At 41.9% G+C, this 64,495-nt stretch overlaps 1 protein-coding gene across 1 annotated transcript; it reads right to left on the bottom strand.

Moving 5' to 3' along the window:
* Nucleotides 1–15,625: 15,625 nt before the first annotated feature.
* On the bottom strand, nucleotides 15,626–59,202 carry WIF1 (WNT inhibitory factor 1). Its single transcript, XM_017822079.1, has 10 exons — nucleotides 59,055–59,202; nucleotides 58,818–58,957; nucleotides 36,656–36,764; nucleotides 30,881–31,021; nucleotides 27,716–27,811; nucleotides 25,990–26,085; nucleotides 24,593–24,688; nucleotides 19,382–19,477; nucleotides 18,667–18,762; nucleotides 15,626–16,452 (listed from the first exon to the last, which is right to left on the bottom strand). The coding sequence occupies exons 1-10, from the start codon at nucleotides 59,188–59,190 to the stop codon at nucleotides 16,331–16,333; spliced, it is 1,128 nt and encodes a 375-aa protein (XP_017677568.1). The 5' UTR covers nucleotides 59,191–59,202; the 3' UTR covers nucleotides 15,626–16,330.
* Between the last annotated feature and the right edge of the window lie 5,293 nt (nucleotides 59,203–64,495).

The raw sequence follows: 64,495 nt of genomic DNA, 5'->3' as shown, positions 1-64,495 counted from the left end.
CTTTCTTTCCTTTCTTTCCTTTCTTTCTTTCCTTTCTCTCTTTCCTTTCTCTCTTTCTTTCTCTCTTTCTTTCTCTCTCTCTTTCCTTTCTCTCTTTCTTTCTCTCTTTCTTTCTCTCTCTCTTTCTTTCTCTCTTTCTCTCTTTCTTCTTTTAAACTAACCCAACTAGTAATAATTACAGTTTGTTGCACTCTCTCAGTTGGAAATGTTTTGTGAGTAAATCTCGGTCAGTCATAATCTGGCACTGGAATAAGGACCTTGTTTAGTCTAGGGGCACTGAATAAATTGGCCTTACATCTTTGCTTTCAAGCTGTATTTGAGCTCTGTTTTGTAATTGCCATTTGCATGCCAGAGGGATTGCGTAGGGGTGCTACTCAGATCAAAGTTGCATTCATCTGTGCTTGGGTGTATTAGCTGCAATTAGTAATGTAATTTTAGAAGACAATGACACATTTGTAGGATGAACTAAATCTACAGCAGCACTTTAGCAGAAAAGCAATGTTGATGCAGCCTGTTTCTCTCCCAGTAGCAGAGACTAATTGCAGTGGGAGGTATTTATATGATACATATAACCCCCCCTATGCTAGTATTTCCAAAGTAGCATGAAATACTAACTGAAACTTAGGTACTTTCGTGCTGTGGTTCTCACCAGGTAGAAAGGAGAGGATATTTGCTTCATGTGCTGTGTGGGGACATGAGAGGTAAGTGGCAACCAGTCAGAGGGAAAGGTAGGACGTCTTGGATTGGTATTTCAGGTTCCTGTCTGTCTGCTCATTAATTTTTGCTGGTTTTGCCCTTCCAAGGACATTTTTTTTGTTTTGTTTTGAGGAGAAAAAAAGTGCCAACAAAAACCAAGTCAGCAACCTTTCATTTCACCAGTCCCCTTTTTAAACAAAATTTAAGTGTTACAGATTTTGGTAGGCAATTGTTTTTGCTCTACTTTCTCACCTTGGTCTTATCTTCATCCACTTTAATTCTTTCTGTCTTTGACCCAGTGAACAGCAGGGAAGATGGCAACAGATCCCAAGGGAACTACAAATCCAATGGTTACAGCCTTTGCAAATAATGATGTCATTAAAGATGAGATTGTGACTATTGCAGAGCATGGCAAATCACAGTCAAATTTTGCCTTACAATACTGTTTATAAAGGTAACCAATAGAACATGTTTTTTGAACATGCACATTCAAGGGACTACATTGTTTCAAATTCTAGACATCTTGGATACGGAAAAAACCGTTTTGGTTTGAGCTCTATGGTCATGCTTGTGTATACCAAAAATTGAATTGAACTGTGACGTATCTTTAAATGAACAAAACCCGTCTGAGGAAAGTGTTCCTGTCAGACTGGTCTGACAGAGACAGTTTTATCTGTTGTCTCAAACCTATCTCCACATGATATGTGGAACTAGGACACGAACAGTAGGTACAGTGCATACCTACCCATGACCTTATTACAGATCCCAGACATGTATCTGTGTGTCTTTAATAAGGGCCATTACAGAATCATAACTCAGGCTGGTAGTCTCCCCAGAAGATCACCTGATCCAAACCACTGCTCAGAGCAAGGCCATCTGCAAGCTGCATCAGGCTACAGAATGCTGTGTCTGGGCAAGCATAAACACCTATAAGGATAAAGACTCCATATCTTCCTTCAACATCTGATCCAGTGTTCAATTATACCCATTCCCTTTCCCCCTCTTTTACTTTATTGGAATATCTCTTGTTGTGACTTACGTCTGCTGATACTTTCTGTGTTGCTTGTGAACCTGCAGGAAGAGTCTGGTTCCATCTTCTCTATACCTTCCCTTTAGGTGCACCCATCGGAATGGCAGCCAAAAAAGAATCACAAAAATGAGGAAGAGAAAAAGTGTTGCTTAAACCCAGTAATGGGACACACTGCTAAAGCAGAGACAATACCAATGATTTTGTAAAGCCTTACAGAGGGATTCAGATCATGCTGGATGGCTCCTTTCCTTCTAAAAGACCAGCATGAGAAGGCAATGGAAATGCAGTTGAACGAGCTGTAACTGGGATTAGAAAGGAAGAGGGAAGGGAAAGTTGCATTCGTTTAATGAGTTTTTAAAGTGGGTATATTTAGTTAGTGCAAATGTGCTTGTGGACTGGGCTTTTGCTCTCCTTTGAATGCACTCAACATAACATAAAGATGAAAATATATTGATGTTGTTCTCTGCATCTGGAATAAAATATGGAAAGAAGGAAAGGAATTGAGGAAAATGATTGTTATTAAAAATCAGCTTCCCTGAGTAGAAAATGTTACAATTTATTACCTTTTGTACACAGATGCATTACTTTTCTGGTATGAAAATAATTTAATTACAGTATTGTTTTAATCTACTTATTCTTTTGGGATTTATATTTCCATTTGCAGGTTTTCAATTAAAAAATCTGACACTTGGCTTTTAAAAAATGTATTGTATCTCATGATTGCCAATTACTACTCAATTATAAACATTTTTCCTTCTTCAAAGGCCCATTGGTGGTAGAGGTATGTATGTAAGCTAGGCAATTTGGAACTAGCTCAGGGTCTGCAGTAAAATGCTCAACCAAATAATGTTGATAGTAAATGGAAGGTTTCTTTCCCTCTTTTTTTTTTAATATATTCTTAATCACAATGGTGGCTGAGAAATCTTTTTTGTTCCCCTCTCTCCCATCAGCAGCACTCATATCCAGGCTGAATAAATCCTTCAACGGCATTCTTTGCTCATGGCCGTTTGATGTGGTTCCAACAGCTTCAAACACAGGAGGCATCCAAACTGCTAGAAGTTAAAAAGGCTGAAACTGCACCATTGTGAGAGTTATGAATGATGGTGGGGCAGCTTGGCAATGGCTTGCAAGACCAAAGATGCACACCCAGAGAGTCCTTCTGCTCTCCTGCTCTCCAATGCACTTGAAGCATCTCTTCTAGGGGTGGGGACAGCTGGAGAGCCCAGTAAGGTGGTGGCAGAGTCAGTGAGCATTGGGAGCACAGTGGGACCGACTGTTTGTTTGTTGGAGGGTAGCTACCAGAACGAACAACAGCGATACATGTGCCCTGGATCTGCTGAACTGAATGTTTATGTGGAACTGAGATCCCTGTCGTGGGTTGAGGTGGCTGGGTTTTTTGGTAGTGGGGGTCTACATAGGGTGGCTTCGGTTAGAAGCTGCTAGAACTTTCCCCCCCAACAAAGTCAATGATAGCTGGCTACAGGAGGGACTTCCTGCTGCTGGCCAAGGGAAAGCCAATAATTGCGCCTCTGTGATAACATATTTAAGAACAAGTTTTTTGCGCAGAAGATTTTTCCAGCCGTGGAGAGCTGACCGAAGCTCCTGGGCAGCCCTGCCACCTCCTCTGCCCAGGCCTCTCAGCACCTAGCTCGGAGCAGGCAGCGACGCCCCAGCCGAGCCTCCCATGCTGCTCTCGGCAGCGGTGGCCAAGGCGAGCAGTGGCCCCTGTGAAGGGGGCTGGGTTGTTCAGTCCCACAGAGAGTGGCCCTGCAGCCCCCAGGCCTGCCCCGTGAGCAGCCCATGCTGGAGCCCGTCCTGCCCGAGGAGCCGAACGGCACCGACAGCGCCAAAGCCCCCAAGGTGAACTGCAGAGGGCAGGTGCCCCACAGGCTAGGCCAGGGCGGCAGAGTGGCCTCTGCCGGCGGGCACTGCCCTCTCTTCTCCCTGGGTCGAGTTGAGCTGCGGCCCAGGCTGGGGTGGCCCACTGTGCTGCAGCCAAGCCCGTGCTGGAGCAGATGGATGCATGGAAGAAGGCTGTTACCCCTGTGGAAGGCCCAGGATGGAGCCAAGTCAAGAGACTTGTGGCCCGTGGAGAGGAAAATCCATGCCAGAGCAGGTTATTCCCTGGTAGGACCCATGGCCCTGTGGGGGATCCACATCGGTACAGCTCACCCTATGAAGGACTCCATCCTATGAAGGACCATCAGGGTGCAGAGACCCCCCCCTGCACCCCAAGGAGAAATGACCCTCAGGACAGTAGATATGGAAGAACTACTGCCTGAGGGGTGGATCCATATTGGAGAGGTCCATCAAGGACTGTTACTTGTGGGAGGGACCCCACGGAGCAGGGGAAGGACTCAGAGCTGTAGTCCCCCCTGTAACTATGGTGAGGACCATGGTGAAGCAGGCTGTCCCCCTGCAGCCCATGGAAGAGTGACCTATGGGACAGCAGATTTGGAAGACCTGTTGCCCAAGGGGTGGACTTGTCCCCCTGCACTGCTGTGGTGGGAGGAGGGAGAATATGGAAAGAAGGAGGTGTGGATGGAAAGCGTGTTTAAGACTGTTTTATTTCTCACTCTTTAGATCTTATCCTGTTAGTAATAAATTTTAGTATTAACCCCACGTTGAGTCTGTTTTGCCTGTGTGACTTCTCCCAGCTCAGAGCGACTTTAGTGGGTGCCTAGAATCTGGCCAAGGTCAACCCACGACAACTAATGAGTCCATCTGCAAGAAGAAGGTGGAGAAGGTGAAGGTGATGGCAGAGACTTAGGGCCACTGGAGCAGGGTCATGTTGGCACTGTTGTGTCTGTGAGACTCTTTCCTCAGATGGTGTCTTGGGTTTTGTTGTAGTTTATGAGTTGGTTCCAATTGTTGCTAAGCCTAGAGGTTTGGTAGCTTGGTGACTGTGAACAGGCTCTGCCTACTCAGAAGCTGCAGACAAGAAACAAATGGATGTCTGGACAGAGAAAGGCCAGAGGAAGAGATAGGCAGACTGGTGGGTGTGAGCACCTTTCCTGGACAGAAAGTGACACCTTTGCATAGCACTGGCCATTTGAGAGTGCAGTAACTCCTCCTGCAGTAGGAGGTCCTGAGGAGTTCAGCTTGACAGGCAAGTGGGTGGCTGGGTACTCCAACCTCAATGCCATCACCTCTTTCCAAGCCCTAGGCTGGCTGCAGCATGCTGATGTCCCCTCAAAACAAGGCTTTCTCTCTGATGACTGTGCAAATGAAAAGCTGGGCTGAATTTGGGTGCAAAGCTGCTGGTGGATATAATAACTACTTCGTGTTTCAGTGTCAGGGTAAATCCATAAGCGCCTGTTGTCCCTCCTGCTAGCAGCAGCATCCGCTCTCAGCTCCCAGGATGGCTGCAACTAGTCTGCCTTTAACAGCTGTCTTCTGCTTAGCCAGAGCTCTCTTTCCTTCAGCCTCTGTTTTTCTCCTTGGCTTGGTCCCTTTGACTTCAGAATATGACTTACATTTTTGAGTTTATACTAAGCCAAAATGACTGAATGCTGGATGAGTATACTTCCTGAATAGAGTGACTTGGGAGTTTTTGATGAAATAGCTCTTGTAGAAAATTCTGATTTGTCAAACACAACTTTTTTCCCCTGCAAGAATGTATTTATATTTCAATAAAACTGTCAAGAGGAAGCACTTCTTGAAACCCAGAAGAAAAAATCATAGACCCTCCCCAAGATATGAAGAATTCAAGGATGAGAGCAAAAAGTGTCCTTGTTTTTTTGCTGTTCATCCCAGATTGTCTTTCTTCACCATTTGTTCCTTCATGATGAAATCAGGGGAAGTGTGCGAGATTTGCTACTGCCCCTGCTGTACTGTGGTGTGGACAGATTTTGTCTTCCCCAGCTAGCATTCTGTCATCTTACAAGAGAATAAAATTCATTTTAACAGCAAAATTCCCAAGAGAGAAACCTCAAATGATTAGAGAAAACCACCCCAGAGGTATACAATATCCAGTTGAAGATCTTGCTGAAAACTGAACAGATTATGCTTGTTATGTGTGGTTAAACTGTGTCATTAATGTTAAAACTGTTCAAAACACAAAATAAATTCTGATTTTCTTCTGTCAGAGTTTGTGGTTCAGTTTTCACACATTCTAGGCTCCAGTTAAATGATTTACTGTACAATTTAACGCCTTTCAGCTGTCACCCGCACAAAACGATCCCTTGAATGATCTGCCAGCAAATGAAGGCAACACTTGTCCAGGATGGAATTGGGCCAGGACTACAAAACCCAATGTGCCAAGATACACAGGAGCAATCACATAACCCCCTGTGACCCACACTTGGTACTCAGAAAAGTGAAGGCCACACAGCTGTGACTATATCTGTAAAAACACATCATTTGAAATATACTGAGACATTCATTCTGCTGTGGGGTTTTTGCAAGTAGTTGCCTCTACAAAGACTTGCATCACAGGCATGCTGCTGTTCTGTGCCCTTCTTATGAACTCTTCTCTGTTTCTGTTCTTTAAATGGTGTGAATTTTTGAAGTGTTTCTCAAAACTTCACAATAGCTTTTTAAATTCCCAATTCTCACATAGCAACAGGCTGAGGAGAAACAATTGCCATGGGACAGTGAAAAATGTACTTCATGAGCAATGAAGGAAATAAAAAGCTACTGCTCTTCTCAAATTATACATTTGACATGGCCTTGAGTTCCTTGCTTTGTCACTAGCTGAAGTCATAGCATATGACCAAATAGCAGTGTATGAACAGCGCCTTGCTGTGACTTCACTCATTAATCAGGTTCCTCCACCTCTGGAGTAAAACTGTAGAGGCACTCAGAAATGCAATACTTGCATTAGGATTTGGCCTTAGTTGTGAGGTTATTCAACATTTTACATGTTTAAGACCAGACCAAGCTATTAGGCCAAAGCTTAGGTGACTACAGTATGGTAGGAACCAAAACTTTGTCTTGCTATTTCTATATGAAATCTGTAACTTATTTTTTAGCTAATAATATATCTTTTAGAAGGTTCTACTTCTAAGACCAGATGATAAAGAATCTACCACAGCCCCAGATAAAACCTAACAGTTACTTAACACAGTGTTAATAACATGTGCCCTGGATCCAGTCTGAAATTTCTTTAGATTCAATTTTTCAGCCCAGCAGGTGTTTGTGTAAAAGGGAGTCGGTTTTGCAAGCAGCTGAAGACTATGGTGGGATACCTTTTGAAGATCTCCACCCTTCTGCTGATCTACTGGAGAGCTGGTCAAGCTCACTTACTCAGCAGAAAAGTGCTTTTTTTTTTTTTTCCTTTTTTCTGGTGAGAATGGTGTGTGGGGTGAAGGAAAGACCACTCTTCTAGCGCCAGAGAGCATTTTGGGCAGCCCAGCCAGTCCTCCTGAAACATGTTTGAAGTCTCTCAATCTGCCACACACTTTTCTAGGATCCTGAATATCTCTTGCAACTGTCACCTCAATTCTCACAAATTTTCCAAGATCTATTTTCAAATAGGGATACTGAAAGCAGACTTTTTTTCCTGGAACTAGTGTTACACCTTCTTAATAACAAGATCTTTAATTCTGACATGGATAATTACATCAACCTGACTGCAAGGTCCTCTTGCCCTTTCGTGTGAGCAATGATTCAATGCTGTTGGAAAGGGAAGAAAGACACTATCAGCTTCTCATTACTGCTCCCCTCTGTACTTTGATGGGTAACTCAGATGCTAAACTGGGAAAAGCTTGAGATAGCTCTGAGCCTGGGACAGTCATCAGGGCTTGGTTGACACAGCTGACCCAGAATGGCCTGAAAATCAAATAAACCTCCACACATTCAGAAGAATTTACTCCTAGGCTCCAAATACGTCCTGTAAAAGAGCCAAGCTAAGTTTGTGTCATGTAGCTGCATTCTCAGATCCAAAGCAGTTGGGCAGCAGCTTTATAGCTGCACTCCAGTTTCACAGCAAAATCACTTGTCTTTAATAATGACTTCAGAGATATGAAATAGCAGTGTTGTATCACCATCTGCTGATAAGAGGAGAAAACCTGAGTGGAGTGTTACACAATGGATAGGAAGGTGGCAGTAAACAACAGATGAGATTATAATTGCTATTAATTTCTTGCCAGGTTTTTAAAAGATTCTTTCCCACCCAACACCAAGTTCAAAGGGACATTCACTGGCTTGTCTTTTCGAGACTTTACTTGTTGTGTTGGGTATGACATAAAGCATACTTCCCAATTAGCCACTTTTTCCCGTGTAATTATTCCCCCTCTATTTTTTGGAATGCAGAAAGGGACACATACAAAATGAATGGGTTTTGCTAGGAAAGGAAGCAGAAAGAAACATGGGATTTTGCATTCCTCTTCCCATTGAGCAGATCAGTAGGTCTTTTTCTTTTATCTTAAACTCTTCGAGAACAACCTTTGTGATGGATATTAGAGTAGTGCAGTGTAGTCAGAGCTTTTGCATGAGGATATGTTGAATCCACTTCAAAAATAAACAGGAATCTAGATAACTGCCCTCATGGCACTTTACAGGTACCTTCTGTACTTAACAGCTCACTTTTTTTACATAACTGTTCATGTCACTCCAGAGAAGACTGCCTTCTCTCAAGCAGAACAGACCTACCTGAGTAATCAATACTTATTTCAGTTGAAATACTAATCAAGAGTTTTCTTATTGTCCCCTATATCCCTGAGGAAACATCACAGTCAAGACATTCTGCTGGCCACATGGTAGCCGTTCCTCTTGCTTGTAGGTGGCCCACAAGGTGCTCAAAAATGTTGTAGTACTATTGTGGTGCTGGGGACAGGTACGGAGTTAAACTGTAGATTGAATGGCTCCTCCAAAAAGGCCAGAAGTGGCAAATTCTGAGCAAATGCAATTCTTGTGGATTTTCGGTTACTTGGGGTATATTTGACTATTTGTTTGTATGTTTATTTGACATTGCTGAGTTTTAACTCAAACCAAAAAAGAGAGCAGTAGTACAGGGGAAAAACCTAAATCAAATATTTGATGAAAGGCTGGGAGAGCTGGAGTTATTCAGTCTGGAGAAGAGAAGACTCCAAGGAGACCTTATTGAAGTCTTCCCATATATAAAGTAGGCTTATAAGAAAGATAGAAAAAATTTTTACCAGGTCCTGCAATGACAGGACAAGGGGTAATGGTTTTAAAATGAAAGAGGGTAGATTTAGATTGAATATAAGGAAGAAATTCTTTATTGTGAGGAGATGAGGCACTAGAGCTGGTTGCCCAGAGAAGGTAGAGGTTGAACCAGTACTACTGAATCAGTCTTATATGTGATAAATACAATGAAAAATACAGTGAAGCAGTACAGTCACACCCTCTTTATTGTGGTTGTAAAAAGGGAGAAATCTTTACTCCTTTACATAAAAAAGTGGTTTAAAAATTGGATTGTGCTGAACATTCACTCAACTTTTTTTAAAGTGGCATCATCTGGGAGATGTATAGGTGTAGCAATTACACTCCAGATAGACCAAGAGGTCCAGTGCGCTTGTAACAAACATGGGTAGAGCCCTTCCCGAATCTTCATTTGTGAAGCCTAGCCATGATGAGACCAAGAGGTGATACCCACAGTGGCCACCCCCTTGCTGAAGGATGTAATTGTGCATGCTGAAACTGAGCACTCTGACATTCAGCAGGATTAGCCTAATTTGAAGCAAGCCAGAGTCCAGCCCACAAGAAGCTCCCATAGTAGCCAAGTCTGTCCAACAAAGTCTGGCAATTAGTAGTAGGAGGACTGGGGAAAATGCCAGCCCAGGGTCATGGCGGGGTCTGTTTGGGGAAGGCTGCTGCAAGCTAGAGATGACGGGTAACACAGAAACACGATGCATGAGGTATAAACCCTGTGGGATGGCCTTTCCAAATACTGCCTGCTAGAGAATTTGTGGAGTTCCACTGGTCCTTGCCTAGGTGTGAGGCTCACAGGGATCTCTGGGCAGGTAGGACGCAGTACAACTGGACCGTGCTGATTAAGGGATGTATATGATTAAAGGATGTGTATTGGCTTAGGAACAGTGCATCAAGCACTTTGCATGTGATGAACAAGTTTTGGACTTTTCTTGGAACTGCTGGTAGGAAGAACTGTAATGAAATGGAATGGAAACTAGGAAACAGCAAGTGAAAGGAAGAAACTGGGTGTGCTGTTGTGGATTATAAATCAGCAATAAGGAACAGTTGAGCACTCAACAACGTCCTTAATTTTTTTCTAGACCCTTATCAGTTTAATGAGATGATTCTCGTGAAACTGATGGGGAATATGGGAGGAGATAAAGATTATGTATTTGTTTGTCCCAGACTAGTGGTGAACATGCCAGAGAAGGGAGTGTGGACAGAATGTGGAGGCTGCATGCAGAAGACCATGCAGAGGTCTGAGGAGCTACACTGTCATGGTGTTCACGGGCAGAAGCTGACAGCCTTCAGGGACACATGGGTCCTTGTATAGTAGGGACACCACTGGGGCACTGTATAGGATTTACGGAGCCAGTTGGCTCTGGCTGCTCTGCATGTTTGACTTTAAAATGCAAATGATGTTCTTCCAGTGCAAGGATTTATGTGTAAAAAGTTGTAACCCAGGGCACAGAATTGGCAGGAGGATGGGTAGGAGCACCTTCCTTGCAGGCCAAAGATGCCACTCCAAAAGCAGGGGGTCTGCATGTGAAGAGTGGGCATGGCTAGAAGGAGTCTGAGGAAGAGTGGTGCCTGTGTGCTGTGACTTTGGACACTTTGCATCCTTAATCTTGCAGTTGCAATGGGTGGGGTGTACTAGAAAACACTCATTGAAGGAGTGCAGACGCTGCAGGCTGATAGGATGCCACATTGGCCAGAGCAGGAGGAGGCAAAGACAGGGGTGTGACTCAAATTAAATACATCCTTTGCAATACCCAGTGGTACAAGAAACATGAGCCTGCATTTTCCAGCCAAGTAGACCTTCGGTACAAGCGGTCAGTCTGCTGCTCCCCCATAATGTCCATTATTCGTGGGATTTACATAAACAGGGTCCCAGAGGGAAGGGATCTGAAAACTCATCACTGTGCTGAGTGGCTTTAGGAGCTGGTGTACAAACTGAATCTGATGTTAGCATGACACACTGGTTTCCTGTTCTGCTTTTCAGGCACAGTGAGGTGTGTTGAGTCAACAGGCAACATTAACAGTGCAACTGCAAGTTCAAGCAGTACCTTGTTCACCCAATAAAATCTGCTTGGACTTCAAATAGCTGAAATCTGCTTTGGAAGCACAGCTCCTCTTGAGCACAGACCTTTTTCCTTCTCTTGAGACATTTAGGTTTTTGATTTAGACACCCTGACAAATATTTAAATGGTTCTAAAGAAAAGCAAGCTTTTCACCACAAACACCAAGAGGTGTTTGTCTTCCGTTTCTCTTTTTGGGTACTTTGGGGCCTCATTCACTGCCATCCGTGGGCAGCATCACCTACTCCTCTGCCCAGGCTGTCCCCAGGTAGCACCAGCAAGGCCAGACACTGAAGCCAGCACTATATTTGACAATTTCTCTGTTTTGGGGCACATGTGCCCAGAAGCATCTGGTCACCATGTGTGCCTGACATTTAAGCTTATCCCTGTAGACTGTGTTGGAGGAGAGAGGTCCCTTTGCAAAATATGTGCTTAAAGCACAGACTGGCCTCTCCTCCCTCCCCAGTCATAAGATCCCTCAAGGATATACTAGGAAAGAAAGTGTTAGAAAGGACCTGTGAGAATGTCCCTTGTAAGCACCTGAACTACTTACGACCTGTGGCTTGGCCAGAGAGGGTGTGTGCGCTAAATCGTCTGAAAAACTCACATTTCCATGGAAAGATTTGTGCAATGAGGCTGTTCCTCTCTTCTGATGGGCTATGTGGAAAGAGATTAAAATGCAATTTCTGTAACTAATATGAAGAATAGAATAAGTTGCTCTAAGCCAAAAAATACAGTGGATTTTTTGTTTAACTTAAAATTGTGATGGTCCATTTAAATTAATATTGTCTGAATGTTGTGAACTTTAAAGACCCACAGATATAAGCAATAAGTCTTCTCAGATCTGCATTCATGCCTTTTCCAAACTTTGCTGTACTCCTGACTTGTTTGTTCTGTGCCCAGCTCAGCTTTGCACTGTTGCTAAGTGTGGGTGAACTTGCTTGGGCTGCTGCCTCCAGCCAACACCAAGGAGTGTGCAGTCAGCTGTGCCCCAGGAGGAGCACCATCAAGAGCTGAGTGACTGGTTTGTAGCTCCGTAGCCATCCCGTCAGAGAGCTGAAAGAAAAAATTAAAAACAACCGGGACTCATTTCACTTGAGATTTTTTTTAACTAGATGTTTTTTATAGCGTCATGTGAGAAAATCTTGCAGGCTCATTTTAGGGCTGGAGAAGGTGTCATTGATTTAATTATAATCTTAAGGTTTGGCTATGCCCTGGCTAATCATAGCACCTTGCCACCTCACTGAACATAAAGTCATATTCACACTGCAAGATCTGTAGGATTTAGTAGGATTAAATCCCTGTTATGCATGAGAGCTCTTTTGGCTGATGCAGTTTCTCTAGTCTTGAAATGAAATGACTGCAAGACCTGGAGCTGCCATGAAGCTGTGGCTATGAGGGATGCCTCAACCCCTCTCAAAACCACCCTGAGATTAGCTCAGTTGGTTAAAGCATGGTGCTAATAAAGCCAAGGTTGTGGTGGGCCACAACCACAAGGTGCCCTTGTGGGCACCTTACAACTCAGATTATCCTGTGAACACATCCACCACCTCTCCCTGCCTCAATGCAGTGCTATGGGCAGTGCAGGCACCAGAAGAATCTTGACATAATTTCAGGCAGCTCCCACTCTGCTGCTGCCACATCCCCCTTTAGTATCTGCAAGCAGGAATGTTTTTCTGTAGTAGGCAATCTCAATAGAACAGGTGATGTAGAGAAGTGAAAGGAAGTGGAAGGTAACAAATCTTTCCAGCAGAAACAAAGCTGCCATTTCTGAATTAATAGCAGCAGGTCTGGCCAAATCTTTGAGCCTGGCATTTGCAGTTTGAATCTTAAAGGCAGCAAGTCATCTGGAGCAACTCCGATTTTTTTAATCATATTTTCCCTTAATATTCCTTGAAATGCAGCTGAAGCTGGAAGAACAACAGCTGGAGCATGCATTCACACCACATGGGAAAAGAGTGCTGAGTCCTGGCAGCCAGTGCTGCCTCCTGGTCAGAAAGACCCTGTGAGCTGCACCCAATGTGTGTGGTGGTGCTGTCCCTGCTAACCCCCTTCTACCTCTGCTTTGCAGGTTGTAACCGAGTCAGGCTGCTAATTTATGCATGGCACAAACAAAAAAGGAAAAAATTCTCTCCAGCTCTGAAACAGTCAAGTGAAGAGGCACAGACAGAGCCAAGGGGATTATAACCTAAACTGCAAATTGCCAAAAAAAAAAAAAAAAAAAGTGTGCCTCACTAATGGCAGCAATACAAAAAAAAGGCAGTTTGCCCTTAGGGTGTCTGCCTCTTCTTTCTTTCTGTACCTTATGTATTTGTTCTTTGAACTGCTGTGCACACATGAACATAGCAGGATGCCAATATTAGATATCCAAATTATCGAGCACTATTAGAAGAACTTCGTAAAGCTGTAATTTTGTCAGTTGCTTAAATTGGGGTTTCTTGGGTAGAGCTATAGCAATTTAACACATTTGCTCATTTTGATCACCTTACAGTTGCTGCTCACAAATGTAATGTTTGGCATCTCACTCTGGCTAAATACAAACTCTTCATATATTGTTGAAAAGGCAGTTTCTGTCTGACCTATTATAGTGGATTGGTAGTTTGACTTTTCTTGTTATTTTTCTTTGACTAATTTTCATCTCTGGTATATAGTTTTGAGAGAGTGTGATAAATTCTGTAGCTTATTTTCTAATGGCAAAATTGCTTCCAACTTTCTACTGGACTTTTTCTGGAGAATTAATGTTTTCCTTTAGCATTGTCAGATATCATGGACTTTGACTTAAAACTTCTCTGACATCAAGGACTGCCTCTACACAGGAACCTTTGTGCTCACACTGGCAAAGCGGAGGAAATTTTGCATGTAGAAAGTTGATGCTGTTTTAGAAACAGAGTTGTGTTACAGTGTTCACCTTCTGACACTACTCTTCTCATGATTGATGTTACTTACAAAAATCAGTGTTGAAACTGAAAACAAAACAGCAGCATTTAGTGTCTTTGGAACACTATAAAAAAATTTACTTAATATAAAAAAATACACTTGCTATTTTTAAGGAAGTGCTTTCTAATAAATTTACAGGAGCAGAAAAAGTTCAGCCAAAATATCTGAGTAATTTTAATTAAGAAATTTCTGTGGTTTTTCGTGTAGTGTGTGACCAGTTACCTGAGTCAATCTTTGCAAAAGAAAGAGCAAAAAGATAGCAATGTGATATCCGTGTTTGTACACAACTTCTGGGGCATCCCTGGAAATACAGAGAAGATACACATTTAATCTCAGCCTAATATTAATCTCCTTATTTCATCACTTTTAAAAAAAAATCAAAAATGTTTCCTTCATCAACACCTCCCCCCAGGTTTTCATCACCCAAGTGTTTTCTTCTGTGCCTTGCACTGCCTGTTTTCTATCCGTTTTTGATCTGAAGAGGGTGCTTTTGGGACAGCACCAACTGTGGTCAGAGGCTGAGCACCTTTCCTGCCCACAGCTCCCCTTGCTGGCCCCAGTAAATGGAAAAGCCCCACTTTTCCCACCAGCAGCTGATATTTGCCACACAAGGGCCCCATGCCCCAGGCTCCTTACAGGCCCTTGGCTGGTCAGAGAGGTGCCAGGGGTCCCCTGGGAGACACAAACCTGAGAGCTGGGGACCATCACTTTGGAGCCCACCAGCCATAGGTGTTACACATCCATGCTAAGCAAGCTCCTCCTTCAGCAAGCCTGAGCTCTTTTACTTTCATCATCCCAGAGAAGGGTATCAGGACAAACCATCAGGGAACAAACCACCTTGTTCAGGCTGTTTCTCATTACTGCCCTGGGTGTAGTGGGGATGGCCTGGCCCTGCTCCTCCTTCCCCAGTGGTGTTTCTCCCAACAACAGACCCGGAAGGCTGCAGACATGGGTGGTGATGGGGGTCTGTCTCCTGTCGGATCAGGATTGCTGGGCAGTATCCACAGTCCCACTGCACAAAGGACAACAAAAGAATGGGCTGTCCTCCCCTCTCTGGGCTAAGCAAGTCTTAGCTTAAGGGTCCATTGACTAAAGAGACCAGGAAGGTCAGTTTAATACACTGGACTTCTTCCTTGTAACTCAAAACTTCTCACTCATTAATTTTATGCTTACAATTATGTATTATTTATTTATTTATTTATTTATGATAAGGTTGCCAGAACTGTAGTATAGCAAGGGTCTGAAATAATCTGTTGTATATTTATTGCTCTTCAGTGCAAACAGAAAGCATTTTTCTTGCTTCCAAGCCAGGTCACATTACAAACTGTGTAGCCCTTGACTGTCGCAACACGCAGCACCCAAAACCTTCTACAGTCCGATCACAACACAATGTGGGAGCATCACCCTTGAACAGGAAACACAGCCAGGGCTGGACTATTGCCTGCTTGGACAGAGGCTCTAAGAAGAATATCTCGAGTACCTGAGGCATCACGAACAGGGCACACCAGCTTGGCATGGCTGACTGGCAGTGCCAGGATAAAAGGAGGATGTGGTGGATGGTAAGGACAGGGAGAGAAACACCCAGCTTTCAGTGCTATCCCCTCCTTGGCAAAGGCACAAGAAGAAGTTGCTCTTCTGAAATATTTTTAAGAGCTGGGGTGGTAAAAGCAGAGACAGGGAAACCAATCCCATTGTGCCACTTTTTGATGAGCGTGCTCTAGAAAAGCCATCATCCCAGCCCAGTGCTGATGAGACTGCAGTAGGCCACAGAGAGCAGTACTCGAAAAACTAAAGCAGCATCTTTATTTTATATATAACTGCCAGTATAAAAAGTTTATTACATAAAAGCTGTTTTCTTTACAATATATTATATTGCTTCAAGCTGATGCAGAAAGTTCATACATTACAGTTCTACTTTGTTTACAATATATTCTGTGGGTTAAATGGCACCACTACAGTGTATTTTTAATACACAGTATTTCACAAAACTGTAAGGCAAAAAATATCATTGAATTGAGTTATTCAGTTTTTAAATTAGGCAACTTATCTATTTATTTGTTTGTCTTAGGGAAAAGTCTAAATACACAATTTGTAAACGTTTGTAACATGCACCTTTCTTTTCTTAAGCAAATTAAATCTGTAGCCATTGAAATTATTCAGGTTCGCATCTACAAAGTTTTCTGCTTGAATATTGTTACTTAAATTTTGGAGAATATTTGCAGCTATATAATCAAAAAAGGAAGTTTAAATGTAACTGTAGTACAAAACACCATCCAAAGCACTGAAAGAAGGAGCCTATATAATCATGCTACAGAAGTATTTATAAAACTTAAAAGGAATAGTAAGTGTCAGCTCAGTGGTTTATAATGAAGCTAATAAAATTCCAGCCAGTAATCTTAACTGTAACGAACAGCATTTTAACATTCAATCCATGAGAGGTTAATGAAGGCTATGCACTTTGTGTAACACAAACCATTTCAGATGTTGGAGTTCACCAGATATAATTGGATTCGGGTGGAACATGCGTCTCCTCGGCCCTTTTCGGCGAAGGCATGTGCTGCCTGTGCTTGCTGCCTGCTGGCCTCAGGGCGCTCAAACCGCTGCCTCCGTACCCTGGAAAATTATCCAGTTCAAGAAAAAAGAATCCACAGAAGTGGGCTTGTGATCCACAGCTAATATTTCAAGGGGGAACAGTCTCCCACATTTGAACAAAGGGTTTTGCTATGCCTTACAGAAGCACTCACACCTCCGCTACCCCTTGGGATGAACGAGGTCCTGCCAGACAGAAAGATGCTCTCACCTGGCCAGGGAGCCCAGGAGACCATCAGCACACCCAGGCTGTCACTCAGCCCTGGGTTCACATGTGCACTGCCCGTGCAAGGCGGGTGACAGTCATGATGATCTGCCAGCAACAGGCTCCCTGGGGAAAATCTGCACCAGCTACCTGAGCTAGGCTTTGTTTTATGGCTGAATGCAAAGAGAAAGAACAGCAGTGATCATAAACACCCAGGAGGAAAAAAAGCACTCTGAAACAGGCTTAGAACTGCTTTGTTTTGGAAAATGAAAGTGAACAATAAAAATGGAATCCAAAGTATTATGTCGTAATTCTTTATAGGTTCATTTATCCATCTCATTACTTAAAGCTCATGGAAATGACTTTGAAAAACTGAGTCCCCCGTTCAGTTTTTTAGCCACTCCTTTTTAAGATAACAGCTTTACAGAGGAGCCATTAATTTGATGGAATATGAAACAAGTCTCTCAAATTAACTATAAATCTCCTTTCAAGATTGGGAGATATTTGGTTTCAGTTCAAAGGAGTGAATTGCAGTGCATGTACATGTATATGCAATTGAAGCCCTACACAGGCACTTAAATGGGGATGAATGTTACCTAAATGTCCTATTCACAGTTTCTTTGCTGAATACAAAGAGAGTTTTGGAGTACTAAACACAGCAGGACTGTACCCAAACTCCAAATAATGAAGGATGCAAAACCTTGGAGCTGACAATAATGTGTAACTATTTAGTTCTCATCACAAGGCAGGTATGAGCTTTGGTTTTGTTGTACAGGTGATTACTTCTTTGGGGCTGGTCACTTAGAGAATGTGGTTTTTTTCACTTGCTATCTGAGTTCTTTATAAGAGGAGTAAGACAAGAAGAAAAAGTTCATACTGAACTTATGAATTGCAGTTCATATTGGTTCATTTCCATGTATCTTTTTTCTAGCCATAACTTACTGCATTTCTCCTTCAGAGAATAGCATGAATACTTAAAACACAAATCCACTAGCTAACAATAGAAAAGTGGACTCCCTAAACCTAATTTTCACAGCAAAATCCATTTTAGTTAGGTAATACTCAGTTTGAAATTAAAATACTATATTTATCACAATACATTTTGATATAATACAAATCACAGGCATCATCAGCTTTTAATAGAAACAAACATTTGGTTGATGCTGCAACGTAAAATTTTGCAAAATTTTTCAGATTTTTTATTATTGACACTTAAAACACTAAATGTGAATTGGTAGCTAACAGTGATAAACATTAATACCTCATGGGAGTATATGAAGGTTATATATTGAAGATCTGCTGTTGCAGCACTGTGGCACATGAAATATAAAATTAAATCTGAAGTTCTTACCGGATATATCCAATTGTATTTCAAATAATTTTATAGTACCATTTTAAACCCAGTAAAATGATCAGTTGCTATAAGAGGTGGCAAATGGACCAATAAATACAATAGAAATTCATTTTAAGGACTTAAACTTTGCTTGGGACAATATATTTTGTATGCTATGGATAAAAGATTGGGACAATACATTTTGTATGCATGGGTGGGAAGAGGAGGAGAAAATTCCAAAGTTGCTAAGAACAGATCTTGCATAAGTCTTCAAGTCTTCCCCAAAGTTTCTAAAGGACATTTCACTTTTTTCTGAGTTTTAATAATTTTTAAAACCTGACAGAGTTTTATTTCTGAAAATGCATTCCCAACATTTTAAAGCTAGCTGATGACTGAGGAGTGCTGAAGGACTTGTATCCCTTTGATACTATGAGTGAAAGACAGGCCAGGTCAACTAGAAATCTGATCGATACCAGATTCTGGAATTTCTAATACAAGGTTGATCTTGGCAAAATAGTTTCAAATGATTCTAAGTATTTTTTTAAGCAGTTAAAATGATGAAGTATTGAAAATCCTTGTTTTATTGTTCAGATTAAGGATTAGAAAAAAATGGAGTGTGGTATTATTAATAATGCTGGAAAGGCTCATCATCGGGTGCGTAAGACCTCAGATATGACTCTCAGGTTTGTTTCTCACTTACTTTTATTGCAATGTCTCCCATGCCAGCCTTCTTTGCACTGGCACTTGTTGGGCTCCACACAGGTGCCGTACAGGCCACAGCCAGGTTCACAGACAGCTGTAAAAAAGCAAGCACATATGCCTGACCTCTTGGCTTTTCATCCAGACTCAGTCACACATTTGCTTTCCCTGCTGTTCCACATGATGGGTTGGTTCTGGCACAGGCTGGGGCTCTCATAATACATCTGTGCCTTTCCATCGAGTGCGTGCAGAGCCCCGAAATAATCCTCACACTCCCCTTTACCTGCAAGGTCTGGCTCAGTCTCTGGCAGAAAGAATCAGATTGAACAACAGAGCTGTTCCAGAGCATGCACCAGAACCAGTGGGAAGAGGGCAGCCCACAGCACCCCTCACACAAAATGTTCCTGTTGGATTTTAATGTGGTGAAGTATTGACATTTTATCAAGCATTTCTCTATTACTAAACTACTATTGCTGAGCTATTGATGGTTTTTAGAAACTCAGAGTACAGAAGAGACTGTGAGGAGACTTTAGTAAAAAAAAGTGTTTCTGGTTTCATAATTCCCTTAAGTCTGGTGTATGCTCTATGTCCAGAAAGTTAAATAACTTGAAATACTTTGACAACAAACAATTAGTGCTGATGTTATATAAACAGATACTGTATAGCCGGATTGATGCTCCCACAACAAGGACTGATGGAGTGGCTTTGGTACTTACGCTTTGAACACAGGTCTCCCTGGTAGCCTTTGGAGCACTTGCATTTGTTCCTACCGGTACATTTGCCTCCATTTTGACAGGGCTGATGGCATTTACCTAGAAATTGAAAACACAGAGACAATGGTCTTAGTCCTCTGTGCCTACTGTCTCCCAGGGGCTCAGAGAAGAGACTAGAAAACTCTCCAGTCTAGTAAGGCCCTCTGATTACTATCCACTATTGGTTGTTCAAACTGGCAGTGACAAAATAACAAGGAGAAGTCTGAGGGCAATCAAAAGAGATTTCAGGCCCTGGGATGATTAGTAGAGGGATCAGGAGTACAGTAGTGATTTCTTTGATCCTTCTGGTAACAAGGAATAATATTGATAAAAATAGGCAGATCTATAAGGTCAATGAGTTGCTCCGAGGTTGGCGTACTCTGAAAAATTTGGGGGTTTTTGATCATGGGATGATCTACTCAACACCTGTCTACTGACACCTGACAGGATGCACGTGTCTCAGAGGGTAAAAGGAGTTTTAGTGCTGGAGGTGGTGGGGCTCATTGACAGAGCTTCAAGCTAGCTTGGAAAGGGGAAAGGGACAAAACCAGGCCGGTGATGAGAGATGGGGTGGTGTGCCAAAACTTGAGGAAAGGAGCACTTGAGGATTCTTCCATGGGATCCCTCAATCTGCTTCACAAGGTGTTGGCTACAGTGTACCACTCCTGAAACCTGTGCACACCAACGTACATAGCACGAGGAACAAACAAGATGAGTTTGAAGCTTTGGCCCAGTCCCAGAGTTTTGATCATTGGCATAAGTGAAACCTGGTGGGATGAGACCTGTGACTAGAGTGCCCTGTTGGATGGTTACAGGCCCTTCAGGAGGGATAAGCGGGGCAGAAGAGGTGGAGGTGTGGCACTGTATGTAACAGAAGGGTTAGAATGTATGTAGATCACAGTTGGCAATGACACTGTTGAGAGCCTCTGAGTAAGAATCAAGGGGCAAACAAATCAAATGGATGTCATTGTGGGAGTCTGCTAGAGACCTCCCAGTCAGGATGCTGACACTGATGAATTACTCTTTGAGGAACTGAGGAACACTTCCAAGTCAACTGCCCTTGTCCTTACGGGGGACTTCAACTTGCCAGAAATTAACTGGCAAGAAATTAACTGGGAGCATCACACAGCTGGTACAACCTGGGCCAGAAGATTCCTAAAAAATCTGGATGACAACTTTATGGAACAGAACCTAAGGGAGTCGACTTTGAAAGAATGCCCTCCTTGATCTGCTGCTTGTTAACAGAGGGGATTTCCCGAGCAAAGTGGAGACTGGTGGCCCTCTTGGCCACAGCAAACACGAAGTGACCAAGTTTAAAAGGCAGGGAGACAAGGCAGGGTCACAGAGCAGCAAGTCCGATAGAGTTCAAGAAGCATTTGGACAATACTCTCAGGCACATGGTGTGACTCTTAGGGATGGTCCTGTGTAGGGCTAAGAGCTGGACTCGATGATCCTTGTGGGTCCTTTCCAACTTGGCTGATTCGGTGGTTCTGTGATTCAGTGAAGTGTCTGAGAAGCTTGCCTTGTACCTGAAAAACTTATCAGATGCTGATGTAAGAGTAACCAGGAAGACTCTGCTGCAAGTCTGTGCTTCCAATTTACATGCATTCTTCTGCTTTGAAAATGTGACAATAATTTGGCATGGCCAAAGCCCATGTGACCTTGCAGTTTTTGCAGCTTTTTTGCAAGTTGTGTCACTCTGACTTCACAGAATCCCCCATGTGACCAGTCAGTATTGCCTCCTGCTCTTCTCAGCCTTCATGGGGGAGGCAGCACTGCCCAGACTACGCAGGTGCAAGAAGTGGCATCCAAACCTGGGGGCACAAGTAGAAAAAAATCTGGTGGCATCCAAGATACTCAAGGAATGACAGGTATGGCCGCTACTTGCAGACAATAAATTGGCCTGGCCTGTCAGCTTGTATCAGAGGCTGTAGAGTACCATGGTGCTGTGGATGGTGCGATGAGAGATGTTCCACATGGCAGCTCAGAAACTAAGGGCACATTAAAAAAGCATGCCCTTCTTTCCTATTTGATGAGAATAGAGCAACTTTGCTAACAGTAATTAGAACTGGCAGATGTTTTTCAAGGCTCCTGGTCCAGAAATTACTTTCCCTCACACAGAGGCTTTGCCAAAGGCAGAGGCAGGGTCTGGTGGTGCTGTTATAGGAAGGTTTCTTTGGCCCTGATTGCCTGTGATGGAGGAGGCCCACGTTGGTGGAGGAGATCCACAGTCAAGTTCTTGCTGGGCATGGCTCACACCAAAGACCTTCCTCAAACTTAACAACAAGTGTCCCATCACTAGACTGTCAATACCCTCTTCGAATTTGTCTGCATTACTTAATTAATTAAATCTTCTTTCTAGGAAGGGGAGCGCAGAGCCCATGAGCTGAGGGAGGCTCATTGTCACCTCCCTCGGCACTCTCAGGCCACCAGGAACTGCACCATCAGTCCTTTGCCTCCTCGATACCCATACGTACTAGTGCAGCTTTTCTCATTATTGTCCAAAACCATTTTTCGTCATTTCCAATGCCACTACATTTTCTAGATTCTTCAGAAAAGAGACAAAAAAAACCCCTTCCAATATTTAGCACTAATATTACCTGGATCTGTGAGGAAACAAAAAGTTGAACCTGGAGTGGCAAACTGCTTCCTTTAATTTCGTTTCCTTTTGTGGTTTTTTTTTAAGAGATCTGCACGTGATAATTTCAGCATCAACACTAGCTGGCTGTGCTGAAAATCTCATTCATGATCACAGACTGCCCCCTTGGGAGCTCAGCACCCCAGGCAGTGCTTGATCTGCCCTCAACCTCTGCAGACCTCTGTAATGCACATATGTACTGTCGATATAAAGGAAATACTTGTTCCTAATGTACATAATTATTCTAATAGCCCTGAAAAACACTTAATAAACAGCTGATGGAACTAACTGTGCTAAGGAGAGTTTCTGCAAAAACATCATTTCGCTGCAGAAGCCTCTGGAGAGGGAACCTATAGGTCTTCTGATTTTCAAACATTTGCATTCCAAGTAATTAATGATCAAAAGGAGCAAAGCTAAGGAAATCCATGAATTTTCCTAGCTCTTGAAATAAGTCTGGAAAATATGGGTCACGAGATGTGACAGCAACTTCCACTGAGTTGCATTAGGCAAGCTTTTGGTACTCAGTACATTGTACTCAGTACAGCTCAGTTAACTTCGGACTAAGATATTGTCACAGAATGAAGGAAAGAGTAATAATTCTCTCCGTTATTGACTGAGAAATGGAAAAAGCAACAAAACAGCTAGTGACAAATAGGGGAGGAATCTAAAACAAAATAAAACTCTCTGGAATCAAAGTGAAACACTAATTAGAGACAATGCATATCTATCACTAGAAAAAATCTGGAAGACTGCGCATGCTTGTTGGTATTGTAGACATCCTTATTAGACAAACACTCAAAACCTTTACACAATATTAAAAAACCAAACAACAAAACCTTTCAGTTTTCAGAAGATGGCCGCCTGCATGTCAAAAGGTTTTCTCCCCTTGTTATTTTAAGACCTCCATGACTGAATGTAGCTGGCCCTGGATCTAAGAGACAAGACTGAGTTGTGTTTCTCTTCTGGTGTTTCAAAGCCCTGTCTAGCATTTCTTGCAGTCTTATGCTGTTGTGCTGGCACTGGTGCAGTGCCCAGGGGTGGTAGCAGCTGTCAATCACGGCTTAACAATTGCCATCCCAGCTTTTCAAGAGCCCAGGCAAGTGCATAGCTTTCCTTGCTCTCACTGATTTAACTCTTAGCATACTGTTATCCTGATTTTTTTTTTCTTTCTTTTGTACAGGAACAAGTTTACTGCCTGTATTTTAATTAATTTGAGTTTCACAGGTAAGCCTTTGCAAGAAGTCAAAGCAGTTGCACCTATCCCAAGCAGTAGTCGACAACAATGAGCTTCAGCTCCTCAGACAGACCAATTAAATGTATTGCCCTTAATTATACATGCTGTAATATCAGTTCTAAGAATTCTCTTCAAAAAAACACCATCAGCATAAAAGAAGTTTCTCTCTTTGAATCAAACTTTAATCTTCATCTGAAAAATGTCAACAAAGTTGACTTTTTGGGGACAGAAGAAAGAAATGGGGTTCTGTTAGAGTGTCAGATTTGAACTTGATGTAAGCAAACCACTGTAAATCCAGTGGAAACCCACACTGTTGTTCTTGTGGCATGTGATCCAAATTTATACCAAACTTAAAAACAGTAAAGCTTTGCTGCTTCTGTTTGGCTTAAGTTATGATAAGGTAAAAAGGCGTTACAGAATGCCTTGTAATGCACAGAGATATGGTGAAACACATACACCTACTGCTTATCTTGCACATAAATATTAAACAAAGCTTAGGTCTTACAGTATCTGTGTTCTTTCTTTGCACAGTAATTCATTTATTGTCCTGTACTGGCTGACAGCAAGTTAGAGTTTATTTCCAAGTGTTTCCAAAGTGATACAAATTGCCTACTTGTAAGAAGAGCTTGTCTCGATGCATATTAAGAAATCAGCATTTACATATCCCAGACCAAATGCTAGTCTCTATGCTCCTGTGAAGGTGCTGGGGAACATCAGTGAGGTTATTTTACAGCAGGGGAATTGTCTTGCCCAGTGTCCTGTTAAAAGCTCTAGAGTCCAGAAAGAATGAGATCCAATTGTACGTTCCCAAGTTGCCTTGTCAATGCAACTTAATATGTCACATGAAAGCTCTCAGCTCTTGTGGTTCAATCCTCCTTTTACCCCAAACCCTTTCATTCCCAACTCATAGTAGCCCTTTCAGAGTTGTGGGCTCAAATCTAATCTGCTGTGCCCAAGAGTGATTTGTCATAATGTTTGAAAATAGATGCCTCATGTGGGTTTGCAGCAGCACATCTGTCTGTCACAGGGTATTGCTTGCACACTTACAGCTTGAGGATTGTTACCAAGCCTGGTTACTAGTGAAAACAAAATGAGGCAGGGGATGAGATGGTCTAGTAATGAATCAAACTTATAAGTAGGAAACTCACTAGGAGGCATGTGATACCTCACTCTGCAGGTCCCAGACTACCATGTGAGACCCTTGCTGTGAGCCCAGAAGAGGCAGGTTGTATGTCATCATTCAGATATTGACACTAGAGGAGGGTGACGTAAGTGAAAGCAAGGACACAAAGATGCTACTCACTAATTTCACAGTGGTCTCCTTCATAGCCTGAAGGACAAATGCATTTTCCCAAATAGAAACATGTCCCTCCATTGAAACAGGTTGTTGTACAGTTTGCTGAAACAAATAAAAAAGGAATTAACTAAGTCATTAATATGAACTAAGCCTGACTTGGACTTAATGTTTTCTGCTGCTCATCATAAATAAACATTGAGTAGGTTTTAAAAAGTAGGATTAACCTCTTTTCATCTGGTTTACACAGGAAGATTGAGATGTGGTTATTCCTACATAATGCTTTACATGGGCACACACACAAGTCAATATAGCGAGAAACACGTGAATAATACAGTAATGAGCTCTCTGAGGACAGACTGTGTGACATCTTTATCAGTCCTCACATAAAAAGCTCCTTGAACGATTAAGGTCCTATTGCTATTAAAACTGCCAGTGATTGATGAAAGGAGCACAACCTAGGACTGGAAGCTACTTCTACAAGAGGATACTTCGCTACAGTTCTTAATTTATGCCTTGACTAGAAAGAAACCTTTGCAAGTTTTCCTGTGTGGTGACGTAGATGCAAATGCTCTGTCTCTCAACTGCCAAATTACTTACATTTTGTTAGATATAACTTTTCACCAAACAGCTGGGATTCACATTAATCCTTCATAACATTGGGAACATTTAATTGCAGTGCACTTTTGAAACGTTTTTTAAATGTGGCAAAAGTCTGTTCAAAGACTAAATACAAGTGAGGCAGACACTGACAACAACAGCTTGTGCAGCATAATGGGAAGGTTTCTGTTATTTTGCCGAAAAGTCCTCTAGGACCTTTTCACTCAGTCTTTACTTCATATAGTTCTGCAACAATGCAGAATGATGTTCTGCTCTGCCATGCACAGGTCAGTTATATTTCTGCAGGACTTGGGGTTTTTTCACATGGTAGCTTGGACTATTCCAAATTACTGTTCTGAACAACTGACAGTTATTTTTATCCTTCATAAGTCACAATGCAGCAACAAAAAATGAATAGCCAGCTTATTTTTTCATGAGTCCAGATGTAGCACATTAATGTACTAAATAATTAGTAAAACTAATTTTACTACAGGTAACTAGAGTTCAAACAGAGATTTTTCCCCACCCCCCTAGACATATGTGACTTTTGTGATAGGTCCCACAGCTTTTCAGTGAATCAGCTGAAGCAGTTATCTAAATAACTTGAATGCCTTGAAATCCCTATATTTTTTCAGCAGCTGCCAGGCTGTGCTAGAGCATGTATTTGAAGAATCACAGAATTTTTAAAACTTATTTACTTATTGCTTACCTGACTTTTCATAATCCACTCCTAGAGGGGAACTACCACAGGTGAATAAAGAGAGGCTGCTGGATGCAGAGCCTGGGGGGTTTTAGCTGGCACTTACCTTTATCACAGTTGATGCCATAGAATCCTGGGGGGCAGATGCAGAGGCCGGGGGTGATGCAGAGCCCACCATTCATGCAGCGAGGAACACACAGTGCTGAGGAGCCGGAAGAGCAGAAACAACATTGCTGGTGTGATAGCAACTGGCTATTTAAATACGCAGCACATCAGCTCCTTAAGCTACTCTTGCTTCTGCTGATTGTTCTAAGTCATCTTTGCAAAGTGCCTCTGTTAGTGGGTTAAATCTATTACATCTCTGGTTTGTATCTGGCAATTTGGGTACAGTGTTACTGAAAACTGAAGGCTAAATTAAGGTCAGATCTGATTCTATATGTAAGCAGAAACTGCTTCTTGTACCGTTTAATACTGGACAGAGGAGCACAAAGTACCCACATACACCTACACCCTCTGGATATTTAAAATACCCCCAGACAAGTCCTCTCTGCAACTGGATTCTGGTGCTTCAGCTGAGAAGGCAGGACAATCTCAGAGGGGTCAGTAACAATGTGGGGTTCCCAGGCAGCTTTACAGTGAACCTTCCCTTTTCCCTCTGCATACCTGAGCATAAACACGGCTACCTAATTTAGGCTAGGGAAGCCTGTTGCATGGCCCAACTCTCCTGTATGCTCCCTCTAGAGTCTCACTGGAGGCTCCCCCTAGAGCTTCTCTGGAGCCCCTGTTCTCTCCTAAGACCTCTCTGCCTTGTGGCCAGCCCACAAGGCTCTTCAGGGAGGCATGGCAGGGGGCAATGCTTTGTTTTGTGATTGCCCACAATTGGAACATGCAGTAAGGTTGGGTCCATACTAGTGAGTTAGACAGCATCCAGGCATGAGGCCAAATGGGGGCAAAGGATCATCCATCTTGTGAAATTGTTGGTGCCTCTCTTGGCTTGGTTTTGTCCCTGGCTGACCAGTAAGCCCTCCTGAGCATGGTCCTGGGATGAGCAGGGGCCATAGACTGCTCCCAAGAGGGAGTCTGTAGTGGGTTCATTGGAGGGTAAGAGTTTGTTAAACATATGAATGTAAGTTGTGCCAATTGGCCCCCAGGCCAGAGAACAGTCTCTGATCATTTGTAATTAATATTTCTGATATAGCCAGAGCATCTGGAAGTGAAGGATTGCATTGGAGTAGGATGTCCATGGGGATGGTTTGCTCCATTTCGTCACCCCAGAGAGGGACTGCCACTGGGTGATGAGGAAGGGAGGGATAGGAAGAAGATCTAGTTTCCTTGCCAAGTCACACCAATTCCCTGGTCCTCTACTCCTGGAAATATCATTTGGGGCTCTTATCCACTAATGAAGGGGAAAGAGAAAGTCTTTCCTTCATTTTCCCGTATTCGCTTTCGGCCTGCCTACAAATCAGATCTTATCTCCAAATAAACAAATACAGAGCAACTAAAATCCCGTGATTCATTTTCCAGCTAGTCCTCACTACCAGAAAATTTTATTTAATCTTTTTGCCAGATGGATTCCCTGTGATTAAGGATCACTTAACTATTGTGTCAGGTTTTGTTAAAAGCAATGTCTTAAAGAGAAAACATTTTTCTTGTAAGCAATTCATATTTTCATTAGATGACAGATGACAATAGTAATTCTCTTACAGGTGTGGACTCAAAATATAAAAAATCTTCAGAATAGGCCATTCTTAATTTTAGGAGAGATGCAGGAGATACAGTTTTGTTGAGGTTATAGTAAAGAAGACAGTTGAGATTTATTTTTTTTTAATTACCTTTCTCACAATGAGGTCCGTAAAATCCATCTGGACATTCACAGACACGTCTTTCGTTGCAAAACCCTCCATTTCTACATCCTCCTGGACACTCCGCTTCATAAAATATAACAACAATCTTAATTAAATGCTGTCAGCCAGCTCTCGGTGGGATCAATATACTTCTTTGACACAACAGTAAAAATATTTGCTGACAGACAAATGATGAAGAAATAGAAATTCAGCTATGACTTCTTCAAGAGAAATTAGTTTCTTTTTTAGTAGTCTACAAATAGAGGTTTCATCATGTGTTCAAACGCGCAATGTGCTTGTTGACAGACTGTGCATTTTCCCCGCTTTACTATTCCATGAGTGCATGAACAATGTGGATGCTCTGCTCAATCCACTTTCTTTTCTGTGTGGAAACGAGCAGGCAACTCAGGGCAGTACTTGCATGGCTGGTTAGACCTTCCCTCAGTGTGCAGGACCAGTTTTAATTTCTGCAGCCTAAAGTAGACTGCAGTGCAACTTGCATTGCATTAATTACCACATCTGTTACTACTGGGGTGACAAAGTGATGAAATTGGTATTCGTATGAAAGAGTCAGCTGCAAGGCTAAATGAAAGAAGGCCAGAAAGGAAGATGAAAGCATTCCTGCACAATGGTCCTGTATCATCATCCAACTCTCATTCATATCTCAATTACTGATCAAATACTGGTAAAAGCATTTGGCAACACTGGCAGGATTATACAAAGATGACAAATACCTCTGGGTTCCACCACTATCCTCAAAACACCAGAGTCCATTGAATAAGACGCAAACTAAATCAAACCCTATGGAACTCTATGAAACCACGGCTGTCGGGTAGAAAAAGCAATTACTCAAAAATACCTTCCCAGATACCTCACAGAGAACAAGGCAGGCAGGAGAGGCTGCCTATTCACATTAGAAAAACTTAACATTACTAGTGATCAGTGGTAGGCATGATCTTCTCATGTCTATACTCTGCCATGTGACACTCCAAATGACAAGGTTCAAAAATTCTGAGGTAAAACGATATGCCTTACAAGTAAAGTTGTTTACAGCAGTAGTAATAGTAGGAAAGGCTTTTCGGTCCAGCTGTGTTCCAACACCGTACTCTATGACTCTTTCTGGAAATGCTTCTCTTTTTTTAACTGAATGGAGAGCTGCTATTCATGACAAAGAATGCAAGCTTAAACACATACCATTTCAAGTAGAAAAACAGGAAAACATAACTTTTTGTGTGGCCACCTCTTAGCCACAAGAAATCCTCTCTTATCCCACAAAATTGCTCCCTTGCTCCCCTCACTTCCTCTGGTACAGGCCTTTCTGTATGGCCAAGAATAACTGGAAGCAGTGACCATGGCCCTGGCAGGAGAAATTGGAGCTCCTCACCACATGATGTCTTTCAGAGGAAGGAAATTGACCTCTACTCTAACATCAACCCATAAGGACATTCTTATCCTTGCCAGTATCTGTCCCAAAACATTGCAATGTTCACCTTACCAGATACAGGGAAGGAATGGGAGTTATCCCAATATGGACTGGAAAAGATGAGGTGAGAAAGCTCTTCCTCTGCACACCTCTAGAGTTTGGAAAATCATCCTTGTGTCTCTCAGCTAGCTCCAGGAACAAAAGAGTGGGACAATAATCAACCCCAGGTTTCTTAAGAGGCCACAGGATGTAATACTGCTTAATTTTTAAATATTACAACTCATGTAAAAACAGTAACAACAACTAATAACACAGAAATGATAACTTGGACAAATGCTACAACTAAACTGATTTTGGAGCCCTTTCTGTTTAAGCCACTGTTTTCCACAATACAAACCTGTAACTCTGTTGTTCCTATTATAATACCTCCAATGCTATTTCCAAAGTTTATTAAAAGATACTCAACTGAAAATAAAAAGATAATAAAAAAAATAAAAATTTTTGTGTAGTATTTACCACAGACACACAACTTCATACATTAGATCTGATTGATTGATTTTGCTTCCTTTAAACCTCCCTTTTCCTTTCTTTTTCTCTGCTCACTTCTTCTCCTCCTCCTCCACTCTCCATGGGCTAATGGGCAGCTGTAAGGCTTCAAAGGAGACAAGCAGCTTTGCTTTTTAGGTGTAGTGAGGTTTCAAAGAATAAAAAGCTCCTGTTCCCGCTGCTCGCTCTTTGAAGCCACGTTACAGCCAATTAGAGAAAAGAGTGAGGAGAAGAAATTGTGAGACTGTGAATGAAGACTTAATCGGAGAAGAATAACAATCTTGTTCTATGTACATCAGCCCTGTCATGGGTTAATTTGACACAATTGCACATGATATGGGATAACTGTCTTATCTTAGACACTGATTTTTCAATTTCCACAGCCTCATTTTAAAGTTATAATTATAGTCTTATTGCATAGTGTTTATGGTTCATAGATGGGTTGATTAAACAAGTGCTCTCCTTTCCAAGCAAACACTGTAATAACTTCATGACATTCTTCTTCCAGCGCGTCCTCTCTGTGCTTACTGCTTGATAACTGCAAGTATTGAACACCAACTTCCACCACCTTACCTGTATCCAAAGCCAAGAGGTTGCATCTGAGCTACAGAGAAGGTAAAGCCAACTTTTGCAGAAATTTTTTGATTTAGTATTTTTGTGTTCCGTTTGGATGTGCAAGCTGAGATTTAAGGAACTAAGGGCACCAAGTTGGAACTAAGGCAGTGACAGCATTAACGGATACCAGTGTCCCCACTACAGCTCCCAGAAGTTCAGTTCTCCCAATTATGTGCCATTTCTGGAAATGTTAACCTCAGCCTGCTTTCATAGGACCAGCTCTCCTCCAAGCACCTCAAATCATTTGCTAACAGGGGCTTTTCATATGATACATCTCTATCAATGTCCTTGATGTGATGAAGGTGAACAGGAGGAGGGAGCAATGTCTTCAACCTAGTGTAAGTCTGCTAAAGGAGTTCAGTAAGAAAAGGGTTAGTAAACATGTACTAAATAAACAGCAAATGCACACAGAAACAGAATAGCCTGGAATTCACCACAATTCCTACACTTTTTGTGAATGCTTTATTTCCATCCTCTCTAGCTCTTATCCTGAATGAAACATAAGACCTGGTCTTACAGGTCTTACAGTTAGGCGACCTGGTCTAATAGCATGTTCTCTTTAGTGTTACCTTGCTGACAGGTTTTAAAGAAGATGGCATTCTGAGGGGTCTGGAGAATAATATTGCCTTCTGAATTCATTACGATCACGTTCACTTCAAACGCAGCAACCCCATCTTGTTTTCCAAGGCAAGGAAATCCAACCTGAACCACTAAAAGGGTAATAATAATAATAATAACAACAACAACATACACACACACACATATAAAAGCATACATTGAAATACTAAAAAAAATAAATTATAATTGTATTTAAGCTTCAGATGAATGCCATTGACGAAAACTTGTAATACAGAGACACACAGATCACCTTCTTCATAGGTGGCTCCAGAATTAGAAGTACAGCAGCACAGGAAAAGAGCCTGTGCTCATTTACTGATATAACCCAACAGTTTACAGCACAGACAAAGATCATAACAGAAACATACTTTTGCTTGCAGATGAGGCATTTACTTATGTAGAGCTATCTACGAATACACCAAAACAAGCCAGAAGCCTACATTTGATTTTCTAAGTTGAGCTGATCACTTCTGAGTCTAAATTTTTCAGGCTCTCATACAGCTTCTGCAAAAACATCCTATATATTTTGGGAAAAAAGTGACTTTGGATAAGTTTTTCTGGTTTGGATATTGTGATAATACTTAAATAAGGTAGTACCATTAAGTGCAGGAAAAATGGTATTCTTGGTAAAATAAGATCATGGGTGCAATATTTAAAAAGAAGGCATAGACACATCAGTCTGACAGAACTAGTTAAGTGTAGCGATATTTGGACATTGCCTTTCCAGGAAAAGCAATCAAACACTTTTGAAATACAAAGAGTCTAGGTAAATAATTAAGGCCAGTGAATCAGGAGTATTTTGATGACAAAGCAGGCCTGATACCTCACAGCTATGGAATTCTCTGCTGTGATTGTCACAAGCGATCTTAAATAATCTTCAATTTTATCTCTTTTCTTCAAAATTGGCTCTTCCCAGCAGTTTTACAAGTTAGATCCAGCTAATAGAAACTGTTTATTCATTGCTTCTGAAACTGGCCTGAGCTTTCAGAACCAAATACTGACCGAACAGCCCTACATTTGGTTTGTTTTAAATTGCTTATTATGAGAAAATTTGCAAGCCATAATTGGGCAATTTTTGTTATTTGTTGCCTTGGTATAATACAGAATAATTTATTGCTGAAATACATTCTGTCTCTGGTAAGTCCTACAAACTGAAAAGTCCCTTGCAGTTTTCATTCTAATGCAATTACATTGTTGAATGGTTTTTACACTAACCTTTTCAAAGACCATTACAGAAAGCATGTAACCATTTGGTAAGAAGGAAACTCCTATAGTGGATTAAATATATTTTAAATGCAGCAAACTTCTTAAACTGTAGTAACTTTCTTACAGCACAAGTGCAGGAAACCAGTATGTTTCAGTCGAACGAATTGCGATGGGGAGGAAGATGTGGCAGACGTTTAATGATGGCACCGTAGTTGTATCTAGACTTCACTGAATAGGTAGCAAAGCCCCGAACTCCCCTGAGATTTGGCTGTGGTTTAAACGCTTAGGGCAAAACTCAGGAATGCATCTCTTAGGGCTAAAGTCTGAGGGGACAGGTCAGAAACCCCTTATTACAGCAGTGCCGAACCTGGAAGCATCTGAATCCTGGACTTACCATATGTCTGAACGGTTAGGACTGAACACAGTAAAGCAGTAAAGGATGCTCCTGTGAGCAAAAACCACCTGGATCCTGTCTGAGATCTGTGGTGCTTCAGGGATGAAATAAAGTCCCTGAACTCTGCCTGAATCCTTGCATTTTTATGCCTGTTTGAACGATGCTAAGCACGCAACAACAGCACTACAGTCAAACCAAAGCACAGAGCAGAAGTCCCTTGCACCCAAAACCACGGCTGTGAACTCTCATGGCCTATCATAGTGCTGAGCAGGGCTGGGGTAGGACAAACCTCAGTTCTGGTCTCTGCTTCCCATATTCAGGATGCAGTTCACATTTGTCCATCACTGGCTAAAAACAAGGAGAGGAAATCACAGCTCTGGACTTCTCTCTGCTAGCCCTTCTCCCACCACCGGGCCACAGAACAACCTCTGCTACACATTTATAGTTCTGCATCCTATGGAGTGCTTGCACCCAGGGCTGCAGAACAGATGGCTCTAGGAGGAATGATGAAAGTTAAATTAATTTGAAAAGGAACCTAAGGAAACCTAGTGACTTATACCTAATTTAATGTTAGGTGGTAATTAGAATGCTCTCCTGCGATGTGGAGGATGAGGGTTTAATCCCTTTTCTCTGGGAGCTCATGCCTTTTCCCTCTCTTCAGAAAACAAAATTTTCTTCAGTAGAAACAGGCTGAGAGCAACTCTGTGTGTCTGCACAGCCCTTCAAGTTTGAAAGCAATTGCTTTACCCACTTTAGTGAATACGCCAAACCCACCACCAAAAACAGCCTACAGTCTCGGGGTGGGACTGCTTAAGGGACATCTCTGAATGACCAATCCCAATAGAAGCAGGCATGAAGGGTCTGGAGAAGAGTGGAGTCTGGAGAAGTGCACAGCCCTGAAGCCCACTATTGCTCTCTACCAGCATGGCAGAGCGAGCAGAGCTGCTGCACCCAGAGAAGGCACCCAGAGAAGGCACCAGTTTCTGCCACCAAGCTTGGAGAGAGTTTCAGCACCTTTGGATGCTCAGCAGTTACATTTTAATGTCTCAACACCAGCAGCGGGCAGGGAGAGGAAGTCTCCTGAGCCTGGCCAGTGGGCTGGGTGGAAGCAGTGCTGTGCCAGCAGCTTGGCCATAGCCTGCACCGGCAGCACCAGCAAGGCACTGCACTGCTTGGTTCAGACAGGGACAGGAGGAGCCAACCCAGGTCACTTAAGGGCCAGCTGTTTCTCAGTCAGAGGCCACTACATTACTTCTGGGCACAGATCAATAGCTGGTTTTACTTTCTTGAGTGTGGTGTTCAAGATGTTAATCACTGCTGCAACAACACCTCACTTTGTTTTGAACTTGCTGACCTCAGATTGAACCATTCAATTTTCACAGGGCTTCCCTGTGAAACAAGCAGCCAGCTGCTTCTCATTGGGCAGGTACACACACTCCTCTCAAACATCTTCTTTTGGACAAGCTGATTAGTCTTAGCTCTTTAAGCTCCCAGTGAAAAGCATCTTCTACAGCCTTCTTAACATCTTACCACGTATCTAGGTGTAACAATACTCATGGTTGTGAGCACTGAATCAGGTTGCAACCCTGGGATTTGGGAATGGGATTTCAAATGAATCTAAGAAACCTAGGTGATTTAAATCTAATTTAAGTCTGAGGACAATTTGGTACCTCATCTCTTTAAGGATATGCTGAATTAGAGAAAGCTGAGAGAAGGACAAGGCTGCATCCAATGAGAAACAATTGACTCTTCAGTCTGGCAAAGAGAAAAATTAGAGGGCACATAATAGATATATACAAAATCATGACTGTCATGAATAGGACCAACAGTATGGATTGACTACTGTCTCTACCAGTGCAAGGACTAGTGTCCATCAGATGAAACTGCTGCAGCCAGACTTGAAACAACAGAAGGGGGATCTTCATGCAATGGGAGGCAGTGAACTCCTTGCTAGGGTGATTTGAGGTAACAGAAGATGATATGGACTCAAGGAGAGCCTAGAAAAGTACTGGAAAGAAAGATCTGTAACCTGTGTGGGCTTATAAAAAGGACAAATCACTTAAGATTCAGGAAATCCTCTGAGCTGAAGCTAGTCAGAGCTGAGAGGGTAAACTAAAGTATCACATATGCATGTCCTTCTTTTGCTCTTTCACAGGTCTTCTTATGGCCACCATTGGCCATAAGATTAAATACAGGCTAGACAGGCCCTACAGCACTAAAGCCATCCATATGCCTTATTTGGCAGTAGGCAAATATCCTCAAAGAAGTTTTAGAAGTCCACTGATTTTGACAAGAACACTAGGTTCAGCTACCTCTGAGCAAGGTATCTGTTAATCCTCATTCTTGTTTCCCACTCTCTTGTTTATTATAGTTTATTATAGCTCTTTCCTCTTTTATTTCTCCTTAATTGTCTAAAAGGACAATTAATTGTCTTTGGACTAAAACACTTCTTCAAGAGATAACAACTGTTGATTTGTTATTAAATACAAGCTTGTGATTGAATTTATTCTGATGTGTCTGTGTAGAAAAATGATTTGGTAATGCAATAGATCCAGGCAAACCAGACTAGATCTGTCACAACTCTTTTGCGAACATATAAATTATAGCATTTACTACAAAGTAGCAAATATTCACTACTCTTATAGCATGTATTTATTTAGGACTACTTAGTTAATTTTGGCCAGCTAGCAAGCAGTGTAAAAAACCCACCATCATACTGGTATCTTACCATTTAATAGTGTAAATGCTTCAAATACCACATATGTACTGATTATCAATTGCTATTAAACACTGGAGGCACTAGAACACCAAACAGGACTTAAATACAGCTTATATACATAAGCACAGTGGTGCACTGCACATGATCCATGTAGGGGAACACCACAGACATGCCCATACACTGGGTACCAGAGATGCCAACTGGGTAAGTCCTTTTTGGCTTTAATCAGACCTCCTATCATGATGACTAACAGACCTTCTGCTGCAACTATGAGATCTCATCTCCAGCCTCCCTGCACTTGTAGATCATGCTTTCCTAAACACAGTCAGAAAGTGGTAATTTTGGTCTAGCCTTTGTAGATAGCTAAAATTAAAGGAGAAGCTAGGTTATATTAGAGAATGCTGAGTACAGAGCTTCCCACATATCTCACCTGCTTTGTATGGAGATGGAAATAATGCTTAACAAGAACTTGACTTTCATGGCTTTTTAGTTGCTTTTAAATGTCTTTACTTGACATTTATCAGGTTTGCAACCAATTTAATTGCAGCAGTTGTGGTACAAACATCATAGCACCTCTCACCCAAATCTATTTGCAATATTACTCACTCAATCCACACTGAATGGAGAGACCAATCATTAACGTTAAATTCCAGGTGTCACAGTGAAAAGCTGTACTGAAGCATTACTTCAGTGCTAATCTACTGCAAGCCAAAAATGGAGAATATTAAACACAAAGTTTCAGAATGTATCCATTGAAAAAGAGAAGAGGAAGAAAGACTGGTCAAAGCTGAAAGCTTGTGTATCAGTGCGCCATTGGCAGCCTGGTCCTCCTGTTTTGCTTCTCATTTCTTTCTCATTTTATCCCAGGTGGCCTTAGGATGGCTAAGGCAAATCATGAAACCATGGTCACCAAAACAGTACTGTCATCCAGATATACCTTTCTGCCTTTCTACCAGAGCCTACCATGCATGAGCCCTGAAACAGATCACATAAACTGTTACTCATCCACCTCAGAGCAAAGTGGATTCACTAATCCCTCATGGAAAGCTTTTTTACTCCAATCAGCTCGCTATGCTCCATGGTGCTTTTGGAGTACTCACGCTGGCTTGGGCTCAGCCTCTGCTGGGGAGATATAAGTTCCAGTGAAGGACCAAGAATGTACAACTGAAGCACAAGTTTCTGCTGATTTATCTACACATAAAAGCTTCATGTGACTTGGCTCAGACAAAATATGCTGCTGTACTCAGGCAAGGTACTCACAAACTGTTCAGTGCCAAGCAGCATAGCAGTAAACTTCAGAACCACAATTAATTAAAAAAATTCATAATTCATAATAAAATATTTATACTTCACTGGCTGTAGAATATTTTTTACAGGAACACAATTTATAATATCAACAGCACAAACCTGATGCTTTATGAGGAACTGTTCCAAGCAGGGGGATATTTATAGTTGGATCAGCCATTATGCCTTTATCCAAAGAGTGCAAAGACAGGAACTCGTAGTAGTACTCAGCCTATGACAAAATAAATGAAAAATCTATATTTATTTTAATTGCATTCACAGAAGCAAACTATTTAGCATATAAACTAGAGCAGAAAAATACTACACTTTTCATTATGCTATTCTATAATTTCTATTTGTTTCTGTAACTGCCCTGAGTGCTTCTTCATCTAAGCATAATTTTCAGGTAATTTCCTCTTATTTCAGAGATTACAAGTGACTGTACAGTAATCAGGATGCAGTATATCAGCAAGGAGAGCGGCCTCCATTTGGTGGACAACTGTTACTTAGAGAAGATTTTTTTTTTTACAGTCTGCAGAATTTATCTGGCAGACAACAAAAATATGAACATTAGGCTAATTCTTAAGGCTGCTTTTTGTGCAGAATCCTCCTGGAACTGATGGTGAGCCTGGATGATCTGCCTGCACCAAGAGTGCAGTTTAAAGGGCATGCCCACATGCATGATGCAACTGTGGCATGAGATTATCCGAGCTTGCTTTTGGTTGATCTGCACAGCACAGCACATTGCCGTGGGCAAACGGTGCCAGGCAATGAGTCGCCACATTGCTGGAGTGCCATGCTAGGACACATATCTTGCTTACAGCTCTGACACTGCCCTGTTCAATTTCAGTTCATTAAATTGTTCCAAGGGTGGAGCTGAGAGCTCTCCTACCAAGTTGGTTTCATGTCACTCATTATTAACTGCAACATAAATGATTTGTTTTGGCAATTCCCAAAAGGTGTTGGCATGATTTAAAAGCTATTTTCCACTACCTTCATCCTACTCCTCATAAGCACCTGCATTGTGGCACAGAGTGTAGGCTTTGGTACTTTCTTCCATGGGACTCTAGCCTCTCTTGATAATCAATGCAAAGTGACGACATGTCTGTAGAGTCACCGCACAGACCATGTACACCTAAGATGTATGCACCTTAGCAAGTCACTGGAGGTTTACGTTATTGTCAGTGGCACAACTGCTGATAAATGGTAGCTAATTTATGTCTACAAAATGTCTGTCAATGTCCTTAATCAGAAGACTGTCCTTTTCTCCTGTAATGACCTGGCTCCCTAGCACAAGGAAGACATGGACTTAGTGGAGTGAGACCAGTGAATGGCCACAAAGATGATCAAGGGTCTGTAATATCTGAGGTATGGGGAGAGGCTGAGATAGTTGGGACCATTCAGCCTGGATAAAGACTGAGGGAGGATCTAATCCATGTGTATAAACAGCTGATAGGGGGTTGTAAGGAAATGGAGCCAGACTCTACTCAGTGGTGCCCAGTGTCAGGACAGGAGGCAATGGACACAATACAGAAAATTTGATCGGAACATGAGAAAACACCTTTTTACTGTGCGGGTGACCGAGCATTGGTACAAGTTGTCCAAAGTGGTCGTGGCACCTCCATCTGTGAAGATATCAAAACCCAACTCTAAACAGTCCTGGTCAAGTGGCTGTAGGTGACCCTGCTTGAGTAGAGTGAACTGGATCATCTGGAAGTCAGACTGTCTAGTCTCAGATCAGCCTCAGCCTTCTGTGATTCTGTGCTCTGCTAACTTGAGTAAAAGCCCCAGCAAGGTGTGAAAGACCATCTCCCTTTAGCTCCTGATGACACCGGCAAAGCCCTCATGACCTCAGTAGAAAGGTTGTTACAAAATTCCTGATCAGCCATGGCAGCATATCCACTCACTCTGTGAGAACATGTTGTAAGGTGATCTCAAACAGCATGAGGGGCTACAGTTGTACATGGACAGTCTTCGGAGGGTGTTGTGTAGGCACAGAGATGTTAGACAAGGACTTGAAAAACAATAGGGAAGGAAGCAATGAGAGGTTTTAAGGGTGAGTTAAACACATGGAGTAAATGTGAGAGGGAGAGGGGACATGGAGAGAAGCAGTAAAACCAGAGATGAAAAATGAAGTCTGGGGTAATGTTCAAAAGGCTGTTTTTAATTAAAGATTTTTTTTTTCCAATACAATATACCATGCCAAAATATGAAAACAAGCCATAAATTCAGACTGGGAACATTTTTGTTTTCACATAAAACTTTGGTTCGGAAAAATAATTATATGTTTCCACACATCTATAGAATAGTGCAGTGAGTGAGTCAATGCTGCACTGTCTGTTTCTCATTGTTTAGCTTTGATGTTTGGTTATATCTAAACCAGGTCATAATGAGTTATGACCTGGGATATTAAAACATCATGTTCTTACTATTCTAGTAAACAACAACTGGTAACTAGACCAAATAGCTCCACTCCCATATTTCCATTGTAGCCACACTGTTGTAGCAGGTCAGCTCGTGAGCCAGAGCCCCGATTAGTAGGAAAAGGACCGGAATTTCATTTTCCAAAGCCAAAACGATGCCTCAGGATAAAGACAAAAAGAAAGTCCCCTGTGGAAAAGGGGGCCGATTGCTGCATGAGCCACAATATTCACTGCCATTCAAGAAAGTAGTTCCTCTAACCAGAGTAGAGGTGTAGCAGTGATTAGTGCCTGAGGCAAGAGTACATTCTGATCACATGTCAAAAAGATGGGAAGAGGCGTTGCACAAGCAAGAGGCTGCTCAGGAGGAAAGCCACAGTGGGGAGAGATACCTGCCCTCACTATGTACAAAGGTCTGTACATCTGCTGAGTTGATGAAAACCGAACTCCTTGAAATTATAGTATCTAAGAATACCTGAAACACCTCAGGGAGATCCAGCTGCAAAGTTATGGAGCCATGTGCTGCAGAGTACGTTTGCAAATCTTGTGCTGGACTGAGTTGGTTAAATTTTGACATAAAAGTTATGCACAAAAATCGTAGTCTAGAGAGGCTGCACAGTAGCAGAAGTAGAGTAGTTTAACTCCTCAAACCTGTGAATCTGAAACAAGATTTGACTGCCATAAATCCTATCTATTTGGAAAAAATCTGTCTTGACACAATCTCTACATCCAGTCTCCAATATAGTCCTGCTGTAATTGGAGTTGATTGCCAATTAACTTGCATTAATCATCATGACTGAAAAGCAAACAACATGCTCTCAGCAAATATTTACCGTGCTCCAGCCTACCATGAAATTTAGTCATAATGGTTAATTGAAGATATAGGTCTGTGCAATTAAAATATTGTCTAGTGACTACCATAATTTATGCTGTAAATGGCCATTGTGAGTGACCTAGTAGTGAGAACCAAACTGCCTTGGATATTGTTGAGAGATTAAAGGGGAAAAATCCATAACCTGTAATCCCTTTTTCATTATAAAGATATTCTCATGTTTTTTGTGTTTGTTTTTTTTTAAGCCAGCCTGTGAACTCTGGTATGTCAGGGTCAAAATTTGGTAGTGAGGCTAAATCTTAGAGGAACGCTGTTGTCAGAGGTGGTGGAGGAAATAGGGTTTTCATTAAATTATTGATGTTTGACAATCGCACACTCCGCATGCACAGAGGACTTTTGGCTTGACTTCATGAAGCACCCGAGGAAGAATATGCTTTACTTCTGTGTAAAATCTTTGTTTGAGACCCTCAGAAACTGAGACAAGGGCCTCTGCAGACCTTGTGTGAACAGTCTGGGGACTTGTTGCTTTCAGGCAGCAGGTAGCCCTGTGCAGCTGCCCTTTAACAGTTCTCTATATGGGTAAAGCCCTCAGCAAAGGGAGGAAATTTCACTCTAGGTAAATAATTCCATGGTCGGGATTAACTTTTACGGACTTTAAATGGCTGTTTTCTATAAATCAGAGGAATTTATAAGGTTATAAAAATAACAAAGCCATCTAACAAGTATTGTACCAAACATCTGTCAGCAGTTTCATTTTAAATGATATACAGTTAAAATTCCTACAGAACTGCACTCCTTGGTACAAGATCCACTGTGCTGAAGTTCTCTTATCAGTCAGATCCATGTTGTATCTGACTTGTTTTTTGTTTCATATGTTATCAAAGAATTCACAATACTGTGCTTTATGTTTTCTTCATTTTACATGAAAGATGTAGGATGAGAAGTAACGCTAGTACCTGAAGCAAAGATAGGTAGCTTCAACTGTTGTATGTCACAGCTCAATAACCTAATGAAAGCTATATCCTTTCTAATTATGAAGTGAATGTATGTTAGCTTTGGAAGTAGATGTAAGAAATTAACTGTATTTTCTTCTCATCATTTTAAAGAGATCAGTGCTGAATTTTCTGTTCTGTTATCAATTAAATTACAAATATACTCTAATGCCAATTTTTTTCATTTAAAGAAAGAAACACATCAAAAATGTTCCTTTTTATCCCAGATCCATGAATATTTCTGGCTACACACACACTAGAAGATTCTACCATGCATTATCCATAGCAGATGCTCATGGCTGCATATGCCATAAATAAAATCAAAAGTGAGACGATGTATGTGTTCGTTAGGTGTTTACAGCATGGACCAAGATACTAACCACATTAGGTCAGAGGAGTTGGTCTGTCTACGTTCCAAGATGAAACACGAAGCAAAGTGAGATGAATTCCAACAAAGAGTATCCATATTGTGCATACCAGGCTATTGAAGGAGTCTGGCCACAGTATGAGTATGTACATATATATGAATGGTTTGTTACTGTGGTGCAGTCTAGACACTGCTGTAATGAGCAACATAATGGTGCCTCCTTAGACAAGCAGATCGTACACTGTCTGCATACAGACTCTTTTTCTGCTAGGGACAGCAGCTTTGCCTAACTTGTTAATTGGTCCTGTCACAGAGTGGGTATACCATTTTTTGCACTTCAGTGTGACACCCAGAGACTTGCTGTCAGCCTCACAAGGCAGACCCAAAATGGGAGGCATACTTAACAATACGAAGTGATATAGAAACATGCTCTGAGAAAAACAGTTTACACAGAAGACAGGATAACCTGTTTTCCATTACTGGCTGCTAAGGGTATGGGAATGAACCAAACAGCAGGATTAGGAACTGCAGAGATACACACAAAAGAAAGTTTGGTGTTTCTAAAAAAAAAAGAAGGACACAAATTAGAACTCAGTGAAATGGGCAATCTCAGAGAAAAATACATTATGTGATAGTGGTAACTAGGCAATGCTGTGGTGAAATGCTCACAAATCTGCAGAGCTTGTTCTATGCTTGCTTTCTTCACATTAAGAAAACCGTGTCAGACTGAAGAAAATCCATGCGCGAGAAGGAAGACTTTTTTAACAATGGAGTGAATCCTTGCACGAAACTTACAACAATAACCACTTGTGGTTTTAATGGTTTTAGAAGAATGGTACAAAAACTCTCAGATTTTGTCAATGGAAGATGGCTAACTGGTGCTTAATGTTTCTTATGGCATGCAACTGTGGATGGCAGATCAGATCCTCCAACAGCTGGAAAACAGTTGGAAAAGAGAAATTTCTTGTTTGCTATCAAAATAAGCCTCAGATTTTGAAAGGTGACACTACAGGCTTCAAGAATGCTTTGCAGTGGAGAGATAGACAGAACTCCTTGCAGAATACATTAGCTTTTGCTCCAAGTAGTGCAAAAGGAATTTCAGTAAAGATAAGTAACATGAAAAAGTCACTGTTAAGAAGCTTGGCGAGGTCACAAAATATTAGATTTAGATTATATTTAGCATAGTTTCTGGCAGCTGTCTGCTCCTTGGGAGACATGGGAAACAGGGCAGCTACTTAGTCACTTTGAGCTGATATTTTCTCTCACCAGATCCTGAGCTCTGGAAACCCTTTAGCATTTGAAGGGGTCACTAAAGCCAATCTGAGACTGGAAGCTGAAGGGCTTAGCAGAAAGAGTGGGATTTGAGAGAGAGAGGTGAAAAAAAAATTGAAGTATACCAGCAGAACATTAACTCTGAAAGTCATCATCATGTGCAGAAAAAGCAGGCTACCTGAGACAGAGGGACAAATAAAAGCCTATTGCACATTCCTGTCCATCATTAGCCTGCTAATGGAAATATGGTTTTGGTTTAGATCAGAGGCAAGCCCTTGATGCAGTAGGTATCTGCAGTGGGGACAGTGGGGCCATTACACAAGGCTAAAGCCTTGGAAAGCAGCATATAGGCAAACAGATCCATGCTAAGTAAAAACACACCGATACAAAGGCATGTGGCATGCAGGATTTCTTAAAAAACAGTCACAACAAATTTACAGCTCCTTGTTGAGAAGAGTCTGGGAGTTTCTCGCTCATCTACCTTGCAAAAAGAGCACAATTCTGCACACTTAGACTTCTTTTGTTTAAAAGATTTTCTGTAATGTATTTTATTATAGCTTCACCAGAGTTACTTTTGAAAAAAATAAGCTAAAAGGAGAAAAAATCATTCAAGTTTTGATAAATATGCACAGTTAATTACACCTTGAAAATCTCTAGCAAGGAATGATATTTCTCAGCATAAACCAGGCCTGGTGCACAAGTTTCCTTTAAAATGTTTTCTCACATATTTTACAGATGAATATTAAATAACTCTGCATTGGGGAAGGGGAGAGAAATAAACAGTACACCAAAAAGAGAAAGACATTAAGAGTTCAGATTTTAAGTAAGTAAAAGATACACAAACCTTAGTTATCTTGAAATATTTAACAAAACTTATTGTTCTGGTATCCTGAGAATTCGTAAAAGCTATTTTCCTGAAAAGTTAATTCTTGTTCCAGGACAGCAAGGGACAATTCATTCTTTGGTCACCCAGCAAAATATCAGTGCTCTCTCCAGTGGAGATTTCATGATCAGCAATGTTCAAAATCTCCCAAAGCTAATAAAAAAGGGGAAAATTATTACTGCTCTTAGAGAAAAAAAATTAAAACACTGTCTCATCAAGTTAGTTCCTAACAAAATAAGTCTCTACAGATGTAGATCTGTACTACTACTGCCACCTGAAACACATCTGTGTGGCTCTATCTACATTGAGAAAAAACTGCAAGGTTATTTTCTCCCCCTCACAGCTTGAAAAGTAAGTAAAAAGCTTGTCTGGCTGATCCTGGGAGTTCATCTTTACATAGATTACAGATTGCAGTTTCCACCTTTGGATAGATTTACTTATATTAATAATCAGCCTGAAAATTCTTTTCAGAGAATCTCAAATAATTTCAATAAAACCTGTACAATTAGGGAAATGATTGCACTAACAACCATGTAGATTAGTTATGATGGAGATCTGAACAGACACTACATTTAATTAAGCAGAATAGTTTTAAAAGCACAAATGTAAACCTTAGAGATGGTGGCTCATCTGATGTGACGAGGAAAAGCTCACAGATGAAGAATACGCTAATTCACTTCTTGAATAGTGGTAAACATGGATAATGCACACAGATTCATTTTGGCCATGCTTCAAACTTCCAACCCTTTGTTCTTAAGCCTCACAGGACGGCTTTGAAGTTGAGGATAAAGCTCCTCTAGCACACCATTACCAAAGAACAACCTTCTGATTATGATCTCATGAAAGTGTAATCAATTACTTACACAAGTTAAAAGCCTGGCAAACAGCAAAGGTCACGTAACTGGGCCTTTATTGAGTCCATGTGTTTCACTCTTGGCTTTTACTGGCACTCCTGTGTAACAAATATAAATATCTCTCCTCAAAATGTAAGCAGTGAACTTAAGTTATGAAATCTCACAGCAGCTTTTGCCAGACTAGAGTCCTTCAAGATTGTCAAAGAGGGATGCTTCCACTTTCGTGTCCCCATGTGACAGAAAGCTTGCAGCACCTCTGAGTGAAAGTTTCTTTATTTACTGCTCAGCACAACTGTCTTTAGCCTTGTTTTCTCGGCAAGTGAGTGTCTAAAAGTTATGGTGAAAAGCTTTTGAAAAAAAATCAACTCCATCCTGACTAATTGTTAGGAAAGACTTCTTTAAAACCGCTCTTTTAACATCTGCTGTGTTCATTTTCAAATGCCTGTTTGTGTGAAAATGCAATTTTGTTCTTGTTTTACAGTCTGCCATTGACCAAAGCAAATTGTAAATACTACCATAAAAGAAGAACTAAATTCGCTATAAAATATTTGATAAGTGTATCTGAAAAGGAACTTATGTTTGCTATTGTACCTGAAATCACACTGTTTTTCCACTGAGTGAAGACTCTGCTAAGTGCACGTATATTACCATGTAATATTTCCATACACCATACAGGCCTCCACATAGTTATGTCCTCTGTAACTATACATTGAATTTTTCAAAGCAAGATGAACTTATCTTCAGAGTAAAGCAGGGAAGTATATTCTTATCCCCAGTTTCTGCCTTTTGGGCTGTTCCCATAGGCAGAGTGAGCACAGCTTCATACCTGGGTTACAGTGCCAGCCTTACAGAATCCAGTCTTTTGAGTTAAGGTGCAGTGTATTTCCCAGCATTTAAATTAAATATCTGCTTTAAAGCTAGCTCTTCTTTGACTTCCTGTATACTCAGAGGAAAGAGACCAGCACTTGCAAATGAAAATTCAACCCAGTCAGAGTCTGATTTACCTGCTGTCTTGAACCACCTTTCTCTCTCCCTGGGTGCAGATGGAATCTATTCACAGTATAGGCCTGGACTCTGCTGACTTGACTCAGGGTCAAGTTGAGCTTCCAGATGAACCCTTTGAACACACTTGCAGGAATAAGTCCTATTCAGAAAGGTGGGAGGTTTATTTTATGAAAGCTGCATCCTATTGTTGTGGGTTTTTGTTTTTGTTTTTTTTTTTTCCTCTGGACAATGTGACCTATCATGTGTCAGTACAAATCCTGACAGAGAGGACCAGGAGCTGAAAGTTCCCCAAGATAATGTACTGAGCGAAAGAGAGAGACCTTAACATCATTTTTATTAAAGAAAATGCAAGAGGGACAGTTTAGCCTCAGACATGAATGTGTGGACCTCCCCAAGCCAAATTTACCTCTGATGAATAATAAGCAGGAGTCTAATAACAGCAAAAGTCTATATTCTGCTTTGAGATCACTGTCCCATTTGGGATTCAAGAGTTTTGCTAAGATCAGAGATATAATTTATTCCTTGATGCACAGCTATGGTAAATCTGGTCTGCTCTTGCAGACTGAGACCAAATCGTCCTTTTTGTCACTCAATACATCCCAGATATGCTGGCAATCCATAATTTCTGCTGAAGTCGTAGGCTGCTGGAGATTCCCCAAATCCCGCAAACCAGCCTTTATTGACAGATGAAGTGAGTAGTTCTGGGCTGAGTGTGGTCCACAATACTTTCAGGAAGAAAGAAACACTGGAGAAGAACAATGTCCAATACCACAAACCTTGCTGAGCTGTCAGGTCTGCTCTTTGCATTACCAGTTGATGTAATCTTTTTGAATTTCAATAAAGCTTTCAATACTGTCTCTCATAGGATCCTTCTGGACAAAATGTCCAGCACACAACCGGATAAACACATCACGTGGTGGGTGAGCAACTGGCTCATGGGTAGACCACAGAGAGTCATAGTGAATGGGGTAATATCAGACTGGTGACCTGTCACTAGTGGGTTCCACAGGGCCCTGTTCTCTTCAACATGACTTTGACACAGGACTGGAGGGGATACTAACTAAGTTTGCAGGTGACATAAAGCTGGGAAGAGCTGTTGCCTCCTTGAAGGCAGGGAGGCCCTGCAGAGACATCTCGACAAGTCAGAGGACTGGGCAATCACCAACCATATGAAGTTCAACAAGGGGAAATGCCGGATTCTGCACCTGGGATGGGGCAACCCTGGATGTTTGTACAGGCTGGGGAATGAGATGCTGGAAAGCAGTGCCACGGAAAGGGACCTTGGGAGTCCTGGTCAATGGCAAGTTGAATATGAGTCAGCAGTGCCCTGGCAGCCAGGAGGGCCAACAGTGTGCTGGGGGGCATCACCAGTTGGTCGAGGGAGGGGATTGTCTCACTCTGCTCTGCACTGGGGCGGCCTCACCTTGAACATTGTTTTGGGAGTCACAGCGTAAGAAAGGTATTAAGCCATAAAGAGTGTCCAAAGGAGGGCAATAAAGATGGTCAAGGGCCTTGAGGGGAAGCCGTATGAGGAACAGCTGAGGTCACTTGGTCTGTTCAGCCTGGAGAAGAGGAGACTGAGGGGTGACCTCATTTCAGTCTACAACTTCCTCATGAGGAGGAGGGGCAGGCACTGATCTCTTCTCTGTGGTGACCAGTGAGAGGATATAAGGGAATGGCCTGAAGTTGTATCAGGGGAGGTTTAGGTTGGATATTAGAAAAAGGTTCTTCATCTAGAGGGTGGCTGGGAGCTGGAACAGGCTCCCCAGGGGAGTGGTCACACAGCACCAAGCCTGGCAGAGTTCAAGAAGTGTTCGAACAATATTTTCAGGCACATGCTCTGACTCTTGGGGATGGTCCTGTGCAGGGCTAAGAGTTGGACTCCATGATCCTTACCGGTTCCTTCCAACTCAGCATATTCTGTGATTTTGTGATTCTGTGATCACTCCAGGGCACAGAAATTGTACTTAGCATACCAGCCTGTGGGTCAAACCCTCCCTGTCACTTTCAATGGGACTCACTGTGATACCAGTCAGCTGAGTTAATTTGTTTGGTTCTGCTTGAATTTCTGCCAGTTAGAAGATGCTTGGCGTTTGGGAGTTGATTCTCTGTTTTGATTTGATTTGCCATATTTCTGGTAGCTCAAGGCAGCCTAAGACTGCGCTGTTGCACTTCCGCCCTCTTCAGACACAGCCATGTGATAAGCTAACCAAGACAGCAGATCAAGTTAAAAATTAATCACTTCTTTCCGTAGGGCTAGTTTTCAACCAGAACAGCTTCCTGAGTAGCCACATCAGCACTGGTACAAGAAAGAGAATGGAAATATGCGACCAGGGATAGGAACAAAGATGAGACAATGTCAGCTGCCAGCCTGATGAAAGCTGTTGTAGAATGGCACTACAAGTGAGGTGAATTGCTTCCATGCTGTTGACAGATGTTAAATTTCATTATCCTTTCATTATGGTGAGGAGAAGAAGCCAAGCCGAGAATCATCGCAAGAAGGTGGTTCCTCCAATGGGCTGCTGAAGCCAACCAAACCTGCACCCCAATAGAGCACATGAATTTGCATGGCACTGCCAGAGCTGTCATGGGAATACAAAGCTTTTTATCTCTGTGGAAAACGAAAAATCTAAACACATGATCCCATCCTCAGAAATATCTTGTTATTGCTCATTAATGTTATACAGCTGGAATAATTCAAGTTGACTCAGGCTTGTAATTTTTTTTAGCTTTAGGTTTTCAGCAGTTCATGTTAATGGTTTTCTTTGCAGCAACCTCAGACTACAAGAACATGTCTGAAACATGACCACAGAGCTGTACTCTGTAAATGGAATATGACACACCTCTCAGGAAAGTGAGACAGATACCAAGTGCTGTCTTTCTAACTGTGGCAGGCCACACAGGTGTGCTGGGCAGCTGAATTGAGAATAGGCTGCCCATCTGTTTTCAAGTGGCTTTCTTGCCATGTCTTAGAAAAATGTCATACAGAGTCTTATGGAACAGATTGGACAAGGATGCTGCACCAGGAGGCTTTTGTGACCACAGCAACCATACACACAATCTCCCAGTGAGGAAATCCACTGGTCAGGATATGACTTGTCTCAACTAAGGATGCTGCTGCTCTGGTGCAAAAGCAAGGCCCATGCTCTGCTGTTTTTGCCCATGAGGTGCTCAAGCAAACCGCACTGGAACATGGACCCTGAACCAAGTGAGCCCAACACTCCAACAGCCTTTGCCATCAGGGTGGTGCACCCAGCATAGGGCTCCCTCCTGTGGATCTCCTACGATGTACCAGAGAAGGACTGTGCAGCAGGTACAGCTCAGGAGGCTGCAGCTGAGGAGGGTGCCACATAACCAGCTCTCTCCAGCTCTGTTCAGACAAGGGGCTCTCCCACACCCTCCCCAGTGTGTGGGGACGGAGATTCAGTCTCTGCTCCACTCGAAGTGCAGAGACACGCTGCATTCAGTTGATGCAACATGCAACTATTTTCAAACTTAAATCTCTGAGGAACAAAGTAGCTTTTCTTCCTAACACTTCTACCTTTCGATCTGCTTTTTTTTCTTAGGGAAATAGAGGAAATGATATACAAAACCCACTTGTTTTAATAAAAAGTTTCAATAAGTCTTATGGCACCCAGTTAAACAGTCAAAAACCAGGAAATACCAGTGAATAATGCTGTATGTACAGACTTAACTCTGGTTTTACAGGACATTAAAACCTCATTAAGAACACGAGCCCATACTAATTCTCATATATGAGACATAACTCGATGCAGCTTCTTTTGTAACTGTGAATCTTATACAACCAAAGAACTGCTCTTGCAGATTTCCTCAGAGTGAATGGCTGTTATAAATGTAGAGTAATCTTTGAAAATTCAGCTCTTTCAGTCAACTGGACACCTTAATATGCAGATTCACAATAAACCACTTGGTTGCAAGCGGTGCAGTACAAGACACGCAGAGGTTAGGGGAAAATATGCTTCCACATGAAGGCCAACTACCTTAATGTAATAGTTTGTTGCTGCAACCTTTCAATTGTATTTAATAAACTGGAATACATATGTATTAAGGGTGGCATAAACTGGAATGCCACAACTTGCTGACCACAAGATTCATTAGAAATGTTTTTTTGGGAAATAAGTATGGAAAAAAATGTCAAGCCCAAACCGTGCTGGTCTTATGCAAATATCCACATATATTTCAAATGCAGATTTTTAAAGTAATAGAAGTCTGTTTTCAGAAAAATTATGATTTATATGTAGGCTATAAACATACATCTGCAAGACAACAGGGGAACAATGCATCTCAGTTAAAACATCCACTTTCCATGATATACAGAAATGTGTGTTTAGTTAATAGTTGAATTTCCAACATGCAGGTTGTTCAAACTTTAATCCAAGGATTTTGCTTTTTCAAAGAAATGTTCTCAGATATTCTCTGTGCTTTGAGAGTAGTTAGTAGCTCATCTTGTGCTTGCCAGAAATATAACTTAGACTCTACCACAGGAACTAATCTGTGTATAGCATTACTAAAATCTGACTTATCTGGAAGCCTACAATCAGAGATGAAAAGCAAGCTTCCCGTAAACACCTCTGCTGCTTGATTATCATCAGATAGATGCTTATGCATCTGAAGTAAACTGTCCTGTGAATGTGCCTGGGGTAAGAAAAAACAGATTTGATGTCAAGGCATAATAATAATGTGCAAAACAGTGTTGGAAACTCTCATAATTGAGTATCACTTCAAGCAATTCTGCTCAGATTATAAGAAAAGCTCCAGCCCTCCTTTCTATGCCTCATCATGCTTAGGGGAGTTCCTGCAGACTGGCTCCTTCCTCCACCTTCCTCTCTCCTGAGGGGAATAACCAGACAGAGTCTGAGCAGGAGACTGGCACAACTCTCTTCTGTGCAGAGAGGATTAGTTTGGGGATTTTCTTCTGTTTAAACAGGGAATGGTTATAAAGGAATCAGAGAGGGAAGAATCTCACAATACCACGTTCACAGAAGGCAACGGCCATCCCTTTCTTTTCATCTCTCACAAAACTGGCTTTCTGCTTCCTGCTCTTCGTGAGACCTCTGGACTGGGGAAGGGAAGAAATCCTGAAGAACCTGGATATGCTCCATCACCTGCTCTAAACCACAAAGGGGAAAGATCTCACTGCAATTTCCTCAGTTTTGCAGAGAGGAACAAGAATATATAAATCAATATAAACCTACAGACAGAAGTTTCTGTTGAGGTTGTTGGGGTTGGGAAGAGGTGGAATAATAAGAGAATTTACAATAATTTGCAGAGCTGGTGAGCTCTATGCCTCCATGTCACCATTCCTCCTGTCAGTAAACTTTCAGATTACTCATCCTTTTAAATATTTCTCAGTAATTTATTTTAATTAATTTATACTGCTTGATTATATTTTACAAGATGAGAAAACCACTATTTTTGGATGAATAGAAGTACTATATAAAGATGTTACACACTTAGAAATGTTTTAAATCTTGTAATTCTACTGTCAGGTTTCAACTCATAGAATCATGGGATGAAAGTAATAGTGGCATCATGACACTAAAAAAATTATGAAGTTTATTTGACTGTAAATGTTTGGCAGGACAACTAAAAAGGGTCCATAAATTAAGCAGGGTATTCACATCAATACAATTCAAATGTGAACTCTGTCAGCAGGCAGGATAAGATACAGACTTTGTCCCATCAAAGGAAAGTTGCTATTATGTCAAGTATAAATGTGAAACCCATGTGGCTCTTGATGTGATGAAGGCTTCTAATTTCTGCCTGTAAGAGATAGTATAAGCTTCTCTGCCCTGTACCTAATACCAATGTGTCACAGTTCTGACTAGAGGGAGGCAACCTGTTGGCTCACAAGCTTTCAGCTATGCTCCTTTGCCAATACAGAAACCAGATCATGTCTGTGCTATCTAAATTGATGTTCCTTTGAAAAACTGGAAGGAAGGAGATTAAAAAAAAGCACCAGCATAAACAAACAAACAAACAAACAAATCAACCAAGGCAACTGCCAATATGCCCTGCTGGCAAATTATTTCCCAGCTCTTAATATGGCTATGCATGTCATTTGTTGCTTGTGATTACAGACCCAGGTAACTGTATTTTGCCTCTCCTTCCTATCTGACAGATGACAGATGTGCTCTGCTGTGCAACCTGCCTGTTGTCCCTGACAGTCCTTGCAAGGAACACTGCAGGCACACAGCTGCTTGCAGCAACTTCATGTATCTGTGGCTTCAAGAGGGAAAAATAAATTTGTTTCAACCCGATTACTCAAATGGACTCCATTTCAACAGTTCAATTTACTTCCCAGAGTATCTGCAAGGAAGAGAACTGGCCAAGGCTCAAACTTGGAAAAATGAAAGCAGTGTTTACTGCAGTTTAAACAGAACAGGTTGAAGTTGGTACTTGCACTCCTTACTGAAAGTGTTCAGTGGACTTGATTATTTGCCTATGCGGTTTTAAGTGTCAGATTCTTACTGGCTGTATCAATATTCACATATTTGCAAGTTGAGGGCAAGGAGAAAACATTATAGGGAGAGCCTATCTTCTGCTCATCAACAAGCTGTGATCTCTCCATGTCTTCCATGTGGTCTGAGGAAAAATAGGTTCATAATCACAGTACTGAAGGTTCTAAACTCATTCTTTGATGGTCAGGATGGTCCAAGAACCTGCCCTCTCCTCCTCTGGCCAGCAATCATTGCACAGGCTGCCTCTGTGGCCCTTGCTACTGGTTTCTGTGCTTCAGAGCTGGAGACAGATCTTCTCATTAGTGGGCTGCTGTTTGGGGAGTTTGTTTTCCCTGGTGATGGGCCAAAACCTTAGGCTGGGAGACTGCCAGGTCTGATGTCAGTCATATTTATTTCCTTTAGGATCAGATGGGTTTAACTAGCTGTTTATCCAGGCAAAGGGGTAACTTTGGAGGATTTGTGGGACCAGGTCTGAAAGCAGGGTTTGGTCGTCAAGTTATTTACTGAAGTATTTGGCTGTGATGGCAGCAAGTGCTGAAGCAGCTCAAGGTAATTGCCTACTTCTCCTTGTATAGTCAAACAAGATGGACTCCACCAGTTGGTTGCAAAACAAAGCAAACTTTCATTCTTCATGCAAAAAAATCCAGGCGTCTTCTTGCTGTTTGGCTGAAAAAAAATCCACCCCAAAGCTTTGCAAGCCATTGCTAAGGTGTTCTATGAACAGACTATGAATCCACATACTATGGTGGATTTCAGGTATCATAGCTGGATAAAGTCTTCTAGTGCCTCTGTACAACAGAGGCTTTATCTATATTCTTTTCTTTTGAGGCAGATTTTGGTTTGCTGCTTTACTGTGCTTGTACAAGCCAGTCTCATTTTTTTGTTCCTGGCTGGCTCATTTTTCGTTAACAGCTAGCTTGGGAGAGGAGACCAGTGGCTTTTGTGGACCTTGACTTCAGTAAGGCCATCAGCACTGTCTCCCACAACATTCCCACAGAAGAAGCAAGGAATTGGCATTACATAAGAAAGGTGGACTGCTCCAGTTGGAGGCCAACTGCTAGTGGTGTACCTCGGGGTTGATACTAGGTCTCATACTGTTTAACATTTTCATTAATAACCTGGACTTTGTGACAGAGTGCACCCTCAAATTTTGTAGATGGTACAAGACTGGGAGGAGTGACTGATACACTAGAAGGTCCTGCTGCCATCCAGAGGGACCTCTACAGGATGGAGGAATGGACAGAGAAGAACCTCATGAAGTTCATCAAGGGGAAGTGCAATAACCTGCACCTGAGGAGGAACAATCCAAGGCACCAGTATATGCTGGGGGCCGACCAGCTGGAAAGCAGCTTAGTAGAAAACTGCCTGGAGATCCTGGTGGACACCAAGTTGACGAGGAAGCAGCAATGTGTCCTTGTGAAAGAGAAGGCCAACAGCCTCCGGGGGCTGCAGCAGGCAGAGCCCTGCCAGCCTGTAGAGGGAAGTATTACATTTCCACCATGCCTGGGCTACAGTTTGATATAGTGAAGAGCTTGGCCACAAATAAACAGTTAAAAAGCAAATAAGCAAGCAACAACCTCCCAGCATAACAAAAAAAAATCCAATATGGTAGAACAGCAGAATAAAAGAAACTAATGCAAGTAAAATAGCATCTTTCAAAAGGTGGAATTTGTACACAAAAAGGAAAATAAAAGAAGAACAAACCCTGGCAAACCAAGTGTAAAGCCACAGGGAGGTAAAATAAAAGATATTTTGAGATGCATTTTCTTTAAAGCTTTAAAAATATTAATCAGGAACTCATTGTTCTGAGCTAAGGTATACAGTTCTGAAAACTCTGTTCAACGTGATGTAAATATCTACTACATATCAGTTTTGAAAGCTCTGGGTAGCATCATATTCCTTACATATCTGCATACCCTCGGAAAAGTGTGGTTTCTTACATTTGCTTTGTATGTACGTAATTTACTTGGTAAGTCAATCATTCTTGTAGATACCCAAAAAACCTCTTTGGAAAGCAACAGAAGATGTTAAATACATGAAAATTCTTCTAGCTAGCTCTTACTTTTTACTCAGTGGCATTACTCGTAATGGCATTAACTTTAGACCACTAAGAACATACCTGTGAAACTGTCTGTAAAAAAAAGAGGTGATGTTGACAGAAAACATTTTCACTTCCACAAAGAAGAGGAAAGCAACACAGCCTGGATTTATATTTCAGGAAAGCTGTTAGTAACACAGGGAGCGAAATGTGTACATTTTCACAAAATACAGTCTTGAAGCTTGGGGTGCCCTTGTTAGTTCCAATGCTTTTCAACAGTTATGTTGTACATTGCAGCCACTACTGTAAAAGTAGTGAAAATATTTTATTACTCTAGGGGTTTTTTTGCTAAAACTGTATTAGAATATTTATAGAAAGGATAAACAATGAAAATCTTGAAGAATGGTTTACTTAACACAGCTTTACACTGCTGTGTAAAAACAATAATTGTGTAGTTTACACATATACCATGTAAATTACTATGGAACCCAGATGTAGGTTACACTACAAGGTGCTTTGTAACTCATCTCTGCTGAGCAATAAATCCCCCCCCCTTTTCTTCTTGGCAAAACTTTGAGAAACTTTACTGCTGTTTTCTATCAGCAGATAGAACAGATGGCTGGCACATGCCTGCTTTACTAAGAAAGTGGGATCTCCACAGTATTACTTTGATCCCTGGTGGCATGTCTACAACACAGAGATGCAAAATACCACAGCTGAGCAGAATCTAAATATTAAAGGTTTGGTGCTGTGCTCTTGATATGAGAATTCCCTGTCTAAAAATCATGCTCACAATATGTAAACATCTTCACATTCCACATGGAAATTTTGGTATAGAGCTCAGAAAACAAAGTATTTCCCCTGTCTGGTGATGGGAAACCACAGTGAAGGTACTACTGTAAATCCCAAGAACGCGAGTTTATGCAATTACTTTGACCAAATTTTGAGAATAGCCATACTTTTACAGGGGAAAAAAACCTAAAATTTTGCATATAAGACATTTTTTAAACTGAAAAGCATCACAGTAATCACTGGGTATGAATAAGATATTTACAAAAAGTTCGGCAGTTTCTTTGAAGAAAAGTTTCCTTTGAACAATTACATGTTCTGAAATTCAATATTTTTTCATTTCTTTCAGTTCATCAGGGAAATAGCCATGTTTGAATGGAGCACCCTATTGCATGACTAATGCCTTAAAACTGGTGATCTGTTAGCTTTTCTCTGGGCAGGAAACAAATATTCTCCTGGCATAGCTGGATATTCCATTTTACCTTCGCGGTCAGGCTACACCTCAGCCATATAACCCAATTCCAGAAAACTCAACTGAGCTATTCAGTGTTGATGGTCACATTGCTGAGGTCAGAATTAGCCTCCAGGAGCTGTTAATTATATAGCATTCCTAACCTTCACTTTACAATATAGAAACAATACTAAAAAATGCACTGATGACATATATCCCCTTTTTCTGAGAGCTGGGCATCTTTTTTTTTACTCAAGGTTATCAATTATTCTTTGAGAGTTATTTTAGATGCCACATCATGGGCATGCATTCAACCATGCACCAGGAGAGGAGCTGTGGGGTACTCATAACAGCGGGGAGTGGGAAGTGAGCTGCTACAATAATTCATTTGACCTCAAATACTTCTCCCATATCTGAAAGGAAGAAAGCAGCATGGGCAGGTTGTGGCCCAGACTGACTGTTTCTGTGGATCAGACCAGTGACTGCTACAGAACAAAAATTCCAATTTGCTTTTTGGTTTCTTTTTTTACCCCTTCTCTATTAAATCAACCTGGCTGCTGCTCTGTCACTGAGCACTAATCAACTTTTTTTTTTTTTTAATATGGTTCTCTCCCACCAGTGCTCACTCACATGTGAACTTCATTGTATTGCTGTCAGAAGTCTCACTGGAAGTTAAGCATACATACTGGGGTTTGTGGATTTGGAGCTTAAATACCTGCCATAAGCTCCTAAATGCTGTAGAGATGATGTTATCACTGTAATCTTTGGTACCTTCCACTGGTGGGCACAGTGAAACATGCCACAGCATTAGTCAGCATGATAAAGTCTCACTGGAAAGTTTATAAGCTCAATCTTCTGCAGACGACAACATCACCATTTGGAATAAGAGCAAGAAACACACCAGTGAGCTCTAGTGGTTACACAGATGCTTATTGTATACTATATATTAACATTGATTTTTGCTTTTTTAAACCTTTTAAATCAAGGAGCAATCTTTGTCAATTTTACCAGATTACTTTTTTTTTTTCTAAAGAGAATATAACATCTGTAATCTTATGTTGAAATTCATAGGTAAAAGCATAAAGTGCATAAAAACATGACAATCCCATTTTGCAGTATTTTAACCTTCTTGTAACCCCTGGCTCATCCTGACTTCACTAGAAAAAAACTATTTTCAGTACCTTCAGACCCTTAAATTTTGGGGTTCCTTTTATATTTTCTAATAATTATTTAGAAGTAACGGACTATGAACTAAAAGCAACTAATGCTTTTCTTTGGTTAATGTTTTCTAGAGAAAATGGTTTTAATTGTTTATCATACAAAATCTTTCTCACATAAAATGTATCTGGGACACAGAGGCCACTGTATCAGAAACATAGTATCCAAATGCAGAAGGTTTTTACCACTTCAGTTTACACAGAATACTGGTATAATCTAGTCCTTAAAATGTGCCTTTCAGCAGACATTTTTGAAATAGAATATTCAGCAACGCAGGACTGAGAGGCATTGCCACTCCCTGGGTTGGTTTTTTACTCACCTAGAACTTGGATCATTATTTGTCCCAGGAGCAGGCAGATGAAATCTACCCACATGATATTTATACCTACTTTTTATGGGTGTAAACAGGGATGCAAGGTGCCCTGGTGGAGATCCCAGGTGTGGTGGGTTGATCTTGTCTAGCTGCCAGACACTCACTCAGCTGCTCTCTCACTCCCCCATCTTGTTGATATCAGGGCTAGGAACTATGTAATGCCATAGACAGGATCTCCTGTACCTACTCAGAAGCCTATCTATAGATCCAAAAAGGGTCTAGTCATTCCTAAAGGCTACTGAGAGCCACCAAAACCTTGCAACCCCAGAGAAACATCTTCAAATTTCAAGTAGGATACGAGGTTAAGAGGTCTCTAAGGCAGAAGACTCACAGAAGAAATATTTCAGTTTTACCAAACAGGAGGCAACTGTATGTTAGTCAACAGCTGTTTTACAGAAAGCAGGCTAGTACTCCAGCATCTCAAATGTCTTCCTTCTTTCAAAAAGGACTAGTTTCTATTTCTTTTCCTTCTTCCTTTCTTGTTCCTCTTTCCCCTTTTCCCTTCTTTTCCTCTTTTTCTCTTCTCTCCTCCTCTCCCCTCATTTCCACTTCCCATTTCCTCTTCCCTGACTTAAAAAATTTCCATAAAAAAGTATAGGCAATAAAGGTAGCAAGTATTTAGCACTTTCCTGGATGTGTCAATGGAAACTTTTAAGAACGTGTATACTTAAAACCAAAATAGAACATTGGAAAAAAAAAGTAAAACTGTACTCATTTCTTCCTCTCATAAAATATTGGAAATTCTGGAGAAACATAATGTTAATTTAACCATTTAGGTATTTCACTTAGTAATTATGCTCTGTCTATGAGGAATTCAGTAATTCAGAAAACAGGAAGAGGACTAATGGGTTAAATAGCTTTGCTACTGCTCAGAAGGCATTTTGTCCTGCAAGTTGCATTAAGCAGAACATTTGCCTATACTGTCTTTAAGCCTGTGAGTCTTCTCACAAACATCAGGGTTAGAACCATCTTTTTCTAATGACCTACATGTAGGCAGCAAAGGAGGGACAGGAGAGCACAAGAAAGAAATACAAGAGAAGAAGAACAGGGTTCAGTCTAACACCTCGATTGCCCTTTCCAAAAAGAGCTAGTTTTATCATGAACATCAACTGAAGCTGGCAGAGAAATGGAGCAGGAAATACAGTCCCAAAAAACACTCATTATTTCTAGGTACCTAAATGCCAACCCTTGGCGTATAAAGTTGTTTTCTCTGTAAAGCTGGATAGGAACGCCAAAGACCTTGAGCAAGTCATTTAGCCTTTGTGAGCAAGTTTTGCCTCTCCACATTCCCCCCCCCTCTACAGGAGGCGATGAAGCATTTCCTAAACTCAGAGGCTTTGTGAGGACAGCAAAAATTGCAAGGCCTCGGACAACACTTCAGACAATGCCAAACAAATTCTGTAGCTAGAAAGAGTATTTTCAAACAACCAAAACCAAATTTGTGAAACTGCAATTAGCTGAATTATACAACCAATTTTCACGGAGTAATTAGATGTAAATATTGCTTAATCACTAACAAGTTCTTTATTGTATAAAATCAATGCTCAGCATTGTAAACATGAATTAATTTTATCCATGGCTTTTATGTCACTATGATTTTTTCTGTATCCATGATAATGTATGCTAACAAGTTTCAGCTTTATGCAAATTCAACATATGTTGTCAGTGTGTCAAATCATGCATATGTTTCTTCATGAAAGTATGTCACAAATTTTTACTTTTTCAACAAAAGAATCCAAAGGGACTCAATACACGGCAGATTCACATGGTTTTGGAACTTAACTTGATAAAATGAAGTCTACAGAAGAGAATTATTATTTACCAGAACTACAAATTAAGCCTGCACATTTAGCACATAGAGAGCAATGAATAACCTCTAGTGTATGTCCATAAGCCAAAGAAAGTCGAAAGAAAACTGCATCCCCGTAACTACGGTCCGATATGAAATTTTATGACAAGTACAGGCAACTGGGGTCTTCCAGGTGAACTCTGGCTCACGCGTCACCAGCCTGCAGGTTCTCCAGGGCCCGAGACACCCGGTTCTCCCGCGCACCTTACAACCCCATATCCAGCGCACTTTCCCAGCCACCCGGCCGGTTTCTCGCTGCTCCTCGAGCCCGCCCGTGCCCCGCTGGGATGGAGGCGATTCCCAGCGGGGCCGGCGAGGGGCACGACGGCCGCTGATCCGCACCCAGGGCCGCCCCGGCACGCTTCGGAGGGGGTTTCCGCCACTATTCCAAGGGCGAAACACCTGCCCGGCTTTACAGAGCCGCCCCCGCCCCTTGCCGCGGCCCCATCTCGACACCTACCCGTCCTGTTGCCTGCCAGGTGAAGTTCATGGCGTGGATGCCGACGGGGATGGCGGGCATCCTCTGCTGGGCTTTCCTGAAGTCGTGGGTGAACGGGGCCATCTTCCCCTCGGACACGATCAGAATATCCTCCTCGAAGCCTGCGGAAGGCAAAGGGGCGCGATGGCCGGCAGCCCCGCCGGGCTGGGCTCCGCTCTGGGCTCCCGCCCGCCGCTCGGGGGAAGCGGCCCCACTTACCGATGAGGACCCGCGCTTGCTGGGCGTCGATCCACATGTAGAGGGTGTCGGGCTGCCGCGGCGCGGCCCGCAGGCTGCAGAGGCTGAGTGCGCCGCAGAGCAGCGCGGCACAGCACAGCCGCCCCGCCGGGGCCATGCTCCCGCACCGCCCGCCCGGGGCTCGCCGGCTGCCGCTGCGGCCGCGCCCGTCCTCCCTCCCTCCGTCTGCTGCGGGGCGGCCCCGGCGGGGCGGGCACGGGGAGGGCGGCGCCGCAGGCAGCGAACAGCGCTGGCCCCGCACACCCCTGCCCCCGCCGCGGACCGCGGGGCTGTCAGCGCTCCGCTCCCGGGGCTGCTGGTGGCCGCCCACTCCCGCAAGGAGTGCCGAGTGCTGGAACAGCGTGCGTGACCCACGCCCCCTCTGTCACAGGAGACCTGTGACACGGCGTCCCGCCCCTCTCCCCGTGTTGACCCTCCCCGCAGGGGCACCCCGGCCGTCAAGGTGGAACCACCACGGCCACAAATGCGTCGCTGGAGATACTCGTGTCTTCGTGAAGAAACGAAGTTTGTGCACAGCCGCCCCCTAGCACACGTGCGGTCTGAGTCACGGGCTGGGCGGCAGCAGGATGCAGTGGGGTAGGGCCTCCCAGCGGGGTCCCGCGAAAGTGGGCGAGGCGCCCACCCGCGCTATTAGGTGAGGCCCTAGGGCGAGCCACCAGCCGGACAGTGCCACAGGAACAGCGCTGCCCAGCCCCGGGGAACGGCGGGGAGAATGTGCTAAAGGGAGAAAAGGGTTTCACCTGCCATTTGTCCCAAGGTATCGAGAACAGTGGAGACTGAAAAGCACTAAAATGTTGCCGTTTACAGAGAAACTGGAACTGCCTCAATACAAAAACTTAGTAAAATTGAAAGAATTTTCTATTCAAAAAGTTAGTTAAACAGAATCATGCCTTTTAAAGAAATAAAAAAATATTGTTTCTAAATTTTCCAGATTCTTCCATTAACAACAACAGCAACAAACAAAACAAAACAAAGCAAAAGTGGAAACTAACCAGGATAGATAAAGTTTGAGTAAAACCCCCAACTTTCTGTCTGTATTGTTCTGCCCGGAGCTTGAGGGTATTTTCTGCCTGTGATTAGTGCACTAGATGCTACTGGTGCTGCACCTCATCCTGTAAGCGTTAAGTGCCAAAGTTAACTGCCGGGAATGGAATTTTTCATGTGATGGAAAACAACATGAAGCTGGTCTTGCTTTTCCAGGCGGATCTAATCAAACAGGGTTCTTCACAGCAGCTTACACATAGGAAAGAGGTACTGAGCTGTATTATTGTTTTTCTTTTTCCTGTTTGAAGGGCAAAGGTAAATTGATAACAGTAAATTGATAATGGCATCTCATTCTGAGGAATCTTCTGCCACTGTCAATGGATCACTTCAGTAATCCCATAGCGCTGTTCCTGTCCTGAAACAACATAAATGTGTACCAGAGTAAACCACACATAGTGACTTGTTGTGTGTAGGTGTGTACATATATAAATAGGTATACATTCAGAAATACCTGGTGATTGTGAAGCACAGTGTTAAAACATCTCCACGTTTCATACACAAGTACGTGTAAGGCACCTGTGCACCTCCCAGCACTTTCCAACACTTTTACTCCCAGCTTCACTGCATTTTATGGGTGGGAACCTGGGACATGGGTAGTGTCTTGTACAAGGCTACCTGAGGAACATATTTGTGGGTGAAAGTAGGCTGGAATAGAGTTCTCCTAAATCCTCTGGCAGATCCCTGGTAACTTGCCCAGCCGGAAAATCTTAAGCTCCAAAAGCTGGAGTCGGTGTATGTACTCTAACAGAAATGCCCCACCTCTAGATGCTTGTTAGATAGCAGTGACAATTTACAATTTTTTAGTTATTTTGTAGTGTGACCAGCAGGTGAAGGGAGGTGATTCTCCTCTCCTACTCTGCTCTTGTGAGACTCCACCTGGAGCACTGCATTCAGTTCTGAGGTCCCTAACATTAGAAGGACGTGGACCTGTTGGACTGAATCCAGAATAGGGCCACACGGATGATCAGAGGGCTGGAGCACCTCTTCTCTGAAGATGGGCTGAGATAGATGGGGTTGTTCAGCCTGGAGAAGGCTCCAGGGAGACGTTATAGCAGTCCTCCAGTACCTAAAGGGAACCTAGAAGAGGGGTGGAGAGGGAATTTCTACAAGGGCCTGTAGTGATATGAGAAGGGAGAATGGCTTTAAACTGAAAGTGGGTAGGTTTAGATTAGCTATTAGGAAGAAATTCTTTACTGTGAGGGTGGTGAGGCACTGGAACAGGTTGCCCAAAGAAGTTGTGGATGCCCCATCCCTGGAAGTGTTCGAGGCCAGGCTGGATGGGGCTTTGAATAACCTGGTCTAGTCAAAGATGTGTTGGAACTAGATGATCATTTAAGGTCCCTTCCAGCCCAAAACATTCTATGGTTCTATGTTTCTATGATTATCATTTATTTTGTGTTAAATATTTTTTTATCTCGCACTCTCCGCTGTGGCTCCTCTGACCGACTGCATTCGGAGAAGAGCTGTGGGCGAGGTGTCCCCCGTTCCGCCCTCTGGGAGCGCCAGGCCGGTGCTTTCCCGATTCCCGGGACCCCGGGACACTGCCGGTGCGAGGCCGCCCTCTGCCGGCTGCCGCAGCCCCTGCAGGCCCCGCTCCAGCAGCGTGATGGGGACCTTATCCCGCGGGAAGAGCTGTCAGGGACCTCCCTGAACGATCTGATAAACATCTGATCTGAGAGATTCGCTTTCAGCGGATGTTCAGAAAAAACCTCAAAGCTGTATCCCCTCCATCTCAGATAGAGGTTTGAGATACGTGTCAGAGAACAGCTAATAATTATTTTGGAAATTTACTACTAAGGGATTTCATTTTAAAAGGCAGAAAAATATTTTGGTTTTAAGAATCAAATATGACTAAATCTTCTTAGTTTCAAAACATACAAGCAGTTTTAATTTTGCAACAAAAGAGAAATGCAGAGAGGAAAAATAGTGTCTGAAACATAAAGCTTTCAGGAAGAGGTTAAAATAGGACCTCAGTATAGGTAAGAATTTTTTATATTCTAACGCAATGATTTACATGCTTATTTATCTCTCATAGGGGTTTTCTTAAGATCCAGCAAAGGAAGATAATTTAATCATCAGTTAATAATCCTGGAAAATATTTCCAAAACTGTGATGGTACGATTTAAACACTCCTCAGTCAACAGTGCAGTAGAAATGAGCTTACGTTCTGCAGAAATTAGTTGGTATATTGTGACTGAAAGACTGCTCAGGGGGTATGTGTTTGTTCTGGCAGACTATTCTAGCCCATAGACACCTCTGTATGTGTTTGAACACCATGTGTCTCTCTTTCCTCCAACATCTACCAAAGCTTAGGTGAGTCCTGTGTTAGTGCTGAGACTGACCTGTTGTAATGCAGTGTTTGTTCTCCCCAGTTTCTCTCTTTCATAGTATTGTAGCACAATGAGATTCATTGAGGATAAAGTTTGCCAAACTTCTGTTCATACTGCCTGCTTGCATTCAATGTGGAGATCTAGGTAAAAGCTTGCTGTATTTTTTCCTGATCTCTTATTTAAATGTCTCTTTGTCCTAACTTAAATGACACAATTCAGGGAAGAATGGTCAAGAGAGAGGATTGGAATATATTCAGGAAAGCAAATATTTTGTGGTTTTATGTTTAATGAAATGGAAAACATACATGAAAACAGAACTATGTTGTGAGTGTGGCTTCACTAACTTTCATAGCAATGCATATATAGTGCATTTGTGGCCTACTGTGACATTCATTGTAACTGACAGCATCCCCCTGATGACAGCCTTGGAATGAATTAATGAATGGATGGTTTGAATGATGATACATCCAGGGGAGGATATGGAAATCAGTGCCTGATGCCCTTTGATCATCAGTTATGAATAATATAAAAATATGGAGAAAAAGGCATAAATAATAACAGTACTGGACATAAATATGGCCTGAGGTGATAATTTTCATTCCAAAGGTTATAGATGCTGCTTCACCTCAAGTCTACAGAAATAACAAATACATATTTTATCAGTTTGTTTTTATGTGATGAACACCGGTAGATAATAACTAACACCTGCACAATTTAAATAAAGAAGATGCCAAATTGCCGCAGGATTTTCGGAAGTGCTCGGTCTTCACTGGGTTTATTCACTGAAATGAAGCACAAAATTCCTGCCAGTTTCAGCAGAAACAAAGCTTATGCATTGGGAATTAGATCCCTTTAAATTTTTCCTGCTTAGGCCAAAACAACTGGCATTAAGCACTGGCAGGAAAAAAAAACCAAATAAAATCATAGAACTAGTTTTATTAGAAAAACCTTTTTTTTTTTTCTGAAATTGGAATACATTGAATTTTCTGAGATTTCAAATAGGAAATTAAAGACTCAACCTTTAATTTTTCTGAATATAATATACCAATGATTTATTTTAGAACATACGCTTTATCGTAGTTTTAAAAACTATGTTAAAGCAACACTGAAGGTTGTAACATTACCTTCTCTAGAAACAGAAGTCTCCTATTTTATATCACGTATGATACAGTTCATTATCTGTTCTGTTTCTTTTCCTACAATATTCCTGGCTCATCCATTGGAGAGCACAGAATTAGTCTGGCTTTGAACCAGTCTGGGTACTGAAGAAGACAATTATTTTTCAAGCCGTTGTCTCATTTGTTGCTGTAGTTGAAAAGTGTAGCAAATGAAAGCTTGCAGAAGTAAAAATTACCACATTGCTAAAGAAGTTAGAGAGAGATGTCCCTGTCTAACTTGCCATTCTGGGGATGAAGAGTAAATCTTCTCCCAGTTTTGAATTGCCTTATTTTATTTTTCATGAGCATTCCCTTGATCTGCAGACTAAGGAAACTGTTATCCTCCTTCTCTCCACTACTTGGTGCTCTAAATATTATCAGGATTTGAGTTGCTTGTCCCTTGCCTACTGGGCACATCTTTGCTTTCTCTTTATATCAGATCTCTTCCCTGTTCCTGGTCATTCTTCTTTGCTTTCTCTGGCTATTCATTACCTCAGCAATACTCTTTTTGGAGATATGTTGGCAAATACTGTTCACAAGGCCACACCATTCATTTTCCTTGAGAACACAGTTTTATTTTTTAGCTTGTTTTCCTATGAAAATGACATCTATACATTGTTCACAGTGAACTGATTAGTTAATTTCTACCATTTTTGACAGATTAGTCTCAAACCATATTTAATATTTTAAGTAGTTAGTAGTAGAGCAGAAAAAAGAGACATGTCCTGTCTGTATTATATTCTACATATAATATAATTACTTTTCCCTAGATGTGCCCAAACACAGGGGGAACTTGAGTCGATGATTAGACCTTCTCAGACAGAAAATCAATTAGTCGTGAGATGCAAACTGTAGTAATCCAGTCTGTGTT

The sequence above is a fragment of the Lepidothrix coronata genome, unplaced genomic scaffold (assembly GCF_001604755.1).
Source record: "Lepidothrix coronata isolate B3197 unplaced genomic scaffold, Lepidothrix_coronata-1.0 Scaffold95, whole genome shotgun sequence".
NCBI classification, from domain to species: Eukaryota; Metazoa; Chordata; class Aves; order Passeriformes; family Pipridae; genus Lepidothrix; species Lepidothrix coronata.
Note: the sequence above shows the minus strand (reverse complement) of the source record. Positions and strands in the feature narration are given on the sequence as shown.

Bases quoted from the DNA above. Each gene is read 5' to 3' on its own strand.
- WIF1 (XM_017822079.1), bottom strand. From the start codon at position 59,190: ATGGCCCCGGCGGGGCGGCTGTGCTGTGCCGCGCTGCTCTGCGGCGCA. The intron at 31,022-36,655 runs GTTTGTGCTGTT...TTACCCTTTTAG, and splicing joins AGTTCCTCATAAAGCATCAG to TGGTTCAGGTTGGATTTCCT. The intron at 18,763-19,381 runs GTAAGTACCAAA...GCTTTTTTACAG, and splicing joins GGGAGACCTGTGTTCAAAGC to CTGTCTGTGAACCTGGCTGT.